Source organism: Petromyzon marinus, chromosome 20 (assembly GCF_048934315.1).
Source record: "Petromyzon marinus isolate PM22_M1 ecotype Great Lakes invasive population chromosome 20, UKy_Petmar_22M1.pri1.0, whole genome shotgun sequence".
NCBI classification, from domain to species: domain Eukaryota; kingdom Metazoa; phylum Chordata; class Hyperoartia; order Petromyzontiformes; family Petromyzontidae; genus Petromyzon; species Petromyzon marinus.
In genome coordinates this window covers 3,066,421-3,138,509 of record NC_133686.1, presented here as the reverse complement: position 1 = coordinate 3,138,509, position 72,089 = coordinate 3,066,421, and the positions used below count along the sequence as shown (strand labels likewise).

The following is a 72,089-nucleotide window of genomic DNA, read 5'->3' as shown; positions in this document are numbered from 1 at the left end:
CAGGAGCAGGAGCAGCAGCAGGAGCAGCAGCAGCGGCTTTTGACTGACCAGCCATCGGACAAAGGCGGTCAACACATCGCGCGCTTTCGGACGCGCTTCTGCGGCCGTCTGGAACGCTTCTCTCTTCCGATATTAGGAATCTGCCGGGAGCTCTGCACCTTGAAATGTTCCATATTTAAATCTCATTTATTTGGAATGGCTCTTTTGCGTTCAGAGTCGTTGTCCCCCCCCCCCCCCGCACATCCTATTAGCAAGGTTGGCCACGTACGGTGCGAAAGAAGCTCAACATACGTACACACCTTAAAACAGAGTAATACCCCGGTTTACGTCGGGGATGCGTTCCTGAAAGGTGCGACGGATCTCGAAACGACGTAACTCAAAGCGATGTACAGGCGAGGCGAAGGCGGCGGAGGCGGCGGAGGCGACGGGATATCGATACATTGCGGACGATGCTGTCGGGGACTTGAGTGTGGATTGAGGCGACGCACATCGAGTCGTGGTATTCATAAAGTGACGACGTATTTGCGAAACGACGTGAAAGGAAGAGACGTAAATCGGGGTGTTACTGAATAACTCCTCGGTGCAAGTGGGAAGGGGAGCTCCACCATGCGCAAGCGCTACAGGTGAAATACCGGTGATGACTGATGAGATCGTGTGTGTGTGTGTGTTGTGTATGTATGTGTGTTGTGTTCGTGTAGGTGTGTGTGTGTGTGTTCGTGTAGGTCTGTATGTGTGCTGTGTTCGTGTAAGTGTGTATGTGTGTTGTGTTCGTGTCAAGGGATGGCTCCCTATTGCTCAACCACGTTATGAATGCTGATGATTTGGTAATAGCTGCTCAGTCAGAGGACGAGTTGGAGACGCTGCTGCTGAGACTGGAGCGTGCCACTAAGAGGTGGGGCCTTACCATCAGCCCCACCAAAACTAAGCACCTGCCTGGGTATTTTGTACCATCGGACACTCCACCCCCACAGCTCCCAATCGGTGATGGGGCAGTTGTGGAGAGAGTGGAGAGTTTCCCATACCTGGGCAGCGTGCTTATGACTGGCTCCAGTTTAACAGCAGAGGTCTCACTCCGAATCAGTCGAGCGGCAATATCTTTTCATCGGTTGCGTAACGCTGTGTGGAAGCTACCTGGTCTGTCGCTCCGCACTAAGCTTCAGGTCTTCTCGGCCACGGTCATTCCCTCCCTTCTCTACGCTTGCGAAACGTGGACCCCCCTAATGGAACATCTTCGCCGGTTAGAAACATTTAGGCTGGCCTGCCTACGATCCATCCTGGGTTTAACCAGAGTGGATTGTGTGAGGAGCTCACAAATCCCTGAAAGATCTGGGCAAGGTCCCATCGGTGAGCTCCTCCGGCGGGCAAGGCTGCGATGGCTGGGTCATGTAGCCCGCATGCCCAGCCACCGCATGCCGAAACAGCTTTTGTTCGGCCGGATTGAGGGGGCTAAGCGGGCGCGGCAGGGGCTAGAGAAGAGATGGAGTGATGTGGTACAGGAGGACGTGGAGCTGAGTGGACTTGCCGATGACTGGTACCAGCGGTGTCAAGATCGGCCTCTGTGGAGTAGGCTCGTGAAGGATGCTACTGGGCAGTTGGAGGTAGTCGCCCTCCAACAACAACGGAGGGCGGAGGAGCGACGCTCAGAACAACGAGCGGAGCGCCGGGTGGCTAAAGCACAGCAGGTTGGCACAGTAGGGGGCACAGGTGGTGCATCAGCCTGTCATCTCAGTCAGTCGACCCGTGGCACTTGCTGGGTCTGCCCCGTGACCTCCTGCCAGCGGGCGTTCGACACTTCACGTGGCCTCAGGGTGCACATAGCCTGGCACAAGCGTCGTGGTGACGTCACCGCCACTTAGTGGCGAATGGCGGTTGTTGTTGTTGTGTTCGTGTAGATGTGTGTGTGTGTGTTGTGTTCGTGTGTATGTGTGTGGAGAGCGGTAGCGAAATGATTAGCGCGCTGCGCTACAAACCCGGCCACCCCGAGATTCGATTCCCGCTCTCGGCCAACACCGGTGACGATTGTCTGAACCGGTCCGGGGCCTCCCCGAGGTCGACTCAGCCTCAAATGAGCACCTGGTGCGGTGTGTAACACACAGCCATTGGGGAGACAAAGGCGGCCGGGCGTGGTGCTGGCGACCCACCCCCGATCGTGTTCCGCTTCGGCCTTCACATAGGATCGTTCGCGAACAGCACTTGCCCCAATAGTATGTTCAAGGCTATACGGGGGATCTTTGTACGCGCGAGTGTATGCATGCGTGCCTGCCTGTATGTGCGTAGCGTATGTGTGCGGGAAATGTATTTAAAAGATTATACATCCTTAAGGCAATGGCACTTCCTAAGTGGTCGATGTTGAAGGCTATCCGGCGCGCGTGCGAGGAGGGTGGTGGTGGTGGTGGTGGAACTTATCTAGTGACTACCCGCCAGGGTAAAAGTATACTCCATAAATCACGCGGATAAAAATCGAAGTTGTTATTAATAAAAAAAAGCCGGGGCATGCAAACACGATCGGTCGAGCGGATCACACACACGCGCGCGCGTGCGTTTGTATGTGTGTGTGTACATGCAAATGAATGTATGCATGCATATACATAGGCAGACATGCACACGTGCACGACTTATATACGTACGTACATCCATATATAGATGGGAAAATGACAGGGGCAGATGCACGCACTGTACGTACATACATACGAACATATATGGGTACATATATGTTTTTTTGCAAACATAGACTTAAACAGATTCCCCCACGTCCCCCCCCCCCTGTATCCTTTATCAGACTGTTGGAGCAAGTACCGTCTAGCGAGTAGCACCTTTGAAGACCGGCACGGCACACGAGATGTGTGGGTGGCCAACACCACGCCCCGGGCGCCTTTGTATCCCCAGTGCTGATGTTCAGACAGCGCGCCAGGTAATCGTGTAAGGCTGAGTCGACCCAGGGGAGGCCCAGGATCAGATAATCTTAACTGAAATTGGTGGTGAGCGGAAATCGAACTCCTGTTTCCGGGATTATAGCGGAGTGGGCTAACCACTACACCACCGCTCCCCACTCAAAGACCATGTGTTTTTTTTATTTAGGGGCTGAGTGCTGCACACAAGTTGCACGCACGAGGCAAGCCACGGGCCGGCACGTCACCGCGGTCAGCGCCGGTCTACACGGTAGCTCCTCGCTTAACGCTTGTTCACACTCGAACGCGTTTCCGCTATAACGCCGTGGTTCTTCCGTTCGGGAAGACATTTTGCACAATGTGCCCCCCCCCACCCCCCCCCCCCCCGTTATAACGCGGAACACGTCTTGCTAGGAGGGTGTCAGTGTACTCACACTTTTCCACACCGCGCGGGTTACTGTGGTGTAGCTTATGCATATTGCCGTGGTGAACGGAGGCGTTAGAGGGGGGTGGCAGGGGTGGAATTTAAGAAACTCGCTCATCATTTCGTTTGACTGCCGCGCCGGGTGATCGAACCGTGACCTCTGGATTGTGAACCTAATGCGCTAACCACCACAGCACAACGGCAGCAGCAGCAGCAGCCTCATAGGCAGTGTCCGTCATTCAGTCGATTGCTGTGCCACGCCTCCCGGTATTCCTCCTCTATCCGCTCCCCATCCAACTCCGTCCTCCCAGTACCCCTTTTGCGCGTAGTGCCGCATCCTCGCGCGCAACGGTCCGTGAGTTACGTGGGACTCGCTCATGCCACTGATCGATACGATTATTATCATCATCAGCAGCAGTAGCAGCAGTATCATCATCAGCAGCAGCAGGAAATGGTCTATCTGCATTCATCATTATTGTTGTTATTATTGTGCATTGCCATTATCATCATTGGTTAATACGTCAAGATTAGTATTTTTATCATCATCATCATCACGCAATATAATTCGCAGTGCTTTGTCAATCCACTGGTGGACGAAGATCTCTCCTCACGTCCTGTCGGTCATGGGGCTTGTTTTACCGTACTTGTGGAGAGCGGTGGCGCAGTGGTGAGCACGCTGTGCTGCGACACCTGACGACTCGAGTACGATTCCCGCACACGGCCACCAACACCGGTCCTCCCCTAGGTCGACTCAGTGTGTAAACATCGCCAATGTGGAGACGAAGGCGGTCGGGCGTGATGCTGGCCAGCCATCCCCTCGTGTGCCGTGCCGGCTTTCATCGGTGCTACTCGCTCACCGCACTTGTCCCAAAAAAGTCTGTTAAGCCTATGAGAGTGATCTCTGTCTTCACCATACTTAACCACCCTGGCCATGAGTACAGAAGCCGTGCTTACGCATGGGAGTTCACACAGCATTGATTCAAGCAGCTCGCCTAGAAACCGGCCCAGCGTTGCCCTCGTACTGAAATGAATGCTGCCGAAACTCCACGCTCGCAGACGACAGGACATGGTGCCGATGGGTTGTGTAAACAAATACTTTGAATCTGTTTAACACGTAGGCTTTCGCGACCAATTTATATATATTTATTTATCCAATATTAACCGATATTATACACAACACTGGCTGTCGCCTGATGAGGCTGGTTCTAATTACCGGCGAAACTTCGTAATCCGATTGTAAATGTTGTGGGTTTACTCTCCAACACCTCGGGGTGCTGAACTAGTAAGGAAATGCCATGTTTTGTCGGGTGGTGGAGGGCTTAACTACGCATTTATATTTTCGCGAACTAACCCCCAAAAAACTTATATAATTGATAATGCTTTGAATATCTTTGTGATTCGGAGAGAATACACGAACGAGATGCTGCTTATCTGTTGTGTCGCTTACCTTCTCCGCTACGATGCTAACGATTGGCGTGGTCAGTCTTCGAGTGAACGGCTCGTCGACTGTTGCTCATTCGCCCCAGGAATAAACATCTCTGACATTCGCTCGCGAGTGGGGACATCTGACGAAGCGCACGACCGGACGTCAACTTGTAACGTTGTCATTATCAGCGTCCTGCTAAGCGTCGCGTCTTTTCCCACGTACGCGATCACCGTCGGTTTGGCTGTAAGACAGAACTATCTTTGGGCGCAAATCACAAAATAACAAAAGACAATTGAAAAAAAAACCTCAAGGCATCTGTCAATATTACACTGTGTGTGGCATTGAAAGGAAAACAAATGTAAAACAGGCGACGTTCCGGGCCACGGCTCTTCTTGATAGCATAAGCATAGAGTGGAAAAAAAACTTTCGGAGACTGCTCTCTACACGTCTAAGTACGTGTTGTGAAGAAGGGTCGTTGCCTGAAACGTCGCTGCTCATGTAGTTTTCCTTTTGCGGCCACACAAAGTGTCATTGACGAATGTGTTGATTTTTGTTTAATTACAGTTACTTTTACTTTTGCATCCCTGCTAACGCAGCAGCACCACCAAATTATTTGTTTTAGATCTGAGTGCTCGCTGTTATATGTTGTCCAAAAGCGCACATCCCGGGGCCTCGTTCCAAGATCCAAATTAACCTCTGGCATTGAATTAATAGTGACATTAAAAGCAGCAGCAACAACAACAACAAAATCAAATCTTTCCTTTTTCTAATTAACACAAGAAGAAGAAGAGGAGAAAAAAAACCGCGTGCATATCTATTGCATCTTAATTGAGTTTTTAACCGCGTGCATGAGCGTGTAAAGATTTTCATGTAAAATAAATGCCCATCGACAGAACAAGCGCGCGCCGCGTGAGCCGCACGCACGCGCGCAGGAGAAACACGTCCGGAGCCCCGCGTGCATTTTTCAGCTTAAAATGCGGACAAATCTCAATTTGTGCGAACGCCGGCGAATGCGATCCTTGTCGTGGCTTTTCCTTTTTATTATTTTGCCGCGATTGTCCCCCCCCCTCCCCCCCCCCCCAACAAAAAACGCACTGGTCTTCATCACGACGGTTTATGTCGCCTACATAAACCCGGGTTGTTAAAATGCCGCGTGGCCGCTGCGATCTCGGCGAGCCGATGTGGTTCGTTTTGCCGACCAGGGGCTACACCATCGGAAGGAGGCATTTGGACAGGATAAGTATATAGATTGGTATATGCACGCACGCGTACGTGCTTGCGTGCGGCGCAAATGTTGCGACACTTAAAACTTGCGTTCTGGTCACCCCTAAAAATTAGCCCCTACGGTCTGAATGGAATCTCACCTGCAATATGTAAATAAAGGAGGCACACGTACATGCGTGCAGCACTTGGTCAATCCACTGCTGGATGAATGAAAGGGTCCCCCCTCCCACCACCCCCCTCCACACCGTGTCGGTTGTGGGAGTTGCGTGAAGAAGAGCTTCCTAGCTCATCGGATTTCTTCGCGAAAAAATAAAAGATCCCGATGCGGATTGATTTGTTCACCGCGATGGTACTGCAGGTATCACTCGCCACGGGCGTCAGTCAACCCGTGGCTGGGAATCGAACTCAGGAAATTAGGAGCAGCTGGGCTTAGAGCGCACAAATTTCGGCACTGTTACGGATGGAGAGCGGTGGCGCAGCTGTTAGCGCGCTGCTCTACAAAAAAACAACTCGGCGAGACTGTAGCAGAGCGAGCATTGCGCACATCAGTGGCGACTGATATCTGAACCGATCCCCCCCCCCGCCACCTAACACCCTACCAATACCAGGTGAAGTATGGGTGGGGAGGCCTTCATCCAGCAGTGGATCCGTATTGGTGCTGTACATTACGCAATTATTCTTATGATTGTGTGATGATTGACGAGATGTAACAGAGGCAGCCTACTCCTACTCCATGTAATATACATCACACGTACGTGTTTTCCTCTCTCCGTGACAGGTACGCATCCCGGCGCATAGCGGCCCACTTTCACCACTGTGGGTGGCTTGCTGGCTGGCTGGTTGAGGTAATGGAGAGTTAGACGGCTCGCTCGCTCGCTCATGAGAAGCTATTGAAAAAATATAATCTGCTAAGGGTCTAACGGGAGTTCCCTTCACTTCCCCTCTCTCTGCGCTCATTCACCTCCGCGGGAGACGCTTAATAGTGTTCTCACCTCGGGGGGGGGGGGGGGGGGGGAGGAGGGGGGCGAAACTTGCGCAGCTTCTGTTGTGCGAGTGGGTACGTGAGTACGTGTGTGTGTGTGGTGTGTGAGTACGTGTGTGTGTGTGGTGTGGTGTGTGAGTATGTGTGTGTGTGGTGTGGTGTGTGAGTATGTGTGTGTGTGTGGTGTGTGAGTATGTGTGTGTGTGGTGTGTGAGTAAGTGTGTGTGTGGTGTGTGAGTACGTGTGTGTGGGGTGTGATGTGTGAGTACGTGTGTGTGTGTGGTGTGAGTACGTGTGTGTGTGTGGTGTGGTGTGTGAGTATGTGTGTGTGTGGTGTGGTGTGTGAGTATGTGTATGTGTGGTGTGTGAGTATGTGTGTGAGTATGTGTGTGTGTGGTGTGGTGTGTGAGTATGTGTGTGTGTGGTGTGTGAGTATGTGTGTGTGTGGTGTGGTGTGTGAGTATGTGTGTGTGGTGTGGTGTGTGAGTATGTGTGTGTGGTGTGTGAGTATGTGTGTGTGTGGTGTGTGAGTACGTGTGTGTGTGGTGTGGTGTGTGAGTATGTGTGTGTGTGGTGTGGTGTGTGAGTATGTGTGTGTGTGGTGTGGTGTGTGAGTGGTGTGGTGTGTGAGTATGTGTGTGTGTGGTGTGTGAGTATGTGTGTGTGTGGTGTGGTGTGTGAGTATGTGGTGTTTGAGTATGTGTGTGTGGTGTGGTGTGTGAGTATGTGTGTGTGGTGTGTGAGTATGTGTGTGTGGTGTGGTGTGTGAGTATGTGTGTGTGTGTGGTGCGAGAGTATGCGGGTACACGTGGGTATTGCTTTACGGCCAACACCGGTGACGATTATCTGAACCGGTGCTGGGTCCTCCCCTAGGTCGAGTCATTCTCAAATGAGGTTGTAAACATCGCCACTGGGGAGACAAAGGCGGCCCAGGCGTGGTTCTGGCCACCTCGTGTGCTCTTCCGGCCTTCATAGCTGCTCGCTAACAGCACTTGCCCCTACAGTCTGTTAAGGCTATACGGGGGATTTTTGTCTTTGTTTGTGGGTATGTGATTATATGTCTGCGGGGACCGGGAAAGTGTCGCGGTTCGCGCGCTGCGGTACGAACCCACCGACCCGGGTTCGATTCCAGCTCACGGCCAACACTGGTGACGATTATCTGAACCGGTCGTGGGCCTCCCCTAGGTCGAGTCAAATGAGTACCTGGTGCGCTGTGTAAACATCGCCACTGGGGAGACAAAGGCGGGCCCGTGTGTTGCTGGCCACCCGTCACCTCGTGTGCGGTGCCAGCCTTCATAGGGACGCGTTAACAGCGAACTAAACAGTTTTTTTTTATTTTAACATGCAAGACCCACATGGGTATGTAGGTCTGTTACAGAAGCGACCTGGCCACAAATCATAGCGCAATGCAGTGGCTTATGTGAAAATGTATAGCAACCAAATACTCTCAACACATCTTTCTAAATGTGGAGAGAAAACCGGAGATCCCGGATACAAATCCACGCGACCACCGGGAGAGACACACGGAAACTCTAAACATGCAGGCGTCAGGGTCGTCATCGAAGCCACGACCTCCTGTACACCAGGCGAGGTAGTTAACATCTCGCCACCGCGACACGCACACACACCGATGCGCGCACACACGCAAAGATGTCGTGGCGAGCGACCTGCCGAGGGTGTGGATGTCAATGAGCGCTCCTGAACGCCTTACATGTTCGACTCTCTTTTTGTATTTCACGGAATCAACAAAGCCAGAGGGGGTGGTCTGGAAATGATCTTGAGTTAAAAAAAAAATCAAAACAAAACTGCAGCAAACTAAGTTAAAGGATAACCGTCGCTGGTGTGGGCCGTGAGCGCGAATCGAACTCGGGTTGCCGGATTCTTAGAGCAGCGCGCTAAACATTGTGTCACCGGCTCCATCACACATACATGATGTACTTTGCACAGATGCATGTACAAGATGTACTCATCACAGATGCAATTTCCTGACCCAGACTCTCCCACCCACTACGCGGGGCAGGGTGGTGAGGGCGGGATTTTCTGAAACACAGCCCCAGACAGCTGCCATTGAAATGTACCCCCTGCGACTCATATTGCAAGACGCAGTGGACACGACCGGTGTGACGATGGATGCATTAATCAATAGTAATCGATAAATGACGATCATCGCGGCGTATGTTGCCTGCAGTGGATCAAAACGGGTGAACATCGGCAAACGAATCGGAACGACGCCGGGAGACAGAAAGATTTCGCGGCCCTGTTGACTATCGAGAAAACCCGGTGGGACTTTTTGGCAGGGCATTGTTGCTGCAGGGATGACGATGTTACTTTTAATATTTCAATTCGAACAAGTAAAAGTCCACTGAGCTATGAAGCTATTTTTTTCAGAAGCGTCTTCGACGCACACGATAGCTCAACGAAATGGCTTACCGTGTAAAAATGTACAGCAGCAAACCACTCTAACCGCACGTTTCTAAATGCGGAGGGAAAACCCGGAGGACCCGGAGAAAAATCCACGCGACCACGGGGAGAGAGACACGCAAACTCCAAATATACAGCAGCAGGCGTCAGAATCAGGATCGAACCCACAACCCCCTGCATACCAGGGGAGGTAGCTAACATCTCCTAGCCAACGTGTCGCCCCTGTCTGGTGCTCAAGACGAACGACGGAGTGACAGTCGAAGATCGAGAGGGCTGAAGCGTCCGGGAGAGGACGACCACCGCCACCGTTGAGATGGAGCGATGGAATCAGCTCGTTGCGCAACGAGCTCGATAGACTGTCGGCATCGTGAAACCGTGAGAGATGGTGACAATCAGCCGCGATAAGATCACTGCTGCCGCTGCTGCTGCCGCTTTCCCTGTTGCTGCTGCGACTGATGATTGTGCAATTATGGAACTCGGCGTCCGTGCCCCTGTCGAGGAAGCAGAGAACCCCGCCGCCACAAGCAAGGTAGCCACACCACGCGTTTGCGAATCTGTGCTAAAGTTCAGCCACCGAATAGCAGAGACAACCCCCGTTTTCAGCTGTGTGCGTGCCACGGCGTAGGTAAAGTCGCTATGTTCAAGTTGCGTGCGTGTGTGTGTACATTGTGTCATGAACTCCTCTCGGCGCGGAGGGGGGGGGTCCCGTTGAACTCTACACCGATTCTGCTCGCCCCTGCCAGATCCTTCCTCGCTCAGCGAGAGATAACAGCCGACTTGAGCCACGCTGAACCGGACCAAGCCGGAACACCCCCCTCCTCCTCCCCTGGCACCACCCCCCCGTCCCCCCCCCCCCCAGCCATGCTCATAGCATCCACCACCCTCCTCCCTTGACCCATCCACCGCCTTTACCATTTTCCTCAAATCGCCCCCATACGTTGCCACAAGATCGCTCAGCAAATTACTTCCCGGAGGAGAGACCACGTCGCAAGATCGCCCTCCGCCACCAACCACGACCCACTACTAAGAGACTCGCGCCCCGTTTGCAGGTCGGGTTTTCCTGAGCACACCAGCAAGTGGCTGGCGCAGGCTGTGGCATGGATACTGTGCGGGTTGAAGACGTTGAACGCGTGGGGGTGTTTTTTGCGCGTGTCCGCGGGGAGCGGTCAGGGCGCCGCGCTGCGAACCCGGCTACCCGAGTTCGATTCCCCGACACCGGTGAAGATTGTCTGAACTGGACCTGGGCCTCCTCTATGTCGACTCAGCCTCCAATGAATACCTGGCGCGGTGTGTAAACATCGCCACTGGGGAGACAAAGGCAGCCGGGCGTGGTTGCTGTGTGCCGTGCCGGCCTTTATAGGTGCTCGCTAACAGCACTTGCCCCAACAGGCTCTTTAGGCTACAAGGATGATCTTTGCCTTTGGGGAACGTCAGCGCCACGTTGCGGGGACAGACCACACTGATACACAACGTAAGACAGATGCCTAATTAACACAACACACACTGATAGAGCCGTGTTGACGAGATGTATGAACAGGTCATCTCTTTGGATTGTGTTTTTTGGGAGTCGAGGGGGGGGTGGCTTACCAGTGCTTGGGAGACCGTCAAACCAAGACATTTTAAGAGCAATTGAGCGCAGGCCCAGAGTGAGTGGGTCAGCGAGTGAGTGAGTGGTTGAGTAGGTCAGTGAGTGAGTGGGTCAGTGAGTGGTTGAGTGGGACAATGAGTGAGTGGGTCCCTGAGTGAGTGAGTGGTTGAGTGGGTCAGTAAGTGAGTGGGTCAGTGAGTAGTTGAGTGGGTCAATGAGTGAGTGGCTCATTGAGTGAGTGAGTGGTTGAGTAGGTCAGTGAGTGAGTGGGTCAGTGAGTAGTTGAGTGGGTCAATGAGTGAGTGGCTCATTGAGTGAGTGAGTGGTTGAGTAGGTCAGTGAGTGAGTGGGTGCTTGAGTGAGTGGAGACGAAACAGCCAGTTTGGTATGCAGACCGAGGATGAATCGATGAGATCTGATGAAACGGGGGCAATGTCTAGTCGAAGAGATGTTTGGTCGCAGGCTGTGACATTTGCGGGTGGGCGACTCTTGCTTGCATTGGGTGCGAATTTCCTCTCAACGTCTCTCGTGCAGCACAAGCCGTGGCAGTAGATGCGGATAGCTGATGCACAAATGGAATTAAAAAACAAAAAACCTCTCTGTAGTAGTGGTGCGACTGTGGTGGCCATCCGTAACAGACCGTGCAACGTGTAACGACGCAATCCCCGATCCACAAATGCGAAGGGGACACCACGGGAGGAACACTCCGCTGCTCATGATGCGCTTATCTGCTGGCTTGACCACCTGAATGTGAAATTGCAGTCGTCGCTCTGCGGATACATCAGCAGCAGCCGTACGAATGATGAAGATGAAGAAGACGCAGCAGTGTGTGTGGCCGGGTGAACTGCGCGCCAATGCCTCGCCCATGTCGTCTTTCTTTTCTTTCTCCATAAAACAAAACAATAGTCAATATTTTAATTCAATAACTAAGAGCGTAATCATTAAGCGGTGGCGATACACCTCCTTCGCAGCGCGTGTGTGTTCCTCCACGTAGAAACACACACACACACAAAACGCAACAACTCTGGATCGGTTTCGACATTCAGTGTCTAATCACGGGATGTAAAATAAAAATAAAACTTGATTTCGTGTTTTTTTTTTTCATGTGGAGGTTTAGAGTTATCATCTGTTCTGCGTCACTTACCTGTAGACGATTGGTTATATTGCGATCGAAACGTCGTGATATTTGTATTATTATTATGTTTCTATCTACGTGGATTTACCGAAAGACCCATAGAATGTGTCACTTATATTCTCCACAAACGACGCCCGTGAGTATTTGTTGTGATGGACCAAAATACGGGCCCATGAGTGAGTTGGTCACGTCGATGCTCTGCTCAAATTGTATTACCATCATCATCATCACCATCATCAGCATCATCATCAGCAGCAGCAGCAGCAGCTGTAGCAAGCCACGATCAATCCACTGATGGAGGAAAGTCTCACCCACACCGCGTTGGTCATGGGCAGTCATTTTACCATACTTCACCACGCTGGCGTTGGTGAAGGAGTAGGGGGGAGGTGGGGGTGGAATCTCAAACCCGGTTTGCATGTATCGGAATCAGAATATTGATTTAGTCTGGCGGAATTCGATGAGTCACGAGAGCTCCTTTTTCACAGATATCGCTCGCCACTGATGTCAGCCGTGGCCGGGAATCGAATTCCCGTCGCCCTGCGGGTGGGCGGGGCGGGGGGGTCTCACGGCAGGTGGCGGGGGGGGGGATTTCACAGCAGGTGGGGGCGCCCCAACCGCTGCGCCACCGCTCCGCACGCGGTACAACTGCAGCGCGGTGTTGAAGTGAATAAGTGTGGCGCGTCACGCGTCGCGTCGAAGTGAAGGTACATCCGAGCCAATACGAGCGCGGCGTTTCATCGCACTCCATTTGGGGATCTCATCACACGCAGCGTCCCGTTGTGATAACATCGATCTTTTAATGTATCGTCGAAGGGAAGCAGTAATTATGATTTTAAAAACAAAATCCCTGCTTTTTCACGACTCAATTTGAACTGCTTAACTCGTTATGCACGGCGCAATGTAATAATATATTCCATTAAACTTACCCAATTATCCATTACGAAAACTCAAGTGAAGCAATTAATTAGTTTTTTTTTTATTAGAATGCTCTGGATCCACAACAACTACTACAGCTGTCAGTCAACACCGGGTGACGGTGTCGTCACCGCGTGGCTTGTGCCAGGCTAGGTGCACATAGAGGCTACGCGAAGTGGCCAAGGCGCGCTGCTGGCGGGAGGTCACTGGACAGGACCAGCTGTCTGTCATGAGTTGACCGACAGACGACTGGCAGAGGCGTCACCTGCACGCCCAATACTGCCAATTGTAGCAGGTGAATTCACGTGCGCGCGCGCGATCCCAATCGTGTATTTTGCAAGGTCATTTTCCCAGCATCTGGACGTCTTCGCCCAATACCAGTGACAGTGTGTGTGTGTGTCACATTGTGTGTGTGTGTCACATTGTGTGCGTGACATTTTGTGTGTGTGTGACATTGTGTGTGTGTGTGGGGAGCGGTAGTGTAGTGGTTAGCGCTACACTACCGATTATCTGAACCGGTCCCGGGCCTCCCCTAGGTCTACTCAGCCTCAAAATGAGTATCTGGTGCGGTGTGTTAATATTGCCATTAGGGAGAAAAAGGCGGTCGGGCGCGGTTGCTGGCCACCCACCCCCTCGTGTACCATTCCGGCCTTCATAGGTGCTCGCTAACAGCACTTGCCCCTACAGTCTGTTAAGGCTACACGGAAGATCTTTGTCTTTGTGTGTGACATCGTGTGTGTTGTGTGTGACATCGTGTGTGTGTGTGTGTGTGGACACAGAGAGAACGTTTTTGAGGATCAAACGTCGGCCCTTTGTGGTCGACGTGAATTTGGCGACTTGTCTGGGATGACGACATGGTGCAGCTTCAGGAACGCTTCCGGGTGTACATTAAAGGATCCTGTATCCGTTCGCTGGGTGCAATGTTTGGTCAATTGTCTGGTGACATGAGTCGATGTTCGTATTCGGGATCCTGTATCACCTTGCTGTGTTCAACACCTGACACGTTGCCCGGTGGCATGTGTGATGACGTTTTTGAGGCTATCTCGCTACATCTAAACACTTTTTGAATTTCCGTGTGGCGGATTTTTGCTTTCAGGAATTTGTAGGAGGCGGGGGACGGGGGAGGAGGAAGGATTATACTCCTTGCACCAAGAGGGCCCGTGGCCCAGCCACACACGACTACAACACTGCCCTGGTGCGATACCCCAGGATAGTGACCAAGCGGACCGTGAGTTCCCTGGGTGTGTGGGTGGGCGGTTGGTTGGGTGGCTGAGTGTGCGAGGGAGCGAGCGAGTGAGAAAGGGCGTGCGTGCGAGAACAGGATAGATGGAGAGGGAGAGAGGGATGGAGAGAGAGACTTTTGACTTTTAAACAACTTTTATTGCCGCCAGCAGCAACAGCACCGGAGGCGATTCCGATACGAAAGACACGGTCACCAGCAACACAAATAACAAACGCGATACATCCACGCGCTGTGGCGCTAAATGCGCCGCGCACAACACTAAAAAAAGTCACGTGGTGGTGGTCATCGCGCGCCCCACGACGACGAGCGAACGCTTTAGAAGGTGAACATGAGGGTGCCGTCCACGCAGGTACAGAGGGATTTTCCGGCCCCCCAGAGTTCGAAGAAGACGCGCACATCACCGGCATGTGTGTGGTATGCGTGCTCCAGCCGGAGCCGCGCCTTGAGCAGGCCCCTGAACACTGGAAGCACAGAGCAGCCATCAGTGTCACCTTCCAGCATCTTTTTCCTCGTTCTGTACACCGCCATCTTCGCCTGAGCACAGGCGAAGTTGGCGAGGTCATGGCGCTTGTTAGCCAGGTAAGTCACCCCAGATACGAAGCTGCTGTTGTAGAAGGGCAGTGTCCTAGGGAGGGAGGGATGGAGAGGATGAGAGGGAGAGATGGATGGAGAGGGGGAGAGAGAGAGAGGGATGGAGAGGATAAGAGGGAGAGATGGATGGAGAGAGGGATGGGGAGGGAGAGAGAGAGGGATGGAGATACACAGCGATCGGAGACGGGAGAGAAAGTGGAGGAAGCACCTGCAAAAGCGGAGGCCGCGACACCCCCCCCCCCCCTGACCCCATCGACCGCGAATTTCCGTCGGTAGCAGCTGCTTCGAGTTCCACATTATTAATAATATCACCCACGCCGTGTTTGTGTTGCACGCATTGTATAACAGCAGCGGTGTGTGTGTGTGTGTGTTTAAAGCTAGAAAGCCTCACAACTCTCAAGGCACCATTTTTTGGTTTAATCAGGACGGTCCCGCTGCATTGAAATGCTTGGAAATATATCTTCTCCTTCATCATGATCATCACCAGCCACGATCCATTCACTGCTGGATGATGCAAAAAACATACTCGGCTCGTGCACGAGAGACGATTTCCATCGCTCGGTGTGAGCGAGCACCGCTGAGAGAATTGTGTGTGAATTCAGGTGACCTCCTCTGGTGAAACCGGTTATCGAGTGGAGTGAGTTGATGGGTCTCAGAAAAGGGGTGGGGGGTTGGAGGGGTCACTTTGGCACGGTTCAGGGGTGGGGGTGGCGAGATGTTAACTACCTCGCCTGGTATACAGGAGGTCGTGGGTTCAACCCCGACCCTGACGCTTGCTGCTGTATATTTTGAGTTGGCGTGTTCTCTTTCCCTGCGGCGCGTGGATTTTTCTCCGGGTGCTCTCTGTTTTTTTCTTTCCTCCACATTTAGCCTTAATATGCGTTTAGAGTATTTGGCTGCTATAAATTTCCACGTGATGATAAGCCACTTCGTTGACCTATCATTTGTGATGGACAGGTCGCTTTTGAAAAAGAGCTACATTGCTCAGTGGGCCTTACCTAGTTTACAAAAAAATATATAGTTTATATTAAATCAGATGTCATGCGCCACTGATGTCAGCAGCCATGGTCAGAAACCAACCTCTGGTCACCGGGTTCGTAGCGTGGCGCACACGAGCAACGCGTGCACCGTTCCTTGCACAGTTCCCCGATCTCAAAATCTTAGAACACGATGGAAGGCTCCCTCAATAGATTAGCTCAACGGCTTGTTGTAATATTGAAATAGAGTTTTTGTTTGTGCAAAATATGAGTTCCGATATTCACACAGACGCATTATTTGTTACGTGGCGTGACAGGGTTCTACATGCAGACTCTGCATGCGAGGGACAGTCAAATTTTGGGCTTCGTTCTCAGAATATTTAATGCCCCATCCCCTACGAGCAGGTTGATATTTTCTGGAGCTCAGCCCCGGAAAGCTCAGGCTGAAAATTGGAGCGCTCATCTTTGCGGTGCAGTGGAACTGCTTGAGATTCACTCCTAAGACATGTAGTCCAATCAATTGCTTTGCTTGAGAGTTGTGCGAATCGCTCATACAACCAAACCACTCAAGCAAACCACTCACCCACCCACCCACTCACCGCAATCACTCACTCACTTTACCCACCCGCCCACCAACCATCAAGTTTATATTTGGGGCAGTGTGACGTTCTGTGCTCCACGGGTGGGAGTTCGTGCCCTCAGTCACACACCGGAGAGAGTCTCCTGATTTCCAGCTCATCTATTCGGTATTCACGTATTCAGTGCTTTGGTTCTGATCCGGTTAAGCACTGCCCATTGCTTCTGTGAAACATAAAAGCCACACAGTGTGGTGGTGGGCTCGCTGGTGAGCTGTGTGTTGTAGAAGCCGGGCAGTGTGGTGGTGGTGGGCTCGCTGGTGAGCTTTGTGTTGTGGAAGCCGGGCAGTGTGGTGATGGTGAGCTTGCTGATGAGCTGTGTGTTGTGGAAGCCGGGCAGTGTGGTGGTGGTCTCGCTAATGAGCTGTGTTGTGTAAGCCAAGTAGTGTGCTGATGATGAGCTCGCTGATGAGCCGTGTGTTGTGGAAGCCGGGCAGCGAATTGGCGGGCTCGCTGATCAGCTGTGTGTTGTGGAAGCCGGGCAGTGTGGTGGTGGGCTCGCTGATGAGGTGTCTGTTGTGGAAGCCTGGAAGTGTGTTGATGGTGAGCTCGCTGGTGAGCCGTGTGTTGTGGTAGCCGGGCAGCGAAGTGGTGGGCTCGCTGATGAGCTGTGTGTTGTGGAAGGCGGGCAGTGTGGTGGTGGGCTCGCTCATGAGCTGTGCGTTGTGGAAGCCGGGCAGCGAAGTGGTGGGCTCGCTGATCAGCTGTGTGTTGTGGAAGCCGGGCAGTGTGGTGGTGGGCTAGCTGATGAGCTGTGTGTTGTGGAAGCCGGGCAGTGTGGTGGTGGGCTAGCTGATGAGCTGTGTGTTGTTGAAGCCGGATAGTGTGGTGGTAGTGGTGGGCTCGCTGTTGATCTGTGTGTTGCGCAGCAAGCTAAAAGGCACCGGGCATAGCTATTTAGAGTTTCCAGGGTAGTCCGCATCGCAAAACTGAACATCTGTGGAAAAAAGAGCTTTATAGCTCATCGGATTCCTCCAGTACAAATGCGTCTTCTGATTCTGAGTTGTTGAGGTTCTCGTTGCCTGCCGCCTCCAAATGTCACCGCAATCCCTGACTGGTCGCTTTTCTACTCCGGGACTGAGATCCTCGATCGCATTTTTGAAACCGACACACGGAGAGGTTTTGTTGTTGTTGTTGCTCGCTCAAACAACAACAAACAACAACAACAAGCTGCCGGATAATATTGGTCTGCAAAAAAATCCCCCACCCCTCCAATGGGAAGCAATCTTATTTAATTAAATCGTCGAGACGTAAAGAAGAAGATAAGATAAGAAAATAATCCCCCCCCCCCTCCCGCTGAGCTCCGGTTCGTGTTTTGCTCTTCAGTCGGCGCGATTTTTTCCTGCAGGGGACCGCCGCAGCGGAAATCCCCAGCGACCTGCAGGGGCAGCGCTCAAGCAGCGCCGTAAAAATGTTTTGTTTAAAGCACCAACATTTATTTCGGCAGAGACTTAATTTGGAACAATTAACGTGCCCCCCTCCGCCACCCCCCACCCCCCCAGGAGCCCCCCTCCCCTCACCCACCTCGGCGGCATCGACGGCGAGACCGAGCCGCAAAAAGAAAAGGGTTTATTTTAAGAAGTCTCGCTGTCACGCCTGGCCTCAAGGCTCCCGGCGTGACCGCCTTCTCCCCCCCTTCCCTCTCCTTCTCTCTGACAACTTGCAACCCCTCCCCCACCCACCCACCCCACCCCACCATCTCGCCCCCCCCCCACCTCCAGCCCCCCCACACCCCTACCCAGCATTCGCGCACGTGTGACAACCACTGAGTGCCAACAGGGCGCCACCACTGGCCAGGCGGGTCCTCGAAATGCCTCCGGTGAATAGCACCGCACCTCGCGAGCCTACTTTTGGATTTCACATACTCGGCCCCCCACCCCTAGCCACCCTATCCCAGCCCCCCCGCCCCCCTCGCCACTTCCCATCACTTTACTCCAAGCACCCAGTGCCGGCCCCTTCAGCCGCACGTTCTGCAGGGGAAGAGTCGCAGGAGGCGGGCACTCAGATGCTCTCGGTAAACCTTCTCTGTCTTGTTCTCTCCATCGCATTGGCGTCGCGGTCGTGACGTCGACGTCATGCGACGGAGAATCAATTGGGGGACTTTGGTGGATAAGTGTTCCCTTTGTGTGTAATAGGTACGTTGAGCTTCTTTCGCGCCGTACGTAGCTAACCGTGCTAATTCGAGGCGCGGGAGGGAGGGAGGGGGGGAACAACAAACGAAAAAACAAAAAGCAGATCTAAATAAACGAGTTTTCAATTGAGATGATTTAAAAGTGCAGATCTCCCAGTGGCCTTTCTCAATATCGGAAGGAAGAGCGTTCCAGACGGCCGCAGAAGCGCGTACGAAAGCGGGCGATGCAGTGACCGCCTATGTTCGATGGTTTTATGGTGGTGATGTTATTGTTGCTGCTGCTGACAATTTCCCAATGATGCACAACCACAGTCAACAATGACAACAACAGGCTCGTCAACGACAAGGCAATGGAGTTTATTCATACGTTTCTGTGCAATGAAGAAGGGCCATTGCCCGAAACGTTTCCGATTATATCTATTTTTTATTTAACACATTGTTGTTATTGACGGGTTGGGTTTCAGCCGTTCGAGTTAGAGAACCACCCGTGGAAGCAGATATCAGAGAGCTACCTCTGAAATCACTTATTCAATTGACCTTTGATCCATACAGTACAGGGCTCTGTTTACGAAACTAAAACTAAACTATGTTTTATCTTACGAGGCAAGTCCCACTGAGCTATGTTGCTCGTTTTCAAAAGGACCTAGCCACGAATAAAAGCTCAACGAAGTGGCTTATCATGTGGAAATGTATAGCAGCAGTCAAATACTCCAAACGCATGATGTTGATTCTAAATATGGAGGGACGACCAGATGACCCGGAGAAAAATCCACGCGTCCACGGAGAGAGACATTCAAAGCCCAAATATACAGGTGTCAGGGTCGGAATCGAACCCACGTCCTCCTGTATACTAGGTGAAATAGTTAACATCTCGCGAACCAATATTTAATCCTCAATTCTGGATTTTTGTGTACCAAATTAAGTTCAGAACTGAGTTTAATGCGATGCTCTTTTGGTGTGCGGTACTTTGAAAAAAAAAAGACTCCTCCTACAAGAGCGTTACAGTTGCTGTGATTGTGTTAATGCTCTGAATCCTGGACTTGCGATCCAAAGATTACTGGTTCGAGTCCACATACCGACAGCATTGGGCAAGTAGACATCGTTAAATCCCCCCTCACCCCCCCTCCACTGCTTCTCACCCCCACCACCTCTGCCCCCCCCCCCCCGTTCAGCAGTATAAATGGGTACAAATACCGTTGGGTGATCGGCAGATCGCGCGTGGTGGGGTAAAGTGTGGGTACTTCCTCCTCTTCCGAGACATCTTCCTAGCATGGTGGAGCGGGCTAAACAAATATATCCTCTACAGGAGCTCTGCAGAGCTCCCTCGAGCAGAGGCATTTCCACCAGTAGCGGCCTGAGCGAGCGCTTGCAGCGCTGCGCCTTTGCGTTTAGATCCTACGAGTGAACGCTTGTGGTTGCTGCTGTTACTGCTTCTGTTGCCTTTTCTAAACATGCCCCCACCCCTCTCAGCTCCCCCACCCCTCTGAGCTGCCCCACTCCACACCGCCCCCGCGCCTCTTGTGGAGAATTCCTTCACTCCTCACCCACTGCCCGGCCATACCCTCCTACACAAAGACAAAGATTCCCCGTATAGCCTTAACAGACTGTCGGGGCAAGTGCTGTTAGTGCCTATGAAGGCTGGCACGGCGCACGAGCGGGTGGGTGGCCAGCACCACGCCCGACCGCCTTTGTCTCCCCAGTCGCCATATTTTTACACACCGCGCCAGGTACTACTCATCTGAGGCTGAGTTGACCTAGGGGAGGCCCAGGACCGGTTCAGATAATCGTGACTGGGTGCTGACCGTGAACGGGGAATCAAACTTGGGTCGCCGGGTTTGTGGCGCTGCCGCTCGAAGCGCTACGCTACCTCTCCCAACTCACCCCCCCCCAATCCACCTCTCCCGTTTCTGCAATGTCCTATCACTGCATGTTGTCAGCATCGGTACGATCAACGAGCACGCCCCCATTATTTTCTTCAGCTGGCGAGCTCTGCGATATTTCTTTTTGTTTCTGTACGCGCGTTTACGCGCGTGTGTGCGTTGGTCAGGCTTTTACCAGAAAAATCTGGTTGAACATTTATGTTTAACAAATATATATACGTGTTTTCTTTCGGTGGGGGGGGAGTGTGGGAGATAGCTATTTTGCCTGCCAGAAGGTGTTTACCCTACCCCACACAACAGAAAGCCCCTTAACTCACCACCCCCTACTCCCCTTCCCCCCCCAGCTCTCCCAAGCTTATACCGTATCCGCTTTCAACAAACAAGTTATATTTTCATCTGCCACCACCCCCCCCCCCACACACGCACGCAGCCCGTGTCTTCGCTGCTTGACGCGCGTACGCGTGGGGTGCGGCGGTGCTCTGGATGGGTCGCCGCTGCTGAGCTGCGACACCCGGGCGACGCGAATTTGATGCCGGCTCACGTCCACCAGCGCCCGTGTAACGAACATCTGAAAAAAAAAAGGTCCTGGGCCTCCCCTCGGTGGACTCAGCCTCACACGGGTGCCTTGTCCGATGTGCATTTGTGTCGGTGTAAAGATTGCCACGGGAGAGACAAAGGCGGCCGCACGTGTTGCTGGCCACCCATCGTGTGTCGGCCTTCGTGCACGTGCTGCTCGCTAACAGCACTTGCTCCAACAGTCTGTTAAAGGCTATGCGGTGTTGGGGGGGGGGGGGATCTTTATCCCCTCCATCACGGCCGGTTGGCTCGCACGATCGACAGGGCATGTGCCTTTTTGTGGGCTGCGTAACATTGCATTGGACTCTGCTCATCGCTCGCGCACGTTCGGAGTCAGGCGTAACGCTTCTTGGCTTAAGTCCACCGGCCAAAAACAAGTCACGTGTGTTCCCCACCCCCCACTCGCTCCCACTGGGCGGACATATCTTTTTTGGCAACTGAACCCCAACAAAGATAGTGGCTGTAGTAGTAACAATAATAGTTTCAACTTGTAGCGCGGCGTCGCACAGTGTCCGTAACCTCTCTCGAAGAGAGAGAGGGGACGACTCAGAGGAAAGGCAGCAGCAGCAGCCACGCGCTGAGCAAAGCGCCAGTATTTACCAAATCTCTGCGGTCCTCTATTTGACGTTAAAGTGTTATCGGCCAATTCAGAATCTTTATTTTTTTTTCCCGGGGGAAATCCCATGAGCTCTAAAGCTCTTTTTTTCACAGATGTCCAGTAGGGACTGGTCAACGAGTCGCAACAACAAACACAACTGGGAAACGACAGGAGTCTAAACTAACTCGCGTTCAGTTCCTTGTACTTCCCCCCGCACCTCCGATTAGCACGGCTGGCTACGTACGGTGCGAAAGAAGTTCAACATACATTCATACAATAGAGAAAAGGTAAGAAAGTCACGATAACCAAGTATAAATAACTTACGTAAGTCCAAACTGCATAAGCACATGTGGGAGGATATCGGAGCAAACGGAGAAAATCCACGCGTGCGAGAGAGCAACGCTCTATCCCATACTGACGGACCAGGTAGAGTCCACGTGTTAGTCGTGCTGCAATCTCCTGGCGAGTCAAGCGTACGGACACCTCCTCGACGCCCACGGGAATGGAGTGTCACACCATCCGTGTGCGATACACCAACCCTCGCGTGCATAGCCGTCAACCGCCACCACCTTCCATCTGTAACACGACAAATTGACAATTCAGCTTTATTATGATTTCATTGTTGACAATTACATAATTAATTTATGGACCACGTGTTGTTTCCCGTCAGTCGTGGGGATAGTTGGAAGGCAGCGGCCACGTGACGGATCCAACTCTACCAACAATTGCCCGAGTTCTACTTGCGGTTCCTCTATATATTGAGGTGCTATCGGCCACACGATGACCGCTTGTTGCTACCGAAACACGCGCACACTCCAGCAATGTTACAACTATCCTACAACCAAAACAACAACAGCAGCAGCAGCTAATCCGCTTGGACAATTTTCTTTAAAGACAATCACACACTGGAAGTTGGATACAAGCATAGCCCTTGGGAGCAAGTCCAGCTGTGCTTATATCCGCAGTAGTGTGCTCGTATTAGAAGTTGCCCTCTGTCTCCCTGCCCAACCACACACCAGTGCAATGTAAGGATGTGTCGCTTATATCCGAACTCTGTCTACACCAGGTGTGCTTATATCCAACTTCTACTGTAATTAGGTTGCTTTCTGTTCCTTCTTTTAAAAAAAATATACCTCTATGTTCTGGGCCTTGACAGCTACAGCAGCAGCAGCAGCTATCTGTTGACACGGCTAATTAATTTAACATCACCCACCAGGGCCACAACCCTTCCCACCCCTAAACCCTCGCTCCCCACCGCCCCCACCCCTGCCCCCTCCAACCCCCCCTTCCCACTACAACTCCACACCCCCCTCTTGGTTTTTTTCCGCCGTCTCCGGCTGCCCCCAACGGTACCGAGACATTAACACCGCAACTTCCAGCACACAAGCCCCGTCCGTCAGCATCCCCGGGTCTTCTCGCTGTCTGTCTAGAACCACGGGACCCCCCTCCCTTCACCTCCTCCCCCCCCCCCTCCCTCTGTGGTGGTGAGGTATGGCGTATGTGGTGTAGTTGGAGGGAGGGGGGCATGGGCGGGGGGTGATGGAACCCTCCCCTTCGTCTCAAGTTCGCGAATAATCCACGCAGAGTTTGACTAAGTCGCCCCCTGCCATTGCTCGATCGCTTTTGTTTCGCTTCTGTTCCGCTGTCTTGGTCAGCTGCGACCACGTTTCTCATTCGTGCATCATAGCAGGTGACACAGAAATGTAATGCACACCGATAATAGCAACAACAGTAGCAATAATTTACATTTACGAGGCGCTATTCATCCACAGATCTCGGTGCGCCACGCACCAAGTTGGGACATTATAACAACTACAAAGTCCAGAGTCCACTGGTCATGCACACACGGGGCCTACATGCGAAACGGGTTGGGTCTGCAGAGGAGATGGAGACAGGGCGAGGAGCTGCCCCCTGGAGCCACGAGCGGCAGGGAGTTCCAGAGTCCTCAGAGTCGTGGCGCAATGCGTGCAAAGGGTTCGGTCACTCGCTCAAGTGCAGAGTCGACTTCTCGAGTATGGGCAAAGAAACCCCCACGACCAACTACAGCGTGGAGCGGCCTTCACCCCCCTTTATCCAGCAGTGGATTGATACAGAACTTGTTTTTTTTTACATTTAAGTAATAATGACGACGACGATGCTGGTATTGGGACATTCCTAGGGTTTGTTATCTCCGGATCGGGTGAAACTTGGGTTATGCGAGAACTGCAGAAGATATCAGCCCGATGTTGCCACTTGGCAGAGGCTCAGATGCGCCCGCATAACAGCGCCGGCTGCCTCGAGACCTCGCACGGTTCACCGACCCGCTGCGGTCCTGCCAATCCTCAGGCTCCTTACTGCCTTCGTCACACCACCCACGAGGGAGTGCAAGGCTGGCAGAGTGGAAGGGTGGCACAGTGGCAATAACACTCGTGGCCCCGCAGCGAGAAGCGAGACGGATAACCCAGACAACACAAACACAAAGAGTGGACAATACAAGGGCGGCTGTATCTCCGATGCGTCTTGTATGATTGCATGTACATGGACTCATCTACTTACGAACGAGTTCGGTTCCAGAGGTCTGTTCATAAGTCGATTTATTCCTAAGTCCAACTTTACTTTTGTCGATTCCAAACGCGTTGTTTGGCATGTACACTAAACACGGGGAATTGCTTTAAAAGTTCTATAATCTCCTGTAGATGTAGATGCCACTGGTTCTTCCCGTTCTGCAGACGTAGATGCCACCACTGCCATCTATTGCGCGGCGGTTGACACTTACGACTCTCGGTCCAAACAGGCAAATTGACATACGGACAGGTTTGTTCGTATCTCTGAAAGTTTATAAGTCTTCGTTCACACCGTACATAGCCAACTGTGCTAATTGGAGGTGCGGTCGTAAGTCATGGGCAGATTTACACAAAGACAAAGATTCCCCATGTCGCCTGAACGGACTGTTAGGGCAAGTGGCCGCCGTGTGGACTTAAGCTTCCGTTTGGCATCGACACTTCCCATCAGCCTCTTGCAGTGCAAGTCGCGGTCAGCTGCGCCGCTGGGAAACTCGCGAACGGTGTTTTCGAGTTGCGTCGCGCGTTGTTCGTCACAATGTCCGACGTTTCGCTCCACGTACCCAGAGCCTCTTCGGTCCCCAAAGACGCTCCAGCAGCTTCCTGCACCTCCCACCAGCGCAGATTCTCCTCCACGCTCCCCACCTCCCCGCACTCTCCCAAAAAACCCTTCCACTGCGCCACGGACCAACACCCCACAGCTCCTCTCCTCGTCCTCCTCCTCCGCCCCCATCGCTCCCATACATCAGTGTCGGGTTAATCCCGGGGGCTTCTTAGCCGGTGTGCTCTCGGTGCCAGAGACGGGCAGATTTAACGCTCGTGCGGGGTCGGGCGAGGTGGCGAGCGAGGACACGCGAAAGCGATGCCGGGGCGCGAGGGGCCAAGCCGACGCGATCACTTCCCCCCTAGCCCCCCACCGCTCAAACTCCGCTAGCCCATTACCCTCCCGAGCTCACCGAGACCAGGACGATCCACAAACTTCCTAGCCCCCTACTCCGCTAGCCCGCTAGTCCCCTAGCCCCCTAGCCCGCTAGCCCCCTAGCCCGCTAGCCCCCTAGCCCCCTAGCCCCCTAGCCCGCTAGCCCGCTAGCCCCCTAGCCCCCTAGCCCACTAGCCCGCTAGCACCCGAGCCCCCCAGCCTCCCAGCCCCCCAGCCCCCAGCCCCCTAGCCCGCTAGCACCCTAGCCCGCTAGCCCCCTAGCCCCCAGCCCGCTAGCACCCTAGCCCCCCAGCCCCCCAGCCCGCTAGCCCCCTAGCCCGCTAGCACCCTAGCCCCCCAGCCCGCTAGCCCCCTAGCCCCCCAGCCCGCTAGCCCCCTAGCCCCCCAGCCCCCCCAGCCCCCCAGCCCGCTAGCCCCCTAGCCCCCGGCCCCCCAGCCCCCCAGCCCCCTAGCCCCCTAGCCCCCTAGCCCCCCCAGCCCCCCAGCCCACTAGCCCCCTAGCCCCTCAGCCCCCCAGTACCCTAGCCCGCTAGCTCCCAGTCCCCCAGCCCCCCAGCCTCACAGCCCCAAAGCCTGTTAGCCCCCAGCCCCCCAGCCCTCTAGCTCCCTAGCCCGCTAGCCCCCTAGCCCCCCAGCCCCCTAGCCCCCAGCCCCTTAGCCCCCCAGCCTCCCAGCCCCTTAGCCCGCTAGCCCGCCGCCAACTCCTCCTCCGTCGCGTCCCAAACCCCCCAGCACTTCCCTTGCCCTCCCGCTCACAGATTGAAGTTCGCTGTCCAAGCTGCTCCCAGATCAGTGGAGAATGGCGGGGGGGGGGGGGGGGTTGGTAAATGAATGCCACTTTGATGCCGAGCACGGCAACAGAGTAGTGGGTTTATTAGTCTTTGAGGTAGGGGAGCTCGCGTTTTATCAAACGCACCGCTGTGCTCACGTACTGCTTGTAGTCACACAATGGATCCTGTGCCTTATTTAAACCTTGTGAGTGAGCGTGGGGCATAACGTTATCGTGTCAGAGTGTTGGGTGCGATGTGGTAGTGTGAGAGTGTCGGGTGTTAACGATTGCGGGGTTAGGAGCGGACGTTGTTTGGGCTTAATGCTACCGCTGAAACTGGATTTAACGTTGTCGCAGTGTAGGTGCTGGGATTGAAGTTCGCCCTCCGACAAGAGTGGGTTCTGAAGTGGTCATCTTGATAGTGGGAACGTGTTTGTACCGCGAGCGAAGTGAGCGAGCGAGCGAGCGGCCGTGGTCTCCGTGCTGTAACTGGACCGAGTGTTTTGTTGTTCATGTCGTAATCTGTCACAACCCAGTGTAACATTACCAAACCATTCTGAGGATTCGAGCACGCAAGATGACCTTACCGCTCCGCAAATAACAAAGCGGGAGGCATCACCGTCACCACCATCACATCAGCAGCAGCCCACGGTATTCACCACAAAGACAAAGATTCCCCGTATAGCCTTAACATGCTGTGGCGGCAAGTGCTGTTGGCGAGCAGCTATGAAGGCCGGCACGACACACAAGAGGGGTGGGTGGCCAGCTCCACGTTCGGCCGTCTTTGTCTCCCTAGTGGCGATTTTTTACACACCGCACCAGGTGCTCAATTTAGGCTGAGTCGACCTAGGGGATGCCCCAGGACCGATTCAGATAATCGTCACTGGTGTTGGCCGTGAGCGTGAATCGAACTCCGGTCGCCGGGTTCGTAGTGCAGCGCGCCAACCACCACCACTACCACCACCATCCACTCTGCCACCACCACCAACCACACCGCCACTCCCTAGTTTAAGCATCCCAGCAAGCGTCCACACGCAGGATTGTATTTCAAGTGTACCCCCCCATCCTGACATCATCGCCGTCGCAGTCACGTGGGGGGGGGGGGGGGCTGTTTAAAATCTTAGAGCCGCGAAAACTTCAAAGCGATATCCGCGTGGCAGCAACAGCAGCAGCAGCATCACGGATAATTCCAGGCTGTCAAAGTTGACCGAAAAGGCGACGAGGGGGTGGAGGGGTGGCAGCTCTAAGGGTGGCCCGATGATCAGCTAGTGCCCCTTTTGTTACACGCGCGCACACACACAAGTAAGAGTGGCTGGTATATTTACACCAAAGACAAATAGCCCCTTATAGCCTGAACAGACTGTTGGGGCAACTGCTGTTAGCGAGCACGTATGAAGGCCGGCACGGCACACAAGGGGGTGGGTGGCCAACACCACGCCCGGCCGCCTTTGTCTCCCCAGTGGCAATGTTTACACACTGCACCAGGTACTCATCTGAGGCTGAGTCGACCTAGGGGTGGCCCATGACCTGTTCAGATCATCGTCACTGGTGTTGGCTCATGGACTGCGCTATGAACCCGGCGACCTGAATTCAACTCCTGGGCCCCGGTTAACATTGATTAGGGAGTGAGAGTTGAACCGGTCCTGGGCCGCATCCCGCTTCCCCTGCCCCATACCCACCACTCACACTGACCAACCCACGTCACTTACGCGGCGTGGGGAGAGATGTTACTGCAGCAGTGGAGCGACAAAGGCCAGGACAATGTGTAATGAACAAGGAATCCAACTTCTGGCTGCAGCACATTGCGGAACGCCTCTTGGAAGAGCAGAGCCGTCCCTAGCGGTGCGGCGAACCGGGGCGACTGACCCGGTCCCCGCGCTGTGAGGCGGGAGGGGGGGGGGGGGCACATGGTAGTATTTTCCCCGGGGCACAGGGTATGACACCTTCTAAACAATCATGGGACGAGAGATTCACAACATATGTGCGGTGATCCACCAACCCTAGCCTCCACAGTGCTGAATCAGAAGCCACTTGCGTAGCTACCAACGCACCAGTGGTGGCGTTGGACGTAATCAACTATTAACAAACGATTCAACAATTTTCATCGAGAGAGTAAGACTGCTTGTGAAGACACGAAGTAGCAGCAGCAGCAGAGGCAACAGACTGGTAGGAAGGATAACAAAGCCGTCTTTTCTCTCTCTCTTATTCCGCAGACACGCGGTGGCGAGTTTAAGGTGTGACCGGATTAGTGTATCTGACGGTGAACGTGAGCGCACAAAGACAAAGGTCCCCGGTGTAGCCTTAGCCGGCCTGTTGGGGCAAGTGGTTGTTAGCGAGCAGAACCTACGAGAGGGTTGGGTGGTCAGCACCACGCCCGTCCACCTTTGTCTGCCGAGTGGCGATTGTTAATTAACCGCACAAGGTACTCATTTCACTTGAGGCTGAGTCGACCTAAGGCAGAGGCTGGGGGCCGGTTCAGATAATCGTCTGTTTCGCATTAACTGGCTGTTGGGCAAAGTGCTGTTAGCGAGCACCTATGAAGGCCGGAACGGCACACGAGGGGGTGGGTGGCCAGCACCACGCCCCGCCGCCTTTGTCTTCCTAGTGGCGAAGTTCAAACATTGCACCAGGTATTCATTTGAGGCTGAGTCGACCTAGGAGATGCCTAGGACCGGTTCAGATAAGTTTCACTGGTCTAGGCCGTGAGCAGGAACTAACTCGGGTCGCAAGGTTCGTAGCTCAGCATGCTAACCGCTGCACTACCGCTGCACACACCTACACTTAGCCCTACACACAACTACACATAGCCCTACACACACCTATAAGTAGGCCTACACACACCTACACATAGCCCTACACACACCTACACATAGCCCTACACACACCTACACAAAGCCCTACACACACCTACACATAGCACTGCACACACCTACACAGAGCCCTACACACACCGATACATAGCCCTACACACACCTACACAAAGCCCTATACACACCTACACATAGCCCTACACACACCTACACATAGCCCTACACACACATACACATAGCTCTACACACATATACACATAGCCCTACACACACCTACACATAGCCCTACACACACCTACACATAGCCCCACACACACCTACACATAGCCCTACACACACCTACACAAAGCCCTACACACACCTACACATAGCCCTACACACACATACACATAGCCCTACACACACCTACACATAGCCCTACAAGCACCTACACATAGCCCTACACACACCTACACATAGCCCTACACACACCTCCACATAGCCCTACACGCACCTAACCCATAGCCCTACACACCTACACATAGCCCTACACACACCTACACATAGCCCTACACACACCTACACATAGCTCTACACACACCTACACATAGACCTACACACCTACACATAGCCCTACACACACCTACACATAGCCCTACACACACCTACACATAGCCCTACACGCACCTACACATAGCCTGACACACCCCTACACATAGCCCTACACACACCTACACATAGCCATACACACACCTACACATAACCCTACACACACCTAGACATAGCCCTACACACACCTACACAGAGCCCTACACACACCTACACATAGCCCTACACACACCTACACATAGCCCAACACATACCTATACATAGCCCTACACACACCTACACATAGCCCTACACACACCTACACATAGCCATACACACACCTACACATAACCCTACACACACCTAGACATAGCCCTACACACACCTACACAGAGCCCTACACACACCTACACATAGCCCTACACACACCTACACATAGCCCAACACATACCTATACATAGCCCTACACACACCTACACATAGCCCTACACACACCTACACATATCCCTACACACACCTACACATAGCCCTACACACACCTACACATAGCCCTACACACTCTACACATAGCCCTATACATACCTATACATAGCCCAACACACACCTACACAGAGGCCTGCACACCTACACATAGCCCTACACACACCTACACATAGCCCTACACACACCTACACATAGCCCTACACACACCTACACATAGCCCTATACATACCTATACATAGCCCTACACACACCTACACATAGCCCTACACACACCTACACATAGCCCTATACATACCTATACATAGCCCTACACACACCTACACAGAGGCCTGCACACCTACACATAGCCCTACACACACCTACACATAGCCCTACACACACCTACACATAGCCTTACACACACCTACACATAGCCCTACACACACCTACACATAGCACTACGCACACCTACACAGAGCCCTACACACACCTACACATAGCACTACACACACCTACACATAGCACTAAACACACCTACACATAGCTCTACACGCACCTACACATAGCCCTACACACACCTACACATAGCACTACACACACCTACACATAGCCCTACACACCTACACATAGCCCTACACACACCTACACATAGCCCTACACACATCTACACATATCCCTGCACGCCTACACACAGCCCTATACACACCTACACATAGCCCTACACACATACACATAGCACTACACACACCTACACATAGCCCTCCACACACCTACACATAACCCTACACACACCTACACATAGCCCTACACACCCCTACACATAGCACTACACACACCTACACATAGCACTACACGCACCTATACATAGCACTACACGCACCTACACATAGCACTACACACCTACACATAGCACTACACACACCTACACATAGCCCTACACACACCTACACATAGCACTACACACACCTACACATAGCCCTACACACACCTACACATAGCCCTACACACACCTACACATAGCCCTACACACACCTACACATAGCCCTACACGCACCTACACATAGCCCTACACAGACCTACACATAGCCCTACACACACCTACACAGAGCCCTACACACCTACACGTAGCCCTACACACACCTACACATAGCCCTACACGCACCTACACATAGCCCTACACAGACCTACACATAGCCCTACACACACCTACACAGAGCCCTACACACCTACACGTAGCCCTACACACACCTACACAAAGCCCTACACACACCTACACATAGCACTGCACACACCTACACAGAGCCCTACACACACCTACACATAGCACTACACACACCTACACATAGCCCTACACACACCTACACATAGCCTTACACACACCTTCACAAAGCCCTACACACACCTACACATAGTACTACACACACCTACACATAGCCTTACACACACCTACACATAGCCCTACACACATCTACACAGAGCTCTACACACACCTACACAAAGCCCTACACGCACCTACACATAGCCCTACACACACCTACACATAGCCCTACACACACCTACACATAGCCCTACACACACCTACACATAGCCCTACACACACCTACACATAGCCCTACACACACCTACACATAGCCTTACACACACCTACACAAAGCCCTACACGCACCTACACTCGCACGGGCACGCGTGCGTGTTCTGCACGCTCGTCTCCTAGGGGCCGACCACGTGGGGGATATTCGATGGAGCTTCGCCTCCGTTATCTGCCTTCACTGCAGTCCGCGCGTGCGTGTGATCGTGCACGCCTGGCGGATCATCACAGCGCCCGAGATAAACCACTCACCGCGAATCGCTGTTACACCACCGCCGCTACCGCCTCCATCTCAAACACCTCCACCATCAACCGCGGTTCCCCCGTATTGCCTCAACAGACTGCGGGAGCAAGTGCTGTTAGCAAGCACTACCACCTCCACCACCATCATCATCATCATCACCATCGCCATCACCACTACCACCCCGCCTTCGCCACCACTGCATTCATCTCCACTGCATCAACCACTATCTCCACAAAACAACAGCCGCCAATCACCACTAAGTGACGGTGATGTCACCACAGCGCTTGTGCCAGGCTAGGTGCACTTTGAGGGTTATCACGTGAAGTGTCGAAGGCTCGCTGGCAGGAAATCTCTGGACGCACCCAAGTGCCATGGCTCACTGGGATCACTGACCGATGCATGTTCCCAACAATTCCGCGCTCGTTGTGTTGCTCGTCGTTGTTGAGCGTCGCTCTTCTGCCCCCCTCTATTGTTGTTGCTCGAGGCCGATCGGCGTCCCACAAAGCAGCCAGTCGCGTTCATCACGAGCCTCCTCCTCGCTAGCTCCGTACTTCCACACTAGCCCCCACCCCCTACTGCCCCCCCCTCCACCCACCCAACCCCGCCCCTCCCTCCCTCGCACGGCAGCGCCGCACGGCAGCACCGCACGTACAATTTCCCAACTGGCTGCCCGATAACAGGATTCTTCCCAAGAAGATTACCTGCTGCTAAGCGATAAGTGATGGGGTTGAAAATGCACTGGTCCAGTGCACATTGGAGCAGCGGGAGTGGGTGGGAGGGGGGTGAGTGGGATTGGGTTGGGGGGGGGTAAGGTTGGAGGGGGGGGGTGAGTGGGATTGGGTGGGGGCAAGGGGGGGCAGTCCAGGGCGCGGTTAGATGGAGCATTGGGAGGTTCGGACGGGAGGGAGGTAGCGGAGGATGAGGGGGGGGGGGGTCTGCATCGAGGTGGGTAGAAGGGAGGAAGACGAAGCCGGGATTCAGAGGGAGCTCTTTGCGTCGTCGTGTTCGCATTGTGCCGCTAGCCAACCGCCGTGGGCACAGCCCTTGCGGCGGAGTCGAAACCAACATCGCCACCCCATCAACATCACCACCCCATCAACATCACCACCCCATCAACATCACCACCCCATCAACATCACCACCCCATCAACATCACCACCCCATCAACATCACCACCCCATCAACATCACCACCCCATCAACATCACCACTCCATCAACATCACCACCCCATCAACATCACCACTCCATCAACATCACCACCCCATCAACATCACCACCCCATCAACATCACCACCCCATCAACATCACCACCCCATCAACATCACCACCCCATCAACATCACCACCCCATCAACATCACCACCCCATCAACATCACCACTCCATCAACATCACCACCCCATCAACATCACCACTCCATCAACATCACCACCCCATCAACATCACCACCCCATCAACATCACCACCCCATCAACATCACCACCCCATCAACATCACCACCCATCAACATCACCACCCCATCAACATCACCACCCCATCAACATCACCACCCCATCAACATCACCACCCCATCAACATCACCACCCTATCAACATCACCACCCCATCAACATCACCACTCCATCAACATCACCACCCCATCAACATCACCACCCCATCAACATCACCACCCCATCAACATCACCACCCCATCAACATCACCACCCCATCAACATCAACACCCCATCAACATCACCACCCCATCAACATCACCACCCCATCAACATCACCACCCATCAACATCACCACCTCATCAACATCACCACTGCTTCAACATCACCACCCCATCAACATCACCACCCCATCAACATCACCACCCCATCAACATCACCACCCCATCAACATCACCACCCCATCAACATCACCACCCCATCAACATCACCACTCCATCAACATCACCACCCCATCAACATCGCCACCCCATCAACATCACCACCCCATCAACATCACCACTCCATCAACATCACCACTGCTTCAACATCACTACTCCATCAACATCACCACCCCATCAACATCACCACCCATCAACATCACCACCCCATCAACATCACCACTGCTTCAACATCACTACTCCATCAACATCACCACCCCATCAACATCACCACCCCATCAACATCACCACTCCATCAACATCACCTCCCCATCCCCTGCCATAATTTTCCAATAAACCGCTACGGGGGGGGGGGGGGGGGAGCGGTGGCGCAGCGGTTCGCATCCTGCGCCGCGAAACCCCCAGCTACGGTAAGCGTCAGCGGTGTGCGATATCGGAGCCGATCCCTGCATAGCACCGTGAACGCCTCCATCAAACCACCAGTGTCCTGCGTGGTTAAGTATGGTCAAGCAACCCCCGTGATCGACACGGCATGGCGTCGGCCTTCATGCAGCAGTGGATGGTCTACGTGAATTTAAAGCTCAATGCTACCTGGACAGGGTTAGCCAACGAGAAGGGAACAGCACGGACGTGTACACGTGTGTGCGCACATCTCGATTCATGCCACTCAACTCTCGATCAAAATAATAATAATAATTAATAAGGATTATTTAGGGCTACAAGCACGTGGGGTATGTATGTTACTGCAAGTTGAACTTCTTTGGCAACGTACGTAGCCAAGCGTGCTAATTGGAGGTGTGCGGAACGTCGGACATCGTGCCGAACAACACAGCGGCACAAGCCTGGAACGGCACGCGTGAGAGAGCTGTGCGTTACAGCACAACCGCGAATGCCGACGTGCAGTTGTGTTCCAATTGCAATATTCTGCTTAAACAAATAGACACGCATTCTTCTACATCGAGATCACAGCATCATTATCCTGATTATCGTTAAGTTGCTGATGACTCGGGGCTGTTCAACCGAGCAGCCATCGACTCAGAACGCGCGACGGTGCTTTACCCTACGCGTGTGTATATATGTGTGTATGTTGAACTTTTTTTTTCCCACCGTACGTAGCCAACCGTAGCCGACCTGCGTGGACACCAAAGACACCCCACAGATGCCCGCACAAGTCGATGAGATGGGAGATGCTGCGGCCTGGTGCTGCAGTCTCCGCCACAACAACAGGCCGTGTCATAAATGATGCCACCAGTTGGTCTCCTGCTCACGACCCGCTTCCATGCACGGTGACAGGTAGCGATGTGGATTCGCGCGGGCGTCCCAGATGCGATGTCGCACCGACACAGTGGGCAATGTTTATTTTGTACAGAAGGAAGGGACCCAAGTCAAGTCAATGTTGTTATCGTTGATAACACGTGGCGTCTTTCTGGCACGAATCTGCCGCTCACAACGCCATCGCAGTGACACTCAACATCAACGTAGACAATTCCATATTGCAGTGAGTGGTGGGTGAGTGAGTGGGTGGGTTGATGGGTGAGTGAGTGGGTGGGTAGGTTGGTGAGTGAGTGGATGGGTGAGTGAGTGGGTGGATGGATGGGTGAGTGAGTGGGTGGGTGGGTTGGTGAGTGGGTGGATGGGTGAGTGAGTGGGTGGATGGATGGGTAAGTGAGTGGGTGGGTAGGTTGGTGAGTGGGTGGATGGATGGGTGAGTGGGTGGGTTGGTTGCTGAATAGGTGGATGGGCGGGTGAGTGGGTGAGTGAGTGAGTGGGTTGGTTGGTGAGTGGGTGGATGAGTGGGTGGGTGAGTGGGTGAGTGAGTGACTGAGTGGTTTGGTTGGTGAGTGGGTGGATGAGTGGGTGAGTGGGTGGGTGAGTAGGTGGATAGGCGGGTGAGTGGGTGAGTGAGTGAGTGGTTTGGTTGGTGAGTGGGTGGATGAGTGGGTGGGTGAGTGAGGAGGTGGGTGAGTGGGTGGATGAGTGGGTGAGCGGGTGGGTGAATAGGTGGATGGGCGGGTGAGGGGGTGAGTGAGTGATTGGTTTGGTTGGTGAGTGGGTGGATGAGTGGGTGAGTGGGTGGGTGAGTGGGTGAGTGAGTCAAGTCAAGTACATTATATTTTTAATTTACACACGTGGCGCCTTTCTGGCATGAATCTTCCACTCAACGCACCATCATAATTATTGAGCGTACTGACCGCTACGCCACCGCTCCTCTCTTGTTACTCGGGATATTTTTTTTGTTGGGCACACTCGCCCACCGAATGTATCGCGATTGCGCTGTCTCTCGTCACGGCAAGACCATGTCGATTCCGTTCGGATTTCTCGCACAGGAGTGCAACCCGTCCTGTTGCGCGGAACGAACGGCCCGCGCAAGTGGATATCATAGAGCTACCTCTGAGATCCCTTCAGGAGACCACTGGTCAACACAGTGGAGAACAGCACAGTTTCCACCCGCTTTGCCCATGAGGGTAATGTTCCTTGCATGATGGTCCAACTGATTTAATTTTTTTCCCATTATTAGAGCTACAATTTAGCCAAATGTAGGGAATAACAAAATGCTACATGACGGTTTTTTTGTGCAGTCATTGGTGATATGGTGGAGTCCATTAACTCACTACACTGGAGAACCCAGTTTGATCACCGCATAGTCTATTGCGCGTCTATTGGTCTCTGTGTGAGTCTGAGAGCCTCTATGTGAGTCGATGGGTCTCTATGTGAGTCGATAGGTCTCTATGTGAGTCTAAGAGCCTCTGTGCGAGTCTAAGAGTATCGATGTGAGTCGATGGGTCTCTTACGTGAGTCATCGATGACAGGGGCTGTCATCAGCGGCAGATTCGTGCCAGGTGGTTGCAACCTGGCATTCGAACCCTTGCTCTACGGCGGTTCCATCTCAGCGCTCCGACCTCTTGAGTCGACTCAGTGACATTCCCAGGATGTTCAGCTCGACCTTTTTGGGAGGACGCAGAGAGCTTTGTGCGAAATAAGTAAGAAGAAGGGAACACACGGATTATATGTTAAACTGTTTTTTTTTTATTCGAAGCTTTCGTGACTGCAGAAATTACTCTTTGGTTCTTTTGGTAAAGTCACGTAGAAAATGAAATACTAATAGAATACGACGTTTCTATTTAAGGCCTCGGCACAGATTCGTTGTCCTTCTGTTTGTCTTGGTGTGTGTCTCGCTCTGTGTGTCTTAGTGTGTGTCTCTCTATGCATGTGTGTCTGCCTATGCTGTTCGCGTGTCTGTGTTTTATCATTAATTGTTACCTGATGATGGTTGCTTGTGTTGCAACCGAAACGTCGTATTCTATTAGTATTTTATTGGATTTTCTACGTGACTTTACCGAAAGAACAAAAGAGTATTTTTTCCTATACCAGGTAAGGCCAACTGAGCCATATAGCTCTTTTTAGAAGCAACCCGAGCAGCAAACTGCATCTCAACGAAGGGACTTATCATGTAGAAACTTACAGGCGGCAAATGCTCCAAACGCATGTTTATAAATGGTGAAGAGAAACACCGGAGGACCCGGAGAAAACAATCGACGCAACCACGGGGAGAGAGAGAGAACATGCAAACTCCAAATACAATACAAGAGGCATCGTCAGGCTCGGGATCGAACCAACGACCTCCTGCATACGTGGCGAGGGAGATAACAGCTCGCCACCGCGGCTCCCCTACTGTCTCACACAGAAACACGGTTTCATGGCAGCCCGACAGGACGCGTTAATCCCGCACCTCCGATTGGCACGGTTTGGCTAAGTACGGTGCGAAAGAAGTTAAACTAAAAAAAAAATTTCTACATTTTTACCGGTAAGGCCCACTGAGCTATTCAGCTCTCTTTTCAGACGCGACCTGTCCACAAATGACAGCTCAACGAAGTCGCTTATCAAATGGAAATTTTAAGCAGCCAAATACTTTGAACGCGCGATGTCGATTCTAAATATCGAGGACCCGGAGAAAAATCCACGCGACTACGGAGATAGAGACACGCAAACTCCAAATATACAGCAGGCGTCAGGGTTGGGATCGAACCCACGCACCTCCTGTGTACCAGGCGAGGCAGTTACCATCTCGCCACCTTGTACACATGCACATTAAGTACATGCGTAAAATCCACACCCGCTAAGTGCGCCCCCACGCAGACCAACTGCACGTGGCCAAACAGCCGCTCGTTATGGGGTCAGCGGTGAGAGACCGATTCTCTCTCCGCACCATCACAGATAGAGCCCCCCCCCCCACCTCCCGCCCCTTGTGACCCGGCACATGCGGTTTGCGTTAAGTGGGGGGGGGGAGGGGGGGGCAATCGGGTAGCGCTTCCACCACAGCCATCGCGGAAGAGGTGAAGGAAAAAAGAGGAGGAGGATTCTCGACGGCCCGGAGAGATGTTTGGGAGGGCGCGGGGAAGAGAGGGGGGGGGGGGGAGGTGGATGAGACGACTCGGGGGGTTGGGGGGGCGGGGTGCAGTTGGAGGGGGGGAGGCTCACACGCCGCTACCTATACACCGTCGCGTTAATGGCTCCGTCTGCTAATCCCCAAAGAGGATTTTACCATCTTTTCTGTTTTTCCTCCCATCCGATTATCTTCACCTCCCACCTGCGTTTGTGTGCCGTAGGGATGCGAAACTGCTGCTGCTGTGGCGAGTTGTAATGGTGGTGGTGGTAGTAGTGGTGGAGGTTAGGATGTTGATTTGGGGGGGGGCTGCGGTACGGGGGGGAGAAACTTGAAGGTTGCTCGGGAATATGTGAGAAGAGGGGGAGGTGTGTGAGGTGTGTGTGTTGTGTGTGGTGTGTGAGGTGTGTGTGGTGTGTGTGGTGTGTGTGGTGTGTGAGGTGTGTGTGGTGTGTGTGGTGTGTGAGGTGTGTGTGGTGTGTGAGGTGTGTGTGGTGTGTGAGGTGTGTGAGGTGTGTGTGGTGTGTGTGGGGTGTGTGGTGTGTGTGGTGTGTGAGGTGTGTGTGGTGTGTGTGGTGTGTGTGGTGTGTGTGGTGTGTGTGTGTGTGGTGTGTGTGGTCTGTGAGGTGTGTGTGGTGTGTATGGTGTGTGAGGTGTGTGTGGTGTGTGTGGTGTGTGTGGTGTGTGAGGTGTGTGTGGTGTGTGTGGTTGTGGGGGGGGGAATACATGAATTAATTTGCAAACATTGGCACGAGATGGAAAGTGGAAGGGATGGCTGGAGAGCCGGAAAAAGACACACACAGAGACACAGAAAGAGCGTTTTACAAAAAAAAAATATGACCGATTGCTCCAAGCCCGTGTTTCCATTTAATATTCATCTTAACAAGAATTACCAATTCATTGCACTGTTGCAACACGCACGCAAATGCGCTGGGGCGCGCGTTGTTCTCGAGGAACACAAACTTCTCACGGCCAAGACGGCAGAGATACGAGCCGGCCATCAATATGCATTGCCTTGGCACGGCGGCGTCGTGTTCTTTAGAAGTGGATTACGCCCCATGGTGGCAACTGTTCAAGGTCTCCGAAAGATCGCAAGGTGGACACTTGCGCTGTGCAAGTGTCCACTGTGCAAGTGTCTACCGAGGGCGATGACCTAGGTGTGCCGCCTGGCTCTGGCCGGCCGGAGCGCCGATCTGCTGCGGCCCGCTGAGGGCCCGAGTTCGAACGTCGGGGGGTTTAGCCGCACGACCACCGAGATAAGAGGACACCGCGCTCGCGAGGGTCTCACGCCAGCCCACTGACGCCAAAGCAAACAAATCGTATGATGGTAACGACCACAATTATTACAATACATAGGATTATTAGTATTATGAATTGACGAACCAAATGCCACGAGCGTTGTTTGACACCACTTATTAAACTAAACTATTTTTTATTTTTATTTTAACCAGGTAAGGCTCACTGAACTGTGTAGTTATTTTTCAGAAGCGACCTGGCCACAAACGATAGCCTAACGAAGTGGCTCATCGTGTGGAAATGTAGAACAGCCAAACACTCTGAACGCGTGATGTTGATTCTAAACGGATGACCCGGAGAAAAATCCACGCAACCATGGGGAGAGAGTGACATGCACACTCCAAATATACAACAGATGTTAGGGTCGGGATCGAACCCACGACCTCCTATATACCAGAGTGTGATGCTGCTTGGCCAACATCGTTCCCGACAACCTTTGTCTCCCCAATATTGATAGCCGCCGCAGGTAGGAATCGACCTCGTGATGCTGGGTTCATTGATGCTGCACACAAACCACTGAGCGAAAAAACGAGATTCCGAATTGGGATATTTTTTTATGCAGCTAAGCTCAGGAGATCGTCACAGTTCAATGGTCATCACTTCCTGCCTTCTGCCAGATCTCATACCTGTTGCAAAGTTCGCATTGGTAAAAAAATATATGAATAAACAGATGGCGAGTGAGTGAGTGAGCGAGCGCATGAGCGAGCAAGTAACGCAGTGAGTTAGCGAGTGAATACCCAACCAGCGGGTGAATGAGTGATTGGGTGAGCGAGTGAGTGAGTGTGTGCCAAAAGTGGGTTTCCAAATAGCGAGAGAGTGCGTGAGCGAGCGAGTGCACACAGTGAGTTTCCGACTGGCGGGTGAGTGAGTGAGTCAGTGAGTGAACGATCGCCACAGTGGATATCTCAGTGGTGGGTGAGCGAGCGAGAGACCGAGTGGGTGAGTGAGTGAGCGCCTGCAGTTGATTTCTTTGTCCACACCGCCTGAGAAAACAACTAGCCGTGGTCCACTCTCCGCATCTCCACCGCAGTTTTTGCGCAGCCCGAAAAAAAACGCGTCAATCTGAAACCATGGGCCGATACAAAAAAGCTCCGTCTGCGGCCACGCGAACAACGTGCAACATTTTGCCGAGGCAAGCACCTTAGCATCATCACCCTAACTTTTTGATAAAAAAAACTAAAGCCAAAGGCTTTTCTGCCCATAAAGTGTAACAACAAGTCACAGGATGAGCCGCTCTCTGCTCCGCGTGACAAAGAACACGCTCGCTTGCTCGCTCGCTCATTCGCTCGCGTCGCTCGCAAACTTGGGATGATGAACCCAGTCCGGCTTCGATTGAGGGGACCTGAGAGGCAGAGGCGGTGCCGCGCCACGTGGCTCTATCCAAATCTTTTCGAGCCGGAACGGCCCGGAAAATTCAGTTCCGGGAAACATTTCGGACACGGCCACTTTAAATCTCGCCCTACGTCACCGTCCCTCCGCTGCGGCGTATGCGGCGGTGTTCATGCGACTCGAGGGTACAACAATGTAGGATTATTATGGGTAGGTGAAACTTGGACTATGGCGGAAGTGCCTGACGCCAAAAATACAGACTTTTTCACGGGGGCCCTAGCGGCGTTCCACAATATATTGTGCAATACATTAATCCCTGCGCTGGTTGTTTCGGGGCCCTAAGCAGACATTATTTTTGGTGCACTCTCCACACCACCCCTCGCCTTCCTCCCCCCTTTAGAATGTTTCACTCCTAACGAGATGACAGCACAAGATATAAACAAGAGATTGAGACATCGTGTGATGAGAGACGGGAGATAGAGTAGAGATAATTTCGGAGTACGAGATTAGCTTTTTCATGTTTGGCAGGATTTAACATTGAGCTAACAATCGGTTCACCCGTATTTATTTATTTATTGTTTCATAAATCCAGGGCCCCTTGGGTTTCGTGGGGGTCCTATGCCTTTGCTTAGTTTGCTTGAGCATAGGGCCACCCACTGGTCAGAGAGAGAGAGCGAGAGAGGGGTGTTGTGTATCTTTTCGTATGAACAATATCATCATCATCAACTGCTGCACAAGAGACGTGATCGCTGATGGTCAAGTGTTGGGGTGGGGTGGGGAGCTGCAACATCGCAGGACCGTGGGAGATGCCGACAGCTTTGAGAGGCCTTCATCCAGCACTGGAATAATCGTGACTGGGCACTGGTGGCCCGAGCTACAAGCAAACTAATCAAAATGTTAGATTCCCCAACTAGTCCAAGGGGACAATGTATCATACACAAACTCCACATGTGCACAAGTTGCATATAAATACTCACCACATTTGCCATTAACACTCACATAATTTAGACCCGCCCGTACTGAACATCTGTGAAACAAAAGAGCTTCATAGCTCATCGGATTCCTGCTGCAGTCTAAATAAACATTCTGATTATGATAATTGCCTGACGTTTGATTCCAGGCAACGGCTACCATCATGTGCTTCGCGACGATCCGGCGAGGTATGGATTCGCTGTCTAAAAAATGGGCGACCAATTAAGATTACGTTTCCGTAATTAGCAGATGATTACGTAACAAAAAGGGCTGAGCCGTTCTTGGTCAGTTGCGTTCGTATGACACAGTGGCGAGAGAATCTGCCTCCTAGCCTCGACATGTATATGCTAAGGGGGGGGGGGGTTATTTAAATTGTGTTGATGGGTATCTGCGTGTTTGCCAGTTAGCTCACGGATCTAATTTAAGAAACCGTGGGGACTCTAGAGAATTGACAAGAAAAACTCACGAAAATAGACACGAAACCTTCTGACTGGTAAGTTAGCCCGTCACAATACAACATGCTTCCAACTCCGAAGGAAGAAGTTGAGTTCCTTAGCACGGTAACCTTTTGACCTGCCCCAGGGCGCCAATTGTTTAATATGGTAGCCGAGAGATGGCACGAACATTATTTGTGAAATTTGTATAAACGGCTGTTCGTCAAGCCACTACTGGATGAAAGCCTCCCCATGCCGTGTGGGCAGTGAGGGTTTGTTTGACCATACATCACCACGCTGGTCAGTGTGGGTTCGTAAAGTGGTGGGTAGGGGGTGTTAGCCGTGGCCCGGAATCAAATTCAAGTTGGTGGTGGTAGAGGTGGTGGCGGTGGACGTGGTCACGGTGGCGGTGGTTGCTGTGGCGATGGTGGCAGTGGCTTTGGTGGTAGAGGCGGTCGGTGGCTTTGCCGGTGGTGGTGGCGGTGGTGATGGTGGCGGTGGCTTTGGTGGTGGCAGTGGCTTTGGTGGTAGTGGTGGTGGTGGCTTTGGCGGTGGGTGTGGTCGGTGGCTTTGCCGGTGGTGGTGGCGGTGGTGATGGTTGCGGTGGTGGCGGTGGCTTTGGTTGTGGTGGTGGCGGTGGCTTTGGTGGTGGCGGTAGCTTTGGCGGTGGTGATGGTGAAGGTGGTGGCGGTGGCTTTGGTTGTGGTGGTGGCGGTGGCTTTGGTGGTGGCGGTAGCTTTGGCGGTGGAGGTGGCGGTGGTGGCGGTAGCTTTGGCGGTGGTGATGGTGAAGGTGGTGGCGGTGGCTTTGGTTGTGGTGGTGGCGGTGGCTTTAGTGGTGGCGGTAGCTTTGGCGGTGGAGGTGGCGGTGGTGGCAGTGGAAATGGTTGTGGCAGCCGCGCTCCGCTCCGCTACGCGATGACGTGGACTAACGTGGGCATCAATCACACCGCCGATAAGGCCGCCCCTATCCGACATCATTACCCTTTTACAAGCGCGCCTCGGTTAACGTGTCATAATAATTTACAATTTACACGTGTCATAATCATTTACAATTTACACGTTCCCGCGGACATAACTCACGTCTCCTCTTAAGCAAAGTCATTAGCGCCTGCGTCTGTTTTTGCTTGGAGTCCCCCCCCCCCTCCACTCATTCTATCTCCCCCCCAAAACGTTATTAAATTAGCGTGAATGCGCCGCTTTATAATATATAATATATCTCAGGACAATGCTGTTGACTTGACGTATTAAAGCAAACATTCTGTTGGACTTAATTGCATGGCGACTGATGGAGCCGCGCGTTCGCCGACGTTAAATCATCGCGCGTGACAGCGCCGCATCTGCCGCACCCGACCGCCCAGTTCGCTCTCTCCCTCGCTCGCTCGCTCGCCATCTCCCAGTGCGAGCCCTTAGCCGGCGGTGCGAGCGAGCGACGGATGATGACGGATCGTAAACCACTACCCAACTCATCCGGCCACTGCAGCTCGCCCGTCACGAACCTCGCACCCAACGCCGCTTTAACTTGTAAGCAGGCCTGGCCCCAACCAAAATAAAGCTGGCAGCAGAGCAGAGTGTTTGTGTGTGGGGGGGGGACATAGCCAGTCTCGAATAACGAGCAACACGTACAATGGAAACTAAAACAAATAAACAATCACGGCCACCCCCATCATCATCATCATCATCGGTCAGAGATGACCTCAGAGGGACTATCTCGACAGCTTCTTCTTGTCGAGGATCTGTCGCAAACAGTGGTGTGAGTATATTATTGCAGGGCTGTGCCTTTTCATTTTCTATATATTGTATATATATTTTTTTATAAACCAGGAACCTGAAAGAGAGGAAAACTTAACAGCGAAATGGGTTTGACGACGGCCTAAGAGATTGGTGCCAGAAAGATGTGGCCACTACTTGAGACATATTGGCACCACAAGACAGAGAGGAAAGTGGAAACAAATGACGGCATGCTACAGTAGACACCTACTGCGGGCTATCTGCCCATGGACCGTGATGATGATGATGATAAAACTATAATAATAATAAGAACCTTGATCTCTTTATGGACGCCCGGCTGGCAGGAGACGGATTAGTTGGCGTCTGTTCCAGTCGGACTGGAGGAGAGGGGGGTAAGGGGGGGAGGGCAGCGTCGCCAGAAACAAGGAAAAAAATCCTCCCAAAACCTTCCAAAAGACCCAATTAGCGGTTACGGACAATCCCAGGATAATGGGGCGAGCGAGTAAAGCCCGCGACGCGACCCGACCCCCAGCTGCCTCGCGCTAACCCCCCCCCCCACCACCGCCCACCACCACCACCACGTGGTGCCCCACAAAACTTCACAAGGCGAGCGATCACCCGACCCCAAATTACTAACGTGAACTATTTAATGCGGGTTTTTTTTTAATTGAAACCAACGCTAAGATTCGCAGTGGGGTGGGTTTATTTTTGTATTTTGTTTAGGGGTGAGGCGTACGTAGTGTGTAACGCTCCGACCGGATCTGCGTCGTCAAGGCCCTCCACCAAACCCCTGCGACGAGGGCAAACGAAATGGAATCTCTCACCGTGAACACGTGCACGTACAACGTTGAAGTTTTGTCGCACCGTACGTAGCCAACCGAGCGAATCGGAGGTGCGGGGTGAGGGGTGGGGGGAAGGACAACAAACTCATCACGACAAACTCATCACAACAAACTCATCACAACAAAAACTCATCACGACAAAAACTCATCACAACAAACTCATGACAACAAAAACTCATCACAACAAAAACTCATCACAACAAACTCATCATAACAAAAACTCATGACAACAAGCTCATCACAACAAAAACTCATCACAACAAAAACTCGTCACAGCAATCACATCACAACAAAAACTCAGCAAAACAAAAACTCATCACAACAAAAACTCATCACAACAAAAACTCATCACAACAAAAACTCATCACGACAAACTCATCACAACAAACTCATCACAACAAACTCATCACAACAACAAGCTCATCACAACAAAAACTCATCATAACAAAAACTCATCACACTAAAAAGTCATCACAACAAACTCATCACAACAAACTCATCACAACAAACCCATCACAACAACAAGCTCATCACAACAAACTCATCACAACAAAAACTCATCACAACAAAACTCGTCACAACAAACTCATCACAACAAACTCATCACAACAAGCTCATCACAACAAAAACTCATCACGACAAACTCATCACAACAAACTCATCACAACAAACTCATCACAACAACAAGCTCATCACAACAAAAACTCATCACAACAAAAACTCGTCACAACAAACTCATCACAACAAACACATCACAACAAGCTCATCACAACAAAAACTCATCACAACAAAAACTCATCACAACAAAAACTCATCACGACAAACTCATCACAACAAACTCATCATAACAAACTAATCACAACAAACTCATCACAACAAAAACTCATCACGACAATCTCATCACAACAAGCTCATCACAACAAAAACTCATCGCAACAAACTCTTCACAACAAAAACTCATCACACCAATCTCATCACAACAAACTGATCACAACAAGAAAGTGGTTAGCAGCGCCCGCGTTTCGCTCGGTGCCTTTTCGGTCACCCTCTTTGCTTGCGGAGATGGCGGCGGTGGTGTCGGTGGTGGCGGTGGCGGTGGTGGCGGTGGCGGCGGCGGTGGCGGCGGCGGTGGTGGCGGTGGTGTTGGTTCGTGAAACAAAACGGCGAGCGACGTTTTGTGAATATTTCGGCATCAGGGGGCGTGGGCGCCTGGCGCCTGCGCTCTCTCTGCGCCCTCGCGAGATCTATGAAACTGATGAACATCTGTACAACAAAGAGCTTTATAGCTCATCGAATTCCTCCTGCTCGCCGCCTACGGTGTCAGAGCACCAGCTGCGGAAATCCGGAAGAGGGGGGCGGGGTTGGGGAGTGCTGTGGCGGGGGGGGGGGGCGAGGTGAAAACAAAAAAATCCAAACTAAATCATTCGCATGAAATGTAGTCATCTTAATTTCATCGCAAAGCGCCATACTTGCTGCTGAAATTTGTCACTTATTGAGGTTGCGATGCAACCCGGTGAGTAAGAGCTTCATAGGTCATCGGATTCCTCCTTTATGAATACATATTCTGATGCTGATGTCGCTTCCGGGACGTCTGACCAGTGGGGAAGAGTAGGCCAATGATGCCCTCTGGAGCGGCTTCTCTCGCGCTCCATTTCGTCCAGGCCCTCGCACCGCACTTCGTTTTGAATCAAGCAAACCGAGTTCGACTAAACGGGCCCGGCGAACATCGGTGGCTGTAACTGCTGAACAACTCCGGGACATCCGTGACCCCTTGCCAACGCACGCTAATGAGAACGAGGGCGTCGCGGTGGCTAGGAGATGTTAACTACCTCGCCGAGTTTGCAGGAGGTCGTGGGTTCGATACCGACCAAGACGCCTGCGGTATATTTGGAGTTCGTCTGTTCTCTATCTCCCCATGGTCGCGTGATTTTTTTCTCCGTTTCCTCCAAGGTTCCCCTCGTAAATTTATAAACATGCGTTGAGAGTGCTTGGTTGCTATGAATTCCCACGTGATAAGCCCCTTTGTTGAGCAATAGTTTGTAGGCAGGTTGCTTCTGCAAAAAATATATATATGTATCTCAATGAGCCTTACTTTGTAAAATAAAAATAGTTGATGTTAAAGTATACACAAACAATCCATAATGGCCAACAGAGTATGGGAGGAGCAGAGGGAGAGGGGGGTTTTATCTAGCTGTGGATTTACAAAGGGGGCTTTAAGGTTTTACTTGCTGAAATAAAAAAAGCCAAATGTCCTATTATTAGCCTGTTCGACGCACTGACCTCTGCATGACCCATCAAGTGCAATGGGGCATCCATTCAGTGCAGGGTAGGGGGAGAGAGCGAGCGAGCGTGCGTGCGGAACAGGAGGAGAGCAGGGTGGGGAGGTGGCTGAGTTAGTGGGTGGTGGTGGAGGAGGAGAGTGAATGAATGGGACGCGGGGGTGGTGGTGGTTTGTGTGCGCGGTCGTGCCGCGGTGAGCGCTGCGCTACGAACCCGGCCTCCCGAGTTCGATTCCTGCTCACGGCCAACACCGGTGACGATTATCTGAATCGGTCATGGGCTTCCCCTAGGTCGACTCAGCCTCAAGTGAGTACCTGGTGCGGTGTATAAACATCGCCACTGGGGAGACAAAGGCGGCCGGGCGTGGTGCTGGCCACCCATCCCATCTTGTGCCGTGCCGGCCTTCATAGGTGTTACTCTCTAAGAGTACTTGCTCCGCAAAAGTCTGCTGAACGCTATACGGGGGATCTTTGTATATTTTTTTAGTGTATCGCGCCGGCCTTCATAGATGCTCGCTTAACAGCACTTGCCCCACAAAAGTCTGTGAAGGCTGAACGGGGGAGGAGCGGGGCGGGGGAGATCTTTGTCCGTGGAGCGGGCTTGGTGGCGAGGCCGCGTGGTGCCGCTTGAAGGGGCTACGGCAGACACACTTGAGCCAGTGTCTCGCCACTTAATAGTGGGGGGGGGGGGGGGGTGGTGGGTGTTGGGGTGTGGGTGGTGGGATGTGGGTGCAGAGAGCTGCGATAAGCGTCGTCGTCGTCGTCGGAGGGGGGGAAAGAGGAGAGGGAGGAGCGGCGGTCCCCTGCCACACGCACTCACCATAGCCGAGCTGTGCTGTGCCCGCTGTTCACTGCCTGGCGGTAGCATTCCCGTCCAGCCCTTATCAGTGCCCTTACCTTATTACGGACCAATTCAGACCTCGTTGGTCACCCACCACGTCCATGCTACCAAAGTCCCATCACTCGGGAGAAACACAAACAAATAGACAAACAACTTTTTTTTTGACAGTATTGAAACGGCTGTACGCCGTATGGACATGAAAACTCAATTTCCCTGTACCAGAATACGGGGTAAACGTATGGGTTGACACGTATGCGGTCATATTTAATCGTTTATTTGGCCGGTCTTAGTACCTAGAGGTGCCCCCTCCCCTCCTCACCCCGCTCTCTCTCTCTCTGTGTTAACGTTGTCCCCTTTCACGCACCCACAACATCGCGTATCGTGCTCGATGTACCTCGGAGTTTGTCTGTACTCGCCGTGTCCTGATGATAATGTACCACGCTCGTCATTCCACGCCGTGGCGGTTGTTTTTGGTGGCCAAGATTCGTGGTCTAGTCGCGGGATCTGCGAGTGCCACCCGCTGTTGAATGTGGAACGTGAAGACGCGATCTCAGAGGTAGCTCTGTGATATTCGCTTCCGTGGGTTGTTCTCTTCCAACACGAAGGGTCGCGCTGATCCGTGAGGTTATTTGCCTCGTGATGCGATGCTGCCCGCGGAATCGGGATATATATTGTACCGCACTATTATGATAATTATTATTATAATGAGTATTATTATTTCACAACGAGTGGGTGACGTTGCGTGTATAATCCCAATTGAGTCATTTGCAGGATGTGTTATTTGGTCGATACCAGTTAACACGCTTTGTTTTATATCTATGGGTGGAAAAAGTAACGGGTTAATTCCGGAGAAACCCCACGCAGAACAAGGGGGGGGGGGGAGATCACACAAACCCCACGCACAAAGAAAAATCTCATTCAGGCCCTTGCTGTGTGCATTTTTTTTACTTATTTCGCACCGTACGTAGTCCACCGTGCTAATCGGAGGTGAGGGGGATGGACGACAAAACGAAGCACTGAGAGCCAACCATTTGTTCGTCTCTGCTACCCTGCTACCGTGCCACCCTAACCACGAATACACAATGGGGACAGAATTCAAACAAAAGCATTCTAGAGAGCCTCCGCGTTCACGCGGCGTGATGCAAACGCAAACATTTGGGATGGCCACCATAGACGCACACAAAGACGAAGATACCATCGTGTAGCCTTAACGGACTGATGGGGCAAGTGTTGTTAGCGAGTAGCACCTATGAAGGCCGATACGGCACACGAGGGGGTGGGTGGGTCAGCTGTCTCTCCCTCGTGGAGATGTTTACACACCGCGCCAGTTACTTGAGGCTGAATCGACCTAGGGGAGGCCCAGGACCGGTTCGGATAATCGTCACCGGAGTTGGCCGTGAGCGGGAATCGAACCCGGGTTGCCAGGTTCGTAGCGCAGCGCACTAACCGCTACGCCACCGCTCCCCACACACACACAGACACACACATTCGCGTACACACACGCACACCCCCACGCATGCACGCACGCGTGCCAAAATCCGTTGAAAAACAACGCGCCCACGTGCTCACGCGCGTGAGCACGTGGCAGGCTCAAGTGCGGTGTTTGTGTCTCGGTGTTGCATCTCGTGCGGTGTTGCCTGTAGACGTTGTGTCTTCTTGTGTCTCGTGCGGTGTTGCCTGTAGGCGTTGTGACTACTTGTGTCTCGTGCGGTGTTGCCTGTCGGCGTTGTGTCTACTTGTGTCTCGTGCGGTGTTGTGTCTCGTGCGGTGTTGCCTGTAGGCGTTGTGTCTACTTGTGTGTCGTGCGGTGTTGACTGTAGGCGTTGTCTACTTGTGTCTCGTGCGGTGTTGCGTCTCGTGCGGTGTTGCCTGTAGGCGTTGTGTCTACTTGTGTCTCGTGCGGTGTTGACTGTAGGCGTTGTGTCTACTTGTGTCTCGTGCGGTGTTGCGTCTCGTGCGGTGTTGCCTGTCTGCGTGTCTCCGTTTTCACTGCGCTACCGCGGTCAGAATCCGGGTCGCATATCGAATTCATCAACACATGGCACAAAAGTAGAGTTATATATTATTTTATCCGCTTGTAAATGCCCCGGCTGTTATTGGTAGTGATGGTGGTGGTTGTACGGTGGGTCATCTTGAAATGTCTAGCGGCAGGACAGTGGCAGAAATTGAACAAAGTACGCAGGCAACGAGTATAACAGCAGCATCGTCATCACCAGCAGCCATGACCAATCCACTGCTGAATGAAGGATTTCCCGAGTTGATGTCATCGCTCGCCATTCTGCGATGTGAGCGATGCACCACGCACCTTGACGTAAGTTCATTTCTTCGCTCCGTCTCTCCGCTATTCTCAATCAAGCGGCTACGATCGTAACACTGCAAAGGGCGCAAATACGCACGGAAGGACGCACACTTGGAATTGTATTGAGAGAGGGGAGAGAGCGGGGGTAGGGGGGGGCAGAGGGGGAGAGATAGAGAGAGGGAGAGATGGGGGGGGGCACTCGGATTAGAGAACGCGCACAAGTTGTATAATCTTAATGGCTGCTATAGACAGACCGTGTTGACTCCACAACAACAAATCCCCGATACTATTCACACCCTGCGTGGCCACGGGGCGTTGATTTTGTTGTTGTAACCATGCTCCACCGGGCAGGCCAGTGCGGGTTTGGTGACCGGGGAGTACACGACCGGCACGGTTGTCCCTGGCCTCCACCCGGGGTTACCCGTGGCTGGGAATCGAACGAGCAAGCCCCCATGCTGCGCTGTTCCGTCTTGCTGGGTGCTTTATCCCATTACCAGCCCTCTCCAGAGTATCCGTCTGCAGTCGAAGCGAAGGTGTTCTTGGTTAGTTAATTGAATCGCGCCTCGGTCACTTGTTTATTCACGTATTGCGCAATGGGGCTTCCATTAAGAAAAAGAAGAAGACGACGACGAAGCGGGTGGAGCATTAAAACTCGGATTAGGTACAGGCGCAGCACTGCAATCGCTGCCCTAACGCCGCTGCTGGCAGGAGCGCTTCCACGAGGCGGGGGTCTCGACAGCGCTCCTCTAGCTGGGTGCACGTCTGCGGGACGTGGTGTAAGAGCTGGAAGTACCCTCACTTTACCCCACCACACGCGGCCTGCGAACCGTGGTGGTGGTGGTGGTGTACCCCATTCGTACTGCTGCGTGCAAAGAGTCGGTGGGGGAGCATTTTTTGGGGGGGGGCATTGTTGGAGGGGGCATTGTTGGGGGGGGTGGCATTGTGGGGGGGGGGGTGGTGTTGGGGAGGGGTCGGGTGGGAGATTTGAGAAAACTGCCCCAGTGTTTCAACTGCCGCGCCTGGAGCTGGATTCGATGCAACAAGGAGCACATTTACGGAGTGCGGATCATGAAATACTCATAACCACTTTAGCCTGCGCCCCGAGTGGATTACGTTCGCCGTGGCCACACGAATTGCCCTGTCACTCGTACAAATAAGGGGATTCGTGTGGACCCGAGCACTTCCAAATGATCGCTAAGAGACGCACGCGGCTTGTAAGAGGACTCAACAGCACTGTTCGCTACATACGGTGCGAAGGAAGTGCAACATACGTACACACATACAGGGCAGCGACTTGTCAAATATTTCCACACGCCCAGGCATCCAGCGGCAAACGAAGCCCTGCGGATACCGCATCCAGTAGACGCATGGCATGGATTTGTGTGTACGTTGAACTTCTTCCGCACCGTACGTAGCCAATCGTGCTAAATGAAAGGCGCGGGGACTGGGACAACAAACTAAACACAAACACAGTTCTAAAGAAATTAGTTTTCAATCTAGAACAAAGGAGTTTTCAATCTAGAACAAAGGAGTTTTCAATCTAGAACAAAGGAGTTTTCAATCTAGAACAAAGGAGTTTTCAATCTAGAACAAAGGAGTTTTCAATGGAGAACAAAGGAGTTTGGCAACTGGAACAAAGTAGTTTTCAAACTAGCACAAAGGAGTTTGCAATCTAGAACAAATGAGCTGGTAATCTAGAATAAATGAGTTTGCAATGTATAACAAATCAGAGCGAGAAATTAAAGCGTTAATGTGAAGTTCCCCGCTATTAAAATTCCCAACACAACGGGTGCTCTCTTATAACGAAAACGATTGATCATTGTTTGTTTATGATACAGCACCCGGGGCTGCGGTGGCCAGATGTTAAGTGCCTCGCCTGGTATACAATGAGGCCGTGGGTTCGATCACGACCCTGACGCCGGGAAATTAAACTATAAACTAAACTCTGATTTTTTTTTTTATTTGACCAGGTAAGGCCTACTGAGCTATACAGCTCTTTTTCAGAAGCGACCACGTGGAGAGAAAGACACGCAAACTCCAAATATACAGCAGGCGTCAGGGTCGGGATCGAACCCAAGACCCTCTGTATACCAGGCGAGAGCGTTGACATATCGCCAGCCTGCTTAGCTTATGAAATCAGACTGGTGTATAAATCAGTTACCAATTAATATAATATCTATATCCAGTATACTGCACTTCATAATATAATATTCGAGGGCTTCTACCGTGGTGGCTTAATGGTTCTCAGATCGGCCAAATATGCAGCAGGCGTCAGGGTCGAGATCGAACCCACGACCTCCGGTATACCAAGCGAGGTAGTTAACATTTCCTAGCCACTGTTGTGAGAGCGAGAGAGGATCGCTCGACTCTCCCCGAGCAGCTTAGTTCTCCGCTCTACTTGATTTAATGCAGCGCACAGTTAAACGCTCCTAAGTTGTTGGTACAGGTTTTCTGTTGTTGTTATTTCCAAAAGGAAGGGGATAGAGAGAGGAGGAGGGGGGGGGGGAGACCGCAGATTTCGGTGATTCGTTGGCGCGCTTAAATAAATATATAACAAACATAAACCAGACCATCAAAAAACTACCCCCTGCGAATTTGTATCTCAATCTTTCGGTCTAGACACGCCGTTTAAGGAAACGGCAAATAGTTACGGGGCCTCGTGCAGGCGAGAACATTTCATCTATTGATGTGGGGCGCGTATCTCTAGCGCATGTACCCCGCGGGTCACGTTCATAATCGCACCGTCTTCCACCCACCACCCTCCACCCCCAGGGAATTACTCCGCAGGAGTCGCGTTAGGTAGGCGAATGGGGTGGTTGAGTGGTTGGGGTGCATGCCATGGCCCTTTGCGTGGAGTGTGAATAAAATAAACTGGCTCGTGAAGAGGATCGGCCAGGTTTGATCTTCCACGAAGCCCACGGTCCACCCTAAACCGCATCCACTGCACAAACCATTGCAGTAGATGCGGATACCTGATGCACCAAAAAAATACTCTCTGTAGTAGTGGTGCGACTGTGGCTGGCGGTTATCCACAACAGGCCGTGTAAAACGACGCAATGCCCCGATCCACAAATACTCAGGAGACACCACAGCCATTGTACACTCCGCTGCTGCTGACGCGGTTACCTGCCCTCGACCACCTGAATGTGAAATAGTAGCCGTTGCTCTGCATCTACATCAGGAGCCATACGGAAGAATAAGAATATCGTTTTCCGTTGGATAGCATCGCTGTAAAGGTCATAAGGTCATATGCCATTTTTGTATTCTGCTCCCTCCACTTCCCGACGACAGAGTCAGTAACAAGCAGCACCGTTAAATGTGTGATAGATAAGAGTGTATTAATGTTTCCTTAATTGAGCAGCGTTATCATTGCTATATGAGCTTCGGGGGGGGGGGGGGGGGGATATACGATGATGATGCTGGTGATGGTGGCAGATTAAATTCCAAGTCGAGTCGTGCAAGGGAAGAAGCAGAAAGATAAGTGGTGTGACCTGCAACTTGGTGAGTGGGTGTGGTGCGGGTGATAAGTGTGTGGGTAGGGAAGTGAGTGGGTGAGTGAGTGGGTGAGTGGGTGAGTAGGTGGGTGACTGAGTGGGTGACTAGGTGGGTGAGTGAGTGAGTGAGTGGGTGAATGAGTGGGTGAGTGAGTGGGTGAGTGAGTAGGTGAGTGAGTTAGTGTGTGACTGAGTGGATGACTGAGTGGGTGAGTGACTAAGTGGGTGAGTGAGTGGGTGAGTTGGGGTAACCTGCAGCACTCGTGGTGGTAGTGGTGGTGGTGGAACGCAGAACAGACGAGGTGAGACAGTCAGTCTGGAGGACAAAACAGACACAGACAGACAGAGAGAGATGTGATTTGATGTCACGTCCTTATTGGTTAGAGTGTGAAAGTATACTTGCGTATGGGGGGTGATGGGGGGCTGGGTCTGGGCTGAAACATATTTTTTGTGGGGGGCGGTGGGTGGGGGGGTGAAATAAATCAATATCATAAAGATGCCCGCAGGAGTCAATCCGTAGCAAAAGCTTGAGAGAAGAAATGCCGAACGCCCCCCCCACCGCCCGCCAAAGCCAGAGAACCGCTCTGGGATTGAATCGCTGCGAAGTGACGCGCAGCGGAACGCCTCCGCCTTGAAGCGTCGCGAGAGGCGCCGTGCGCGGTGTTTGTCGCAGGCGGAGAAGCAGGCTCACGCAGCAAAAGGCACAGGTCCCCCGCGTAGCCTCAGCAGACTGTCGGGGCAAGTGCTGTTAGTAGCGAGCAGCACCTATAGACACAAAGACAAAGGTCCCCCGCGTAGCCTAAGCAGACTGTCGGGGCAAGCGCTGTTAGTAGCGAGCAGTACCTGTAGACACAAAGACACAGGTCTCCCGCGTAGCCTCAGCAGACTGTCGGGGCAAGCGCTGTTAGTAGCGAGCCGTACCTGTAGACACAAAGACACAGGTCTCCCGCGTAGCCTCAGCAGACTGTCGAGGCAAGCGCTGTTAGTAGCGAGCAGTACCTGTAGACACAAAGACACAGGTCTCCCGCGTAGCCTCAGCAGACTATCGGGGCATGCGCTGCTAGTAGCGAGCAGCAATCTACGAATGGCCGGAACGGCACACGAGTGCGTGGGTAGCCAGCACTACGCCCTGGCCGCCTTTGCCTCCCAAGTGGCGATGTTTACGCACCGCACTAGGTACTCATTTGAGACTGAGTCGATCTAGGGCGGAGGAGGAGGGTGGGAAGCGCCCTGGACCGATTCAAATATTCGTCGGCCCCATACCGTAATAGCCTTCGCAGGCTTTCCGAAGCAAGTGCTGTTAGCGAGCATACGCGTGCACGCACACACACGCGAGCGAGCGAGCAGACACAACACCAATAAACAGCGTGACTAAGCAGCGGTCACGGGCTAAACGCGTTTGAAGATCGAATCGGCGCGCAAGGATGTGAAACAAGGAAGCCCCCTGTTCCGATTAGTCCGCTATCGGCATGAAAACACAACACGCACGCGCTCCAAAAGCACCCAAGAAAATAGAAACGTTAAGAATCGATCCTGCGTTCGGTGGACAGGACGCGGTCTGTTCTCAGATTAAGATTTAAGTTCGTATATATACTGGAGGAATCCGATGAGCTGTGTCCAATTATGTGCGCAACAGCGATTTACAACAACAAACAACGATTGGAGTGCAAAGTGGAGGAAAAGTCAGCAAGTCACGAAAAACAAATACAACCTATATATGTCCAAATTGCATAAGTACATGTGGGAGGATATTGGAGCACCCTGAGAAAATGCACGCGTGCGAGAGAGCAACACTCTATCCCATGTCCAGTATTTTATTTCCCCACTCCCCATCCCCTGTTGTCCTCTTCATCACCGCCGGACAATCGAAGTGATGGGGATCTCTGTCGTCTCTGTCTCTCTCTCTCTCTGCAGCAGCAGGAGCTGCTGGAACACAGAGTCGGGAGGACGAGTGCCGGCACTGGGGAATCGCTCGGGCATTGTGAGAGGAGAGGCTTTTTGGCCGGCGACCCGCATCGCGCGCTGTAAGATGCGCTCCTGCGGCCGTCTGGAACGCTCTTCCTTCCGATATTCGGAAGCCACTGGGAGCTGCGCACTTTGAAATCATCTCGATTTGAAAACGAATTTCTTAGGAACTGATTGCTGTGTTTGATTCGTCGTACTTCCCCCGCACATCCGATTAGCACGGTTGGCTACGTACGGTGCAAAAGAAGTTCAACATACAGACACACACACACACATACGGAGGTTTGGGCGAGTGACCGGGAGGCAATGCTGGACCGGGCACCAATTAGCTTCCTGCGTTCGAACCCCCGGGTTTCTACGGCCTGTGATGGTTACAATTGGCATCTCGAATGTACTGACTCCTGGGCGTGTTCCCATCCATTGTATGTGTGCATGTATGTTGGACTTCTTTCGCACCGTACGTATTCAACCGTGCTAATCGACGGTGCGGGGGAAGGACAAGGAAGCAGTTCTTTAAAAAAACAATGAGTTAGTCTCAACGACCCGCCATCGTCACATGTGCTGCCGAACCCACTGACTAATATTCCAATGGTCAACATTACTCACGCGTGTCCGTTCGGCTTTTTGCCGACAAACCCAACCAATTTGCCATATTTGCTCACGTGACAGCTGGAGTTCGGTTGCCTCTGTCGGGCCGTGGAGGTTTGTGGCGAGCACGTGACACTGCAGCGCTCTCCTTTGTTTTGTTTCACGACTTGCTCCGACTCGCGATCGCGTTTCGGACGCGGCCGAGCGCGCGCGCGCGCGCCGTGCAGCCCATCAACGCTCGCGCGCCTCCGATTGTTCCGTGAGGTCGCGTCGCGTCCGTCGCCTACATTCGAGGCGGGGGGGGGGGCGTTGCCGCCAACAAAGCGGCGGAGGCGTCTCAACGAGAGTCGCGAGCGCTCTGCACTGCTCGGCGGCCTGCGAAAGACCCCGCAGCCACGTTGGACGTTCGTCGTTGCGTAACGACGCCCCGTTACGTCACCGTCCCATTATCAGCAGCCAAATGTTTCGCTCGCCCGTGCGCCAGTCTTGAGAACACAGTGTCCATTCTTCACATGAGCTCGCTCTCTCACTCCCTCGCTCTCTCTCTCTCTCGCTCTCTTCTCCAGTGAAAACATTTACTGTTATGGGTGCCTTAACGCGGCGTGGCCTTTGAGAATCGCTCGATGGAATTTTGATTCTGCGGCGGTTCTAATGCTAAAAATGACACCGCTTGTGCCGAGGGCTAATCAAAGCGCCTTCTAGAGCAAACACTACCCAGCCCGAAGACAAAGCGCGTCTCTGCCGATGCGCTCAGGGAATGTGTAACGGGGCGGATTTGTGCGACGCGCACCCCCGTTTATAAATATTTTTTACGCTTTACGCGTTCCACGTTCCGTCCCAACGTTCTCCCCAACCCGTCGCGGCCGACACCCCCAACACCCACCCCCCACCCACCACCCACCCACACCCCACCACCCACTCGCTCACTCAAAGTTCCGCATCAACTGCCAGCCGCTCGAAGCCAACCATTCACCCGCGCGTGGAGGCTGCCGTGAGATTGAGCGCCGGAGGAGACGGTTGCGGGGGTGGCGATGCAACGTAGGAGGCGAAACCCGAGGGATAAACAAACCTGGCGATCGTGAACACCCGACGGAATTCATTATCATCAATCAGCCATGATTATCATCTTCATAATCATCAACAACAATAATCTACAATCATCATCATCATCAACAATCAGCCATGATCATAATAATCAACAATCGGCCATGATCATAATCATCAACAATCAGCCACGATCATCATCAACAATCAGCCACGATCATCATCAACAATCAGCCATGATCATCATCAACAATCAGCCATGATCTTCATCAACAATTAACCACGATCAAGCCCCTGTTGGATGAAGGCCCTTTTTTCCCACGTTTCTGCCACCTCTCACGAATCCGGCGGTGTTACAATCCGCCGAGCGCACCAGCGCACGAGGCGATGCCACATTGCTCAGGGGACGGGGTGGGGAGGGGCGATGGGACGTCCTCACACGAGCAGGAGACGTCGCTAGAAACTCTTACGAGAGGACGTCGACGGAGAAGACTCAGCCACTCAACTCGTGCGCCGCCTATATATATATTAAAAAAAAAGGAAATCACATTTTGAACATTTGACCGGTTGCTCTAAATTAGTCGTCGATTTGTTTTTGGCACTCCACAGCCCCTACTGTGATGGTCTCCTGGCTTGAGTGTGAGAATGTTGGGATTGTGGTCTACAGCTGTGGACTTGATGGACTATATAACACGAAACAATTGTTATTAATCGTTGCTGGCACGTGGAGAAAAAGGTTGGAACTTCGAGTCACAACAACACGCGGTGGCAGGGGGAAACGAATCGGAAGGTGGCAACACGACGGCGATCCACCTGCGCAGAGCGATAGGGACCTCTCGCTTTGCCCCGGCAGCTGGAGATTCAAATCACTTCGCGCTGATCGCCGAGTTTCAAAGGGCCACTGCTGTTCGCGCGGGATCAGCGTGCAGCGTTTCTAAGCCCGCTGCATTTCGCTCGATTGCATTCCAGTCGCCAGGCTGACCGGCACTAATTTTTTTTTTTAAATTCCCCTTCTCAAACGATGCCCACTTGTCGCCGGTTAAGAAAGAGAATTCAAACTTGAATAAACCCTGAGGTTTTTTGCCGCTGCTCGGAATCTGATTGTGGTTTTCTGGGTTGGCGCCGAGTGTTGCCACGGTGGCGAGGTGTTAACGACATCGCCTGGTATACAAAAGGTCGTGGGCTCCATCTTGACCCTGACGCAAGTATACTTGGAGTTTGTATGTTCTCCCCGTGGTCGCGTGGATTTTTTCCCGGGTCCTCCGATTTATTCTCCACATTTGTTAACATGTGGTTCGATGAGTTGGCCCCTATAAATACCCACGCCATAAGCCACTTCGTTAAGATATCTTTCATTTGTGACCAGGTCGGTTCTGAAAAACAGCTTCATAGCTCAGCGGGCCTTACCTGGTAAAATAAAAAAAGAGTTCAGCTTTAGTTTCGTTGGGTTTTTGCCACGCACTACTGCACGGTATACGCAGCAGATGATACCAGCGGGTCAAAGGCCGATGATGCTCAGAAAATTCAAGCGGTTTATAAAAGTAAGCAGGCTTTGGTAGCGTCACGGCACGGCTAGAAGGGATGATTGGCAATGCTGAGGAGTAATGACCGAGTGGCAGCCCAGGAATGGAATGCGACGCATCTGAGAGTCCGCGAGGAGAAGTAGCAATGACATCGGCTCGGGGGATTGCTACAGCACAGGATCACTTGGCCGAGAGTTTGAGGGACTCCTTCATCCAGCAGTGAATTGACCACGGCTGATGATGGACGACGACGTATGTATGTTGAACTTCTTTCGCGCCGTGCGTAAGCCAACCGTGGTCATTGGAGAAGCTTCAATTGACAGAACCGTGCGGTTTTTTCGCGAGTCTGATGTTGTGATTCTCTGATGTGTTTCATGGCTGTGCCACACAATGTCTGACGACGAAAGCGATTATGATGTTGACGATGATGTCGATGATGATGATGCTAATCACATCGGTCCTCGCTCAACCCTTGGGAGTTGCGAGGCGGAATACATCTCAGCGGACACGTGAGTACATGTGCGGTGATGCCGCTAATAGGTGTCTAAGTCTGTGGAGGTATTTTCTTAAGATCTTAAGATCCGACCCCTGCTTGACCCCAAACTCCCCTGCCACCGCGGCTGAGATTTACACCTCCGACTTTATTTACGTTACATTTAACACCCATGCAGGCTGCAGTCATAACTCATTTCGCACTCATTAATTGATTTATTTTCGTCTTCCAATTTTTTTTTGGGGGGGGGGGAGGGGTAATTTATTTATTGCCGCCCAGAGTTCAATCCCCGGTCAGGGCGATCGTTAGCGGCGAGCGATAATAACGCCTCGAACCTTGCCCCGAGGTACACCCCCGCTTCTTCACCTACCTTGCAACAGGCCAGCGTTGGTGAATTATGGCCGAATGACCTCCGTGGGCAACACTCTCGTGGGGGGTGGGGGGGGGGTGGGGGGTGGGCCCCCATTCAGCAGCGGTTTGTCAAATGACCGAAAGTTATTATTTGTTATTCTTCGACGCGTTTAGCCGAGGGGCGTTAGCAAAGTAACGGCGGCGAAGATGTGTCTCGCCTTGGAGTCCGGGTGCGTGATGGGGCAGGATAGGAATTTCATAACAGGTTTAGGGGTTAAGGGATTTTCTAAGTTCAGGATATGAATTGGCCAGAATGTGTTGGTGATGTGACCGCAGAGAGGGAGAGAGGAGGTTGCGACGCCAGATGATGGAGGAGGGCATTGATAGAGTCGCTGGCAGAGATTTCTCAACCGCCCTTGGCCTCCACTCTTTCACCAACCACCCGCCACTGACAAGTGAGGCGAAGTATGGTCAAACAAGCCCCGTGACTGGCATGGCATCTGGCGGGGCGGGTGGGGCGAGGTGCTTGACCAAAATGGTAAAATATGGGCAAATGTCTCCCGTGAGCAAAACATCACCGGGAAGCTTTCATCCAGCAGTGGATTGACCAAGTGTGGCTATAAATCATAATTATTACCCTTAATCATAACGAATGCCACCCTGCGTCCCCCGCCCCAAAAAATAACAAAATGCCGCGCCATTCCTTTTCAGCGAGAATCAAAAACACGATTCCACATAAATCTGCTCGTTCGGCGTTTAAATCAGAAAAGCCTGAAAAACCAAACCGAATTTCCGCGGCCCTAATGGACAAATGAGTAAGCGCTGTTAACACTCGCGCGCGCGACACACTCACACGCGCGCGCGAAGGAGCGAGTAGGCAATACTAGTCCGGGGCGAGGTCACACTCGGAGCGGGCCTCCCCCTCCTTCTCATCGCGTGATTGCATTAAAACCCCAGAAATGAGCGAAAAACAACGTCAAATGGGAGCCTCAAACGCTGCGAGCCTGAGGCTATTTTCCTCGTTCGCTTGAGGGCACGGCGGACAGCCACTAAGTGCCGCTAACGCTGAGCACGTGCCGCTTAATTCACAGCAGCAGTAGCAGCAGCAGCGTGAGAATTAAAAACACCTTCACCACCGCCGCCAATGAAAATAGAACCAACGACCCCACCCCACTCCACCCATCCATTCTCCTCCTCCACGGTTTGTAAAAGTGGCCATTGTTCACTCGGGATAGCCCAGACGATGTCGTAGACGGCGCTCGGGGCCCCTGAGTGCGTGGCCGCTTTGTCCGCGTGGCACGCGCGCGGGAGGCACGCGCGCGTGCGACGGCTTTATTCAATAACAGCGCGGAAGCGCCCGGCACCGCGCAACGCGCCTCGTTAATATCCATCAGCGATGCAAATTGCGCGGCGCGCTGCAACCCCGTTCGCGTCCACGCGCTCGGCGATCCATCACCGGGGCAGCGAGGGTAACGCGCGCGCAGGCGAGAGAGAGACACGGGAGCTCGTTCCGCCGATGTTGGTTGGCCGACGGTGTGGGGTTGGTGGGTTACTTCCCGAGAGGCGATTAGAGATGGAGGCGCGCGCGCGTGTGCGGAGCCGGGCTGTCGGAGCGAAAGTGCTGCTAGCGAGCGTCTATTGTCAAGGTGTTACAATAGTCCTAATGGTGATTCACATTTTGGTAAGGCGCATTTCAATCGTAGCTCCCAATGCGCCGTGGTGATGCAGACGATGCTGCGTTAGCAGTGGTGTACAATGACAATTAACAAACAAACAAATAACAACAACAATTAACTCAAGACGTTTGTCAACAATACTAATTGGCTTTTTGTTAACGTGACACATTTTTTACTGATTGGCCGTGTCGGGTGGTCGAGGGTTGCGACACATGTATACAGACGCGATCTAACCCAAAAGCCTTTATTGTGAATAATAATGTGGCCTGAGAAGAAGATATATAATAGGAGATGTTTCGGGTAATGGCCCTGCTGCAAAGCGCATACAAATGATAATGAATCAATTGCTACTGATGAGATAAACTTCTCATGCAGAAGGCTGTGCATCCCATGGATTGTGTAAGAATGAACTTCCATGTTTTGTGGAGACAGATATGGAAAAGGGCATTAATAATGTTATTATTACCATTCTCCACAATTACGCTAATGAGTATTGTGTTATGTACTGTCAAGTGCTGTGTCGAACTTTGGCACCAATTTCTTACGAAATGGATGCTTGACTATAAACTTGGGGATTTCCACGAACACGCTGATTTCCAAGCAAGCCTGACTGTACTGATGAGACACTGAATGTCGAAACCAGTCCCGAGTTTGCTTGTGTTGAACCAATGCGACTGACATTGTGCACTCCCAGAAGTCCGGGTGTCCGATGGAATGTGCGGCCTATTTTTTATTTATTTTATGCGGACAAATACGAGAAGGACATCAAACTAAGCCCAAAAATACGTTTTGAAGAAATTAGTTTTCAATATAGACGATTAAGAAAATGCATAGCTACAGCGGCTTCTTAATGTCGGAAGAACGGCCGTTTCAGACGGCCGTCTTTTGTTCGATGGATAGCCAAAACAAAATCAACAGCAACAAACAACACGAGAAGCCACTTGCACCTACGCGAGACACTCAAATTTGTGACAAAACCGCGAGTCTCAAGGGTGACCCTTGAGACTTGGACAAGTTATGCGTTTGTTGTTTTTTTCTGATGCATACCAGTTTTTTTTACCCGCAAATAAAACGCTTCTTAAGCAAGGATTGGTTAAGAAACATCGCGATGCTTAACCTTACAGAGAGAGACAGAGGAAGAGAGAGTTTTGAGGTGGGAGAGGCGTTCACCCAACAACGGATATGTAACTGCTGATGAGACAAATGTGCTGACGATGATGATGATGATGATGAGACAAATGTGCTGACGATGATGATATTAATGTGCTGCTGCTGATGATGATACGAATGTGCTGCTGATGATGACGACACGAATGTGTTGATGATGATGATGATGACACGAATATGTTGATGATGATGACGAGACGACAGTTCTGATGATGACGACACGAATGTGTTGATGATGATGATGATGATGATGACACGAATATGTTGATGATGATGACGAGACGACAGTTCTGATGATGATGATGATGACACGAATGTGTTGATGATGTTGATGATGACGACACGAATCTATTGAAGATGATGATGATGACGACACGAATTTGCCGTTAAATTTTGTTCGAGCGCAGCCTTCGTCGTTCAACACTCCCCTCCCTTGAGCCGCTCCACTCAAGGAAGGGGGGCCGGTCAACCTCAACGACGAGGCGTTCCTTACCCTCGCACCCCGCAATGAATGCAAACAATGACGCCTTTCTGATTAGTTTAACCTGCGATCATTCGCACCACCCAGGGCTCATATAGACCGTGACATGGTAGCGAACCGATTAAAAAAACAGTTGACTTACGAATCGGCGTGTTTAATAGAGGGGCGATTAAACGGACAAGAAAAAGCCACCACGAACATTACACACGGACACACACAAAGATCCCCCGTATAGCCTTAACCGACTGTTGGGGCAAGTGCTGTTAGCGAGCACCTATAGAACGCCGGAACGGCACAAGAATGGGGTGGGTGGCCAGCACCACGCTCGGTCGCCTTTGCTTCCCGAGTGACGATGTTCACAAATCGCACCGGGTTCTAATTTCAGGCTGAATCGACCTAGGGGGAGGCACAGGACCGGTTAAACAAATCGTCACTGGTGTTGGCCGTGAGCGGGAATCGAACTCGACGGGCGGCCCGGTTCGTAAGCACAGGGCGCTAACCACTGCCCAACCGTTCCCCACAATTGAACACACGCACACGAACGCACACACGCAACAATAATAATAATAACAACGGCCAGGGCGACTCATCTCCATACACATTAACACATTAATACAAAATAAGACAATTTCGCTTGCGGAAGACAAAAAAAGGAAAAACGCATCCCGACACTACCACCGAACAACTTAATTAAAATCCCAACACCCTAATTATAATTACGCTTTACGGCTTTAATTACACTTAAAAGCCTTGCTGTGGGGGTCGGCTTGCCTGTGGCCGGGCATACATCCGTGCCACCCTTCCCTGCCTCTTGCGGGCCCCGTAGCGGACCGTGCGGATACGCGAGGGCCTTTGGCGGCACGCGGAGGAAGCGGGGCCATCGCTCTCGGCGCATTCATTCGTCCCCGAGGCCAAACTCCCCCTTCCTTTGTTTTAAATTTCCCGAGCACTCCTAATGGCCGAGGCGCGGCCGCTAATTACATTGCCGTAATTGCATTGTGCTAATGGTTACATTCTGCGTTGAGGTGCACTATAATCTCCCGAAAGCCGCCTTCTCCAGTTTATTGCAAGTCCACCGCTCACCCCAGCCACGCTCCTACCCCCCCACGCTCCCCCGTCGCCACCAACAACAACACTCACCACCACACCATCCCCATCTTGCAGCTCGCCCGAATGCCGCATGCCCTCTAACAGCGTTGTTTTGGACATCATCTGCCTGCCGAAAAACACAGAGACCCCCCCTATAGCCTTGACATACTTTTGGGGGCAAGTGCTGTTAGCGAGCACCTATGAAGGGCGGAACGGCAGACGAGGGGGTGGGTGGCCAGCACCACGCCCGGTCGCCTTTGTCTCCCAAGCAGAACATGTTTGCACACTCATTTGGGGCTTAGTCGACCTAAGGGAGGGCCAGAACCGATTCAGACAATAGTCGCTGTTGTTGGCCGTGAGCGGTAATCGATCTCGGGTCGCCAGGTTCGTAGCGCGGCGCGCTAACCACTACGCCACCGCTCCCCAAGCGCACGCACAAACTCAACACCAGTGCTCTTCTCTACTCCAAAATGTAGCCCCCCACTCTCTCTCTCTCTCTTTACCCCTCTCTCCCCCGACCACTCTCCATAGCCCCAAGCCTGTAAACCTCCCTCCCCACTCGCACCCACCCACACTGTGTTATTCCAAAACTCTGGGCATTAAGACAATTTTGTGCTAAGAAGCTCTTTGGCAATTAACGGGATGGGTTTTCTGTTTTTTGCCTCTATAGACCGCTGCTACAGAGATTGCTACCCTGCTTACACGCACAACGACGACGATACACACACCCACCCACTCACCCACTCACCACTGCCCCGTGTGTGGAACTGCTGACCCTAAAAAGCCAGCAGCGTGGTACACGAGTAAGGGTGGCGTGGACGCGACCACTCCCGGCCGTCTTTGTCTCCCCAGTGCTGATGTTCACGCGCGCACACGGGCGCGCGGACGCTAGCACAAATTCACACACAGAACATCGACAACTGTGGCGTCACCGCGGCGCTTGTGCCAAGCTAGGTGTACCTCGAGGCCACGAGAACGTGTCACAATCACACACAATCACATAGAGACGTAGACAGAGATCCCTGTATAACCGATTGCAGACTTGGGGCGAGGACTATTTACGAGTAGATCCTATGAAGGCCAGCACGGCACACGAGGGGGTGGGTAGCCAGCACTATGCTCCACCGCCTTTGTCTCCCCAGTGCTGATGTTCACACACTGCACCAGGTAATCATGTAAGGCTGAGCCGACCTAGGGTAGGCCCGGGACCGGATCAGATAATCGTAACTGATATTGCTGGTCAGCGGAAATCGAACTCCTGTTTTCGGGATCATAGCGGAGTGGGCTAACCACTACACCACCGTTCCCCACTCAACGACAAAGATCCCCCGTATAGTCTTTACAGACTGATGGGCCAAGTGCTGTTAGCGAGCACCTATGAAGGCCTGCACGGCACTCGAAGGGGTTGGCTGGCCAGCACCACGCCAAAGACACTGACACACACTCACACAACTATCCAGACACAGGCGGCCGGTCACAGAATTCAGTTCTTCAACTCCTCCGAACACGATGAATCCAGAACGACGGGGCGGGCAAGCGATGCCTCCATGCAGGTCAACAAAAAACACACGCGGCTCTGGAGGCGAGGCCCGCTTCGTTGACGCTATTCGTTACGGGTCTCACCACCGTCCCGTACCCACTGAAATTATTGAGTAAAAATAAATAAATCCCGAATCCGAACAGAAATCGTCTCTTGTTGTTATTTTTATTGGCGACCCCCCCCCCCCCCCCATTGATCACGCACACAGGCCAAGTGGGGATGGGTGGCACTCTGGATAACAACAACAGCAGCAGCTAACTACACGGGGGTTCAGGAGGTTCATGCGGAGGAGTGCTGGGGGTGGATGGGGGGCTGTGGCTGATGAGGGTAGCGGAGAAGGGACTCTGGGGTGGGGTGAAGTGGTGGTGGGGGGGGGTGCGTGGGATGAGCAGTCGGTCCAAGCGGATTTACGACAGAGCCGGGATTTGTCGCGCACGCTGTCGCGTACAACAACTGTTGCACCCTCAACGCGGCCCGCATGCAGCGCCTTGAGGCGATTAGCCTCCTAAGGACTCGCTTCCCCTAATTGCTGAGCAGGGCTCTACGCACGTACACACACACACACTCTCGCGCACGCGCGAGCGCGCGGAAAAAAAACAAAGATAAATATCCCCTGTGTAGCCTTCAGCAGGTTGTTGGGGTAAGTGCTGCAAGCGAGCGTCCATACGGAAGGCCGGTAAGGCCACGACCACTGGCCGGCCGCCTTTGTCTCCATTCGAAGCTACAAATCTGGGCCGGTTTCAACATGCAGTGTCTCATCAGCAGCCATGCTTTCGCGAATCAATGCTGTGTAAACTGCCATATGTAATAGGCAAGGAAGCATAGATTTTTAAAATATATATGAGTCCTATTATCAAGACCAGCGTGGGTAAGTATGGTAAAGACAAAGATCCCCATTAAAGTCGTAACATACGTTTGGGGCAAGTGCTGTTAGCGAGCACTTATGAAGGCCGGCATGGCAGACGAGGGGGTGGGTGGCCAGCAACCACGCCCGGCCGCCTTTGTCTCCCCGAGTTGGCGATATTTAAATATTCGCCACTGTTCGATAGGGTAGAGAGGTATAGAGTGGATAAGAGTTGGAGAATAAAAAAATATTTCACGCGACCTCTCTGACCGATGTGCTGAGAAGTGGACTCACTGCCCCAAAACGGACCCAGTGTAGGGAAACGTGGGGGCAACGTTGGCATAAGATTGCCACCGTTTGACAAACGTTGTCCAACGTCGCTCCAACGTTCCATGTTTACTGAGTATATATATTTGCTTAACCCTTTAAGGCAGTGTTATTGACGAATGTGCTGCGTTTATGTGTTGGTTAGAGGTGATACGTTGCTTGACTCAGGTAAGTTTGCAAGCACTCGACTTGTGCGTCCCCTGGTTGTTAAAAATGAGCAAAATGATGGGCAAAGTAATTATGAATGTTGATGGGAGACCCAACAGCTGTTTTTGTTTAGTTTAACAGAGGTGCACGTATGCAGGCGATGTGTATTGTACGCAACACGCAGATAAATACACGCACGCACGCACAAATATACTAAAATATACACACAGACACGCAGCCAAGCACACAAACACACACAGTCAAATATACACACACACACAATCATAAACACACTAAGTCACACACACAAACACATGCATGCAGACACAGAAATACGCACGAACATAAATACACAACGACAAACACACTTGGTACATAAATACAAACACATACAAACACAAAGGAACACATAGAAAGGCAAAGACACAGATCCCCTCCCTGTATAGCCTTAAGATAGTGTTGGGGCAAGTGCTGTGAGCGAGTAGCACCTATGAATGGTTGCCATGACCACGCCCGGCCGTCTTTGTCCGCGAAGTGACTAAGTTTTACACACCTGTATCCGGTACACATTTAAGCCTGAGTCTACCTAGGGGAGACAGCACTGGTTCAGACATCACACTTAGTCATCGACGTTGGCCGTGGACGGGAATCGAACTCCGCTGCCACTGAGTGGCGGTGACGTCGCCACGGCACTTGTACCAAGCTAGGTGCACTTTGAGGCCAGGTGAAGTTGTCCAAGGCCCGCTGGCAGGAGGAGATCACGAGACGGATCCAGGTGCCGTGGGTTCATCCACTAAGATCACAGGCAGATGCACCGCCTGTGCTTCACAACCTGCCAACTTGCTGCGTTTTATCCACCCGACGATCCGCTCGTTGTTGTGAACGTCACCCCAACACAAACACACACAAACACAGACAAAGATCCCCCGTATAGCCTTAACATACTGTAGGGACAAGTGCTGTTAGCGAGCTCCTGTAAAGGCCGGCACGGCACACGAGGGGGTGGGTGGCCAACATCACGCCCGGCCGCCTTTGTCTCCCCAATGGCGATGTTTACACACCTCACCAGGTGCTCATTTGAGGCTGTGTCGACCTAGGGGAGGCCCATGACCGGTTAAGATAATCGTCAATGGTGTTGGCCGTGAGCGGGAATGGAACTCAGGTAGTAGGGTTTGTAGCGCATCGCGCTACCCACTACACTACCGCTCCCCACCACCAAACACAAACACACAGTCTCACACACAAACACACGCACTGAAATCCCTCGCTGGGGAAATTCAACAATTACGTGACAACATGGAACAACTTAAACGGCCCTACATATACACATTATATTCAGGCTGCCCAGAGTGAATACCACACAGATTAAATGAGTTATTATTATTATTAGCACGGCGTGTGTGTGTGTGTACGTGGCAATGGGAAACACCGGTCTCCCTTACACGGACAGCAACTCACGGGACGCAACACATACGCCACGCTGTCCGACGGTAATTAAACGCACGTGGGCTTCATTTACATTGGAGCACGCTGAGTGGAAAAGCCACTCATTAATCAGGCACACTGGATCGGAGCACGTGACTCGCAAATTGAGAGGTCACGAGTTCAATTCCCAGTCAGGGATCGGCTCACACCCCCCCACACACACACACTCCCCCCCCCCACACCTCTCGAGGGTCGATAAACACGTAACGTGTCAATTCCACTGCTGGATGAGAAGCCTCTCCCCCTTGCGCCCCCTGTGGGTCATGAATGCTGGGGGGTGTTTGGATTCGGCCACACTTCACGCTGAGTGAGTGTACGGTGGAGGGGGGGGGCATATGTGGGGAGCGGTGGTGCAGTGGTCAGCGCGATACGCAACATACCCTGTAACCCAGGTTTGACTACCGCTCACGGCCAACACCCGTGAAGCTTGTCTGAGCCGGTCCTGGACCTCCGCTAGGTCGACTCAGCCTCAAATTAGTTTTCTGGTGCGGGGTGTGAACATCCCCTCTTGGGAGACAAAGGCGGCCGGCCGTGGTGGTGGCCACACACCCCCTCGTGTGCCGTGCCGGCCTTCATATGGTGCTACTCGCTAACAGCACTTGCCCCAACAGTCTGTTAAGGCTATGGGGGGGGATCTTTGTCTTTATCTTTGCGTCACTTAAAACTCATTTCTGTCCAACTGCTTTGTGTTGTTTAATGTTGTTGCCCTTCCCCCGCACCTCCGACATAGCACGCTTGGCTATGTACGGTGCGAAAGAAGTTCAACATACGGTACTTTAAAAAACAAAAACCCGTCACGAAGCGGTCCTTAGAAGAGCCGCATGGGGCTTCGGAGCCACAGGTTGCCGACCCCTGGGCTAACCTCTCAATGCCGCTGGCTGGCCACAGGCAGTGGGGGTGAGTGAGTGAGTGGGGGGTGAATTGTGGGGAGCGGTGGTGTAGCGGTTAGCGCTACGCTGCGCTATAAACCCGGCGACCCGGGTTCGACTCCCGCTCACGGCCAACACCGGTGACGATTTTCTGAACCAGTCACGGGCCTCCCCTAGGTCGACCCAGCCTCAAATGAGTACCTGGTGCGGTGTGTAAACACCGCCACCGGGGAGACAAAGGCGGCCGGGCGTGGTGCTGTGCACCCACCCCCTCGTGTACCGTTCCGGCCTTCATAGGTGCTCGCTAACAGCACTTGCCTCTGCAGTCTGTTAAGGCTACACGGGAGGTATTTGTCTTTGTTGGGGGGGGGTGGGTGAATTAAGAAGCTAGCCCCCCATTGTTTCAACGACTCGCCTTGCCGATCGATGGACGTTCATCCTCCAAGTCGCAATAATTTTCAACGCAGTCGCGAGCGTACGCGTGTGGAACTCCCCTCGCAAGGTCAGGGAAGACCGCACAAAGTGTGGACTAATAATAACTCTGGCGGATGAGCAGATAACGCACGGCACTACGAGCGCACCCTTAAGTGGTTCCATTGTATGTGTATCGATAACACCGTTAACCCTTTGTGCGCCGCCAAAGCGACCAGGTGATATTTCTACGTCTTATTATAACAGAATACTAGTAGTCATAAAAATAATAATTAATGTAGTCACCATCATAAAGAATCACCATCATCATCAGCAGCACTATCGCAACCACGATCATCATCATCATCAGCAGCAGCACTACCGAAATCACGATGAACATAATCGCTTCCACGGCATTCATCACCACTACAATTCCCCATCACTACCACCATCACTCCCATCATCGCATTCACAGCCACCATCAGCACTTCGTTAGTGAGCCTCACACTTCTGCACGAGGCATTCGTTTCACGCGATTTTGTGCATTCGCCAATACAATCATCATCGAGTCATACTTAAGATTCATTCCAAATATGAACTACAAATGGAATTGGTTGTCGACCACTCATCACCACTAGCGCAACACGAAGATTACATCTGCATCAGCGTTATGGTCACCTCACCACCATCGACACCACCACCACCACAACCATCGACACCACCACAACCATCGACACCACCACAACCATCAACACTAGCACTACTATGACCTCAGCATTATGATTACTAACCATCCTGAAATCCAGCAATCATTCTGATCAGTTTCGTCATCATCATCATCATAATTGATTTATATTTTCTCTATATAAATCGTTTTATGTTATTGCTTTTGTCATTTTATCAATCCATGTCACTTTGGAAAATGCGACTCATCCCAGTCTCTGAAGTGCTCTCCTCTTTTTCACGAAATAAACGTCAACTTGAAACTTGACCAGGACAGCTAAGCCACGTGCACCATGGACGTTAGGTGCATGACTTCGATCTCTTTACTCGTGCTCACTGGCTCACGATCTCACTTTCTCAGGAGCTCACTTTTTCAATGGCTCACTTTCTCACTTGCTTACTGGCTCTCTGGATTACTTTATCGATGGATTACTGGCGCACTTGTTCACTTTCGCACTGGCCAACTTCCTAACCTGCTCACTCTTTAACTTCCCCACTTGCTCACTGGCTCACTTTCTCGCGCATTCGCTCAACGGCTCCTTGGATTACTTTTATCAATGGCTTGACGGCTCACTTTCTCGCTTGCTCACTTACTCACTGGCTCCTTTGAATACTTTATCAATGGCCCACTGGCCTCCCTCGCTTCTTAGCGAGAATACGGGGCCCGTTGGGCAGCCTTTTTCTGCTGGCGCAAGCAAAGTATATAACAAGCAACTCTTAGCCGCCTAATCCTCCTTACCGCGCGGCCTCTCAGCCGTGCGTACGCACTGGGGCACCGTGTGTGTGCGTGCGTGCTGTGTGTGTGTGTGCGCGCGTGCTGTCTGCGTGTGCGCGTGCTGTCTGCGTGTGTGCGTGCTATGCGCTGTCCAGAGGAGACCGCGTGCGTGAGCGGGCGAGTCTACACCCCCCTCCCTCCTCGCTCTTTCTCTGTGTAATCGCGCTGCTCGAGAGAGGAGGCGCTAATCTAGTTAATGTGTGGAACGCGAGCGAGTGCGCGCACGTGTGTCCGTGTGTGTGGCGGGGGGGAGGGGTCTGGGTGTCTGTCTGTCTGTGTGTGTGGATCTTTAGGTCGACTCAGCCTCAAATGTGTGTCCTGGTGCGATGTGAAAACATCGCCATGAGGGAGACAAAGGCGTCCGGGCGTGGTGCTGGCCACCCACCCACTCGTGTGCTGTGTCGGCCTTCATAGCAGCTCGCTAACAGCACTCCCCCGAATAGTCAGTCCCATGCTACCTCGGGGATCGTTGTTTTTTGTTTCCGGGGGTCTGTTGTATGAGGAGCAGTGGCGCAGTGGTTAGCGCACTGCGCTACGAACCCGGCGAACCGGGTTGGATTCCGGCTCACGGCCAACACCAGTGACGATTACCGGAACCGGTTCTGGGACACCCCCGAGGTCGACTCAGCATAAAAAAATAGTACCTGGTGCGATGTGTTATACACACCGCTACTGGGAAGACAAAGGCGGCCGGGCGCGGTGTTGGCCACCCATCCCGTGGTGTGTCGTGCCGGGTCTTCATAGCTGCCACCCGCTAACAGCACTTGCCCTCAAAAGTCCGGTAAGCATATACGGGCCATCTTTCTCTTTGTGTGTCTGCGTGTGGGGGTCTGGCCGTTTGCCTGACTCATTCGAATCCCCTAAATTCTCCCATATGGCCGCCACGCTTCCACGCTGCCGGGGCAGCGCGCACGCGCGCGCGCGTGTTGACGTCTGTGTGTATATGTGCGTGTGCCATGGTCAATTCAGCCTTAAACGCAGTGCCCGGTTCAGTGTGCAAACATCGCCACTGAGCGAGACAAAGGCGGCCGCTCCACCACACCACCACATCCGCTCGTGCGCAGTCGCAGCCTTAATAGGTGCTCGCAGACAGCACTTGCGCAAGGCTAAAGAAGGCTATATTCATCTTGTTGTTCGTGTGTGTGTGTGTCTAGACTGGTGTTAGAAAACGGAGCCACCATCCCTACAGGCTTCGTTAAATTGAGAACCGCATTTGGTGAGACAGCATGTGGGACGAGTTTGCCAGCGGCTACGGTCCACTCGTCACGT

At 52.5% G+C, this 72,089-nt stretch overlaps 1 protein-coding gene across 1 annotated transcript; it reads left to right on the top strand.

Annotated features, from left to right (window-relative positions):
* Positions 1 to 32,430: 32,430 nt before the first annotated feature.
* On the top strand, positions 32,431 to 57,913 carry LOC142925318 (uncharacterized). The gene is made up of 3 exons (XM_076068195.1): positions 32,431 to 32,445; positions 32,577 to 34,715; positions 55,237 to 57,913. Exons 1-2 carry the CDS (start codon positions 32,431 to 32,433, stop codon positions 33,756 to 33,758), a joined length of 1,197 nt encoding a protein of 398 aa, XP_075924310.1. The 3' UTR covers positions 33,759 to 34,715; positions 55,237 to 57,913.
* The last annotated feature ends 14,176 nt before the right edge of the window (positions 57,914 to 72,089 follow it).